We start from the raw sequence: 72,089 nt of genomic DNA, 5'->3' as shown, positions 1-72,089 counted from the left end.
ATTTATTTATTTCAACTCATTTGACTATTGATATAATTAATATGGCTTCTTTGTAAAAGACCAATTTTGTTTAACCATTAAATGATATATGGAATTTAAATATCAATGTCTAAGTGCATATTCTATCAACTAATATAAAATGTTGATATTAAGCATTTTATAAACTAAAATGTTTTTATCAATGTAAATTCAAATGAAACATGTCAATATTCACTTTTTTATCTCAAACTTTTTACAAGAAAAATATATATTATTGATAATAAAGGTAAGTCTAATTAAAGGTTTACTACTTTTCAAATTTCAATGAATTGAGGACCTCAAAAAAGTTTAACTTATTAAGCTTTTTGTGATTTTATTTTTTACATGCAAAGGCAAGTGGGTGTATTTGTCCTACGTATTTCAATGACTATGAGAGAGTACTTAGGACTTCTTAATTTTACAAGTAATAGATTACATGAAAGAAAAAAATGTAGGATTTTTACTTTAGGTGAAGGACATTATAGAAAAAAGTTTATAAAAAGTCAAGACGTGAATTTAATTTTCCTGATGTGCTAACAGTTGGAGGACCAAGTGTGTGATCGAGACCAATAAAAGAAAATTTAGGCTTAGAAGATGGAACCGAATAGAGTCAAGAAGTGGAAGGTAGAATTGGTTCGAACGCACGTTGAATGCAATCCGAGGCATGTAAGGCGTGGTGGTAAGACTAACTTGAACAACTATTGGAGAATTTGGACTTACTCCCATAAGGAAAACGATTTCCATTCAAGGAGAGGCAACTGAAATTCACAAGTGAGGGGGACATTGTTCAGAATTCCACTTGTCACACATTAAAAAATAAAATAAAATAAAAAATTGAGTAGATGATGGGTGCTTACATATATGGTTGGGCTCAAGATCCAAGAGGCTTAAACTTTTGGATCACGTTGGTGTTCACCCATGTGTATCAAACCTACTTATAGACTCCTTCGGTGCTAGCAAGAGAAAGCACAGAAAGACATAATAAAAGAAAAGAAAAGGTGAAAACATGATAATGGTGGAATTGTTAATTGGAGTAAATGGATGATAACTTTCAAATAAAGAATTTAAAGATATTTTTTTCGGTTACACATTAAACTAACTTTGTCATCTGTAATTTTCAAGTAAATAAAAAGAATAAATTGTAGTAAAAGAAATAAATAAATAAATAACTTATAAGAAAGGAAGACAATGCTTGAAAAAATATTTTGATCACATATGCATAATAATGCTAAAACTATTGATACTACCATAAATGTAAAGACTCGAACCCATAAAATAAGGAAATAAATCAGAAAAAGGTAAAATTGCAATAAGGTAATTTTGGCAGGCTTCGTCGACGAAGCCAAGGTTCTTGTCAACGAATGCCCTTATAAGGTTCATCGCCAAAATACAGAGCCTCGATGATGAAGAGATCCCGACCGACAAGGAAAATATATCATACTAGGGTTCGTCGATGAAGGAAGAGGTTCGTCGACGAAGAGCCTTCTATGGTTTGTCGACAAAAGCACCACTCATCGACGAATTTGACCGGGTTAAGGGGTCTATAAATATCATTTTTCATTGCTTAAGGGTTAAGAAATCACAAAAGCTCCCTCTCTCTCTCTAGAACTAGCGAACTCTCTCTCTCTCTCTTTGATCCTTCGTTGTTCGTCACCCATTTCGACGATCGAAGGTTACCACGTGGATCAAGGGGAAAACCTCTACGATTGTAGCTGATTAGATCTTCATTTTGAGGATTTCCAGGTTTTATCCAAAAATCGCGGTAAGGGTCTAAGTTCGTTTATGGTTCGATAGATCTGTAGTAAATAGGATTGTATTGAAGTATGGTTCTTTGGTTTTTAAATTTTGAGAACTCGATTCGTTGTTTTGGAGCCATGTAGTTTGTGTTTCAGTGTTCGGAAAAAGGTAAGGGGATTTGTTTACATCAGTCTTTTTAGAAAACTAAACCGCTAGAAAGTTAGCTTATGTTTATATGAACTTATTGACTGTTTATTTGCAAAGTTTTACTAGGTAAAAATGTCAGTTTTACGATTTTGGTAAAAAATGAGGGTTTTGGCGTATGACCTCCAAACTTTTCAAAACTTCTTTTATTTGCATTAAACTTAACGTAAGAGATGCTTGAACCCCTTGTTCTTCGTTTAAATGTTATTTTTCGAGTTATATACTATATATAGCAAATTTTGACCAAACAAGTGTGGCATATGATATAAAAAGGAATATACTGAACTGTTATATACGTATATGTACTATGGGAACTGAAGTTCCATTTTGCTATCTGAAAATGTGGAAAACAGGTGTCGGTTATATACCGAGTTTTGTATGTAAAAAGGGTTAAACCAAGAGTGTGTGTGTCGGTTTATACCATAGTATGAATGAGTGAGTTTGTAAAAATACTGAAACTATAAAGGTGATTTATGAATTGGAAACAAGTTAATTTGTCTTATTGTAAATTGTATATATGATATTGGGACCGCAGCTTATTACTATGAGAGCTTTAAAAAACTCATTGTTATATGAAGCCTTAAAAAGCATAAGCGCGGTTTCGTTGCTATAATTTGGATACAGTGCAACCACACATCTTTTTTTTTCAGTGTGGGTATCAAGATAGTCGGTTGGGTAGGTGTGGCCAATGGTGGATTAATGGACCAGCTGGATTCAGTCGGACTATAGTAACCATAATGACTAACAGTGCCTGCGCGAGGTAAGGCTTTTTCAGGGATTTAGGATCGCACAACCGTCACCAAGGGGTAGTGTTGGAATTAGTTATAAAGTTCCAAAGCTCGACGGTGTTCTGAATATGCATATACATGATTTAAAAACTAAAATGGGCAAAGTCACAGGTTTGACTACAGGACTGAGGGATTGTACAGTGTATGAGCTTGTATCTTACCCTAACCTCGGGAACTCTCGCTCGTTATGATGCTAAACTATCTATTGCAGGAATTTATACTTATATATCTCCTATATTACAGTATTGGGAATGCTTTAAGTATGTAACTGCTTTCTACTGGTTTAAACACATGTTGTCACACACTGAAGTAATATCTTCCACCTTATTGAGAAGTGTCTCACCCCTACATACAACCTTTTTTTCAGGTCTTGCAGAACGTCGGACCTAGTTACTAGAGGGACTTGGAGTGTCATATTGTGTGTAGATTATGTAAATGTTTTGTATATGTAATAGACTTAGTTCAAAATGTCTTTTTGAGGATTGTAAGAACGGGTTATGTTTAAGTACGATCATATGTATGTAAGGATACAGTTAGAAACTCTGGTTTGTCTATTAGATTCCATATGAATGTTTATGTTTTTCGTTGTGCATGAGATTTCAGATCAGTATGAAACACTCGTATGTCCCTTTCAAGGCAGGTTGTATATGTATGATTATCAGAGATAGGTATATTATACAGGTGTAGTAGCACTCTGAGGCTGTATAAAGGATCGGGGTGTTACAATAAGTTATCGTAAATTATCAATATTTATACTTTTAAAATTTAAGAAAACAATATATATAATTAAATTTATAAATTCTATAAATGAGAATTGATTCAACTATTTAATGAAATATAAGTAAAATAATTAATATTTTTAAAGTCATTCTATAAATAAACCAATCAATATTTTAAAACCACCTTACATTTTTTAATTTATTTCTTAAATTAGTAATATATTATTTAAATTAATTTTTTTATAATCTTTATTTTTGATCAATGAGTATCAAATAACCTAATTATAATGTTACAAGGCATTCTATTTTTAGCGATATCTGAATATAGGAAAAAAATTTAAAAAAATATATTATAAAAGGATTCAATAGATCAAATAGGTCTTATGAGCAGTGCTCATAATAATAGATGAGCTTTGCTTATATAGATGAATGAGTTATACTCATGAATAGATAAATTATGTCATATAGACATATAACTAGATGAGGTTTACTTATATCAATTGTTAATATAAGTGAGGTTTGCTCATAAACTCTTCTTATATTAATATATGTGTTCTTTACATATTTTAACAAATGAACTTTGTTTATGAGGGTAATAATTAAGCTTTGCTTATAAAGTTTAATGAAGGAATCATAGTTGTTTTATATGTATATATATGCAAAGATGACTTTTACTCATATAAGTTGACGAAAGAGTGAAGCTAAGTCACAAGGAAAAAAGAAAAAACAAAACCAGGGGGAAAAGAGAGAGAGAGAGAGAGAGAGAGAGAGAGAGAGAGAGGAGAGAGAGAGAGAGAGAGAGAGAGAAGAGCTCTCTCGACTCGGCGATAAAGAGAAAATGAAAAAAAAAAAAAGTGAAAAACCTGCTTGGCTCAATTAGAGAGAGAGAGAGAGAGAGAGAGAGAGATAGAGAGAGAGAGAGAGAGAGAGAGAGAGAGAGAAGAATGCACATAGCTTGGTGTCACGAGCATACTATTTTCACACCTTTGTGAAGGTCCGTGCGGCGCTAGTTAAAGCACTCTTACTTAACTAGTTAGTCTATCGTTTACCAATATTCATCCACGAAACACTTTCATTAACATTCATTCAAATAGTAGCAGAAATAGTAAGCAATCATGAAAGCAGTGGCACGCAAGCAATAAACATTGAAACTATGCAATTCATTAACAACACCTCTATTGACATTGTGTGTTTAGCGAGGGAGGCAAGTAAGCTAAACACGTTGACAATAGATAGTGAGTTTTACAATGACAGATGAACACTCACCCTCCCCTAAAGAGGTTTTTATGTAATTATCATCCTAGCACTAAGAAACATCAAAGTGACCGAGGAGTCATACTGCCTTATTTGGCATACAAAGACACTACTAACAGAAAATAACCCTACACTAGTATTTACATGATGGAAACTCATCCCAAACACACGAGACAAGCGGTCACAAGCAAGCATAATGCCCTGAACAAGCTTAGCTCATGACACTCTCCCCCACTTATGCGGTTGACGTCCTCATAGACTTTGGCGGTAGGTACACTTCAAGTTTGTCCACGAACGGTTGAATATCTTTCGTAGAAATTCAGCTGATTTCTTTGTCATCAAGGCATTTCCACTTCACTAGGAACTCCTGCCACTTCTTCCTTGAGGATATGAACTTTCTTTCAGCAAGAATCTCTTCAACTTCACGTCTGTTAGGTTGCACTTTCTTCAACTCTACTCTGTTGGACTGACTTTTGCTCAGGTCATTGGTGTCGGCGTTGAATGGCTTAAGCCAGCTGACATGAAACTGTGGTCTTCTCCCCTGATCTACCCACTTCTTCATCAGCTTATAAGCCTTCTCCAGATAGGCTCAGGCAAACTCTACATTCAGTCTCCATTCTCTAGTGAAGATATACACCCTGGGACTATTTCGTCTGTACGGCTCACCCACTGTGTAAGGTAACAATGGTTGCTGGCCTGTAACAAGCTCAAAAGGGTTCTTGTCAGTTGTTGAGCTCCTTTGGGCATTGCCACAAAACGAAGCCACATCAAGTAGTTACACCCAATTCTGGTTGTCGTTGACAAAATGGCACAAGCACTGTTCTAGCAGCTCTCTAAATCTCTTCATCTAATCGTATGTCTGTCGGTAAGAACTTGAAGAGATGTCAAGATGTGACTTGAATATGCTGAAAAATTCTATCAAGAAGCTGTCAGTGAACATTAAGTCTTGGTCACAAATAATAACTTGGGGAACACCCCCAATGTTTCATAACAGTCACAAAGAATAATTGTGCCATCTCCTTTGCCGAATAGTACTTTGGTGCGACTATAAACATACCAAACTTCCACCGCTCCCCCTTGTCTTGTTGGCAAATGAGACAAGTCTGGGTATAATCAACCACATCATTCCGCATGTGTGGCCAATAATACCTCTCCTTCAGTAGTCCTGTCATTAGAGTCATTCTCCGCGAATACCCCTCAACAAACTTCCTACAATATCTAGTAAGGCCAAGAAAGGAACGCAACTCCTTCACTGTCGTGGGGATCTTCTGTTCTTGAATCATCCTTATCTTCTCCATACCACTCCGGATACGACCTTATTCAACCGCATGACCAAGGAATTTGTTGCTCCATTGAGTGAAAGAGGACTTCCTTGTCTTCACATACAGATTGTTTCCCCTCAGCCTGTCGAACACCTTCCTTAGATGCTCTTCATGTTTCCTCTAAAATAACACTGATGCTCCCAATGGTGCTTTGGAAGGGCAAACACATCCTGCTTCCAATTCATCAAGCTGTTTTCCCAACTCTGTTATCTCTAGAGGCGCCATCCGACATGGCCCTTTTTCAGGTGGTTTCACTCATGATAACAACTCGATCTCATGCTTCACAGTCCGTCATGAAATCAAATTGTGAGGCAACAGATCTGGCAACACCTCCTTGTACTCATCCAACACCGCTTGGATGGTCATAGGCTCCAGCTCTTGGCCTACTTCTTTATCTACCACCACCATGGCTAGACGTGTCTGCTCACCCTTTCTCAATCCCTCATTGAGTTTTATGGCTGAAAGGGGCTTCCCATCATCTCATTTCGTTGCAATGACTTGCACCATGCATGAGTGATCTCCAATCAAACACAGGGAACCAGTCGAAGGCATCAGCATTTCCCTCGTCCCCCTTAGGAATTCCATTCGTAGAATGACTGGAAAGTCATCCAATGGCACCGCTATGAAATTCGTATGACCTTCCCACTATCCAAGCTTCACAATAACTTGTTTGGCTACTCCCAGAGTAGGCTGGGCTACAGAATTAACTGCTTTCATGCGTCCTATATCCTTCTCTAAGGATAAGTTGAGTTTCCATGCTTCCAACTGTGAAACAAAATTGTAAGTAGCCCCGTATCCACCATAGCGCGGGTACTCTTCCCATTGATCCTCAAGTCCACAAACATTAACCCTTTTGCTCGTGTAACTTTCGGTGTTTGCGCCTGCTTTTTCAATGCGTTCACCTGCCGCATTGCACCTACCCTTGGGGCATCATCCTCTTCCTCCTCGTTTTCCACCACTTGTCTCGAAATGGAAGCTTGTAAGGTTTTGAGTAATCCCATGTGATGACACTCACTCACTCTCTCTATGAGGTCCTCCACACAAGTAGCACAAAATTTTACTTTTTCCCTTTTCCATTGGGTGTGTTGATCCATTGAGACAACGAAGCTTCCTTTGAAGTTGATGATTTAGAGTCGGCTCCCCCACTCTTGGGTTTGCATTCCTTGTGTAGAAACCCGAACTCGAAAAAAGAAAAGGAAATAAATAAGAAAATAAGAAGGAAAATTTAAAAGGGCATAGCAGCAGGACTCGTCGACGAATCCCTTGTTTTCATCGACGATTTCCCTTCTGTGACTCATTGATGAAATTCAGGCGTCATCGATGAAGAAATCCCGAGAGACAAAAAATATCAGGCTTAAGGTTCATCCACAAACCCCTCTTTTGTCAACAAAGGTGCTTCTGCATTTCGTCGACGAATTCTTCATTTCGTTGATAAAGGTGGTCGGGTCAATGGCTTATAAAAGAAGCTAAGAAGATTTTTTTTTTTATAAAATGAAATCTCTCTCTCTCTCTCTCTCTCTCTCTCTCTCTCTCTCTCTCTCTCTCTCTCTCTCTCTCTCTCTCTGTCTCTCTCTCTCTAACCCACGAACTCTCATTCTCTCTTTATTCGATTTCTCACCGTTCGTTGCCCAAATTGACGATCGAAAGTTACCACAAGGATCTAGGAGCATTTCTCTACAAGTCTAGCAGAGTAGATTTTTGAACTGGGCTTTCCAGGAACCACTCCAAGGCTAGGGTAAGAATTAGGAAATTTAGCAAATTTGATGTTTTTGGAAGTTTAATCATTTATTTGGATTTTGTGGGCCTGAGAAATATTAAAATAGTATTTTACCTGAGGTTGAGTTACTGAAATTAGGATTTGTGAATTCAGGATTTGTGTGAGCGCCGCAGGCACAACCTTGAGATCCCTACGGGCGTAGTTTCGTGAAAACATGTAAGGGGATTATATTATGTCAGTTGTTTTGAATTATGGACCGATTAAATTGCATTGTATGTTTATAGAAATGGTATATGTGATTTTATGAACGAATTGGGTATATGAAAAGGGGTGTTTTGATTGTTATACATTTTTGGGGAAATTAACATGAATGGGTTGAACGTCTCCTCTTTTCTATAAAATATGTAGTTTGAGTTAAATAAAACCCTGAAAATGCTCATACCCCTATTTTCAGTAACTTATGCCTTTCCCAGTAAGTTTATTTTATTTATGGTTTATCAGATGAAAATTGTATGGTATGAGAACATTTTAAATGACTTATATGAACAGAATGTTTTCACTGATATTATAGTATGATGTGATGGCTATAGGCCGAGATTTGATATACCAGCCGGGGGCCAGGTTTTACATAATGGTCGGGGGACGAGTTTAATATAATGGCTAAGGGTCGAGTTTTGTTATAACGGCTAGGGGTCGGGTTATACTGATTGACAGGTTTATATGAAATGAGATATAATATAGTTTTTATTGTGTAAATTGTCATATATGATTCTAGATGTAACGCCCCGAACCCTTGAATCCGGGTCCAGCGCGTTATACCTGATAATCTATAATCAACATATACGCAGCGAAAAACATAAACATAATCTCCATATAACATAATACCAGAGTTTACTAATTCTAACTACCAACCATAATAAATTAATCATCCACCTGTATTCAAATATGTACGTGTCTCCAAAACATTATCTACAAATACCAGTATGTTTCACAACCATCCATATCTTATAAAACTTAAAACATAAATCATAAAACATAAAATATACATATCAAAATTAACATAAAAATATACCATTTTCTCTTTCTATTTACCAAAAATGCTATAAAATCTCGAGCTCTCTAAGCTCGATCTAGAGGAAATCCTGAAAAAGATAATTTCATATTCAGGTGAGACACATCTCAGTAAGGGAAGAAACCATATATTAAACACAGCGTGTGGTTAACATGAGGTATATAACAACATAATATTTAACATTTAAAAATTGTAAACACAATTTTTGAAACTATTCTCTGATCCTAATCAAACACGTGCAAAAGATTTAACCCACGAGATTTCCTGAGGATAAAGGTGATTACCCGCCCATACAAGTAGCACCCCTCTACTCTAATACATTTAGCAACCCAAAGGTCACAATTTAAGCATACTAGAGCACTCATCTTACTCAGCCCTCAAGTGTTAAATTGATCTCGTACTCAAGCATTCAACAATAGTTTACCGGCAAAGGCCCTAAGGATAGGGAATTCTACCCACCCATACAAGTAGGTTCCCTCCGCCCTAGTGCATTATGCAACTACTGTCACATCTGAAGCTACTAGTGCACTCGCCTTACTCAGCAAGCCCTCAGGCGAAGGGTATGCCTCGCCCAATCGTAACATGTTTTACGTACATAGATACTTCTAATATCATAATACATCATTATTTCCATCGTTATTCAATTATTCACATTCTTTCATGTTCATAACTTAACATTTCCTTACGTTTCACTTTAAGTGACTCTTTCCCATTTGTATCATTCACATTTCACATTTCATTTCATTGCATTGTCATTCCTTGTCATTTCATTTTTTAACATTTTCATTTCATTCCTTTGTACTATAGTCGCTCTTTAGCCATCATCAGTTAGTCCACATAGAAATGCGCTAGAATCTAACACAGCTCCTTTTAGCTGTCATCAGTTAGTCCACATAGAATGAGCTAGATCTGCTAACATGACTGTCTTTCAGCTGTCTTACATTTACATGGTTGCATTTAATATACACAGGCAACATTGTCCATATCATATTTTATTCTCATTATTTTACTTACTTAATCTGCATCTCGTACATTTAACATATATTTGTACAAAATCTCATGTCACACAGTTTAGCAGTAAAATTCATACATTGCCTCTAAAAAGTCAACCAACATTTAACGTTTATATACTGAAAATACCTTTCATTTCTTACATAATTACACTAAAAATATTTTTCCACTTTCATCCGTTCATTTTCGCATATACATATCTAATAAACAGCCTTAAACTTGAAAAAAATACAATTTAAACAGTTGACATTTTACCCATATCGACACATATACACGTACATATAACACAATTTATTTTTCCGTTAAATTCATAAAAATTCTGATTTAATATATATTTTTCCCCTTACCTTATTTCTTGAACTACGCCAACAGGGACTCTGAAAAATACCTGCGGCGCTCACCCGGACCCTAAATAAAAAATTCCTAACTCCAATAAATTATTCCTGAATAAAATATTATTTAAATATTTCCTAGGGCCATAATTCCTAAATAAATAGTAATACTCGCAAATATACTCAAATTGTCAAATTTCCCAAATCCTACTCTCGCTTTGGAGTAGGGCCTAGAAAACTTTAATTGAAAAATCACCTACGCCAAAATGACGACATCGACGACTAGGACCCTGTAGTGGTGTCTGATCGTCGATTTAACAGCAAATTTAACCAGAAATTGAGAAATTAGGGAAAATATACCTTTCCCTATGAATAGTGCCTATGCCGCTCCCACGACAAATCCGCTCCAATAGAAATGTCGGTGGCGGAGTTAGAAACCCAACGACACATTCTGTTTCTCGATTGGTCGAGTATCCGCCGAGAAATGAGGGGAGAGGGAGAGAAGACGGAGGAGTGGCGACGGAGAGCACAAAGACTCTCTCTGTTTTTTCGTAGGAAGACTCTCTCCGTTTCTTCTTCTTCTTAACTTAACTTAACTTATATAAATATATATATATATATATATATATAAATGTATGTATCTTTATTCCATTTTTTTTCTTTACTACTTTATTTATTTTAATAATATTTAATTAATTCATTAATTAATTAATAATTACTTTTTTCATACTATTTATTTTTATTTGTTTATTTAATACATTAATTTAATAGTGTTTAACCACTTAATTAATTATTTATTTTTTTTAATTTTTTTTTCCGCGTTATTACATTCTTCCCTCCTTTAAGAAATTTCATCCTCGAAATTCATTACCTAATCTTTCATCTCCATAATTCTACGATTTACTATACCTCATATCATTCAATAAATATGTCTCCCAAATAAATTTTTGCATCATCAATGATTAAATAAAATCATCATCATCTTCAACATAAATTCATACCTGCCCTCTTGGCTTATCTGCCTCGTCCAGGACCATCAAATAATCACGTGCTCGTCCACCTCTACCTAGTGGTATCTGTTGATTTCTCTCGATACCATAACCTCTAAAATCAACTAACCTCACCATCGAGTTCAAATCTCAAGTTCGAATATCTCTGCTCGGAAACATCACCATCGATGGATTTACCATGATTTTTTGAAGTTAGCAACTTCTTCAGAAAAACACAAAAGACTATCAAGGGATTTATGCCCCCAAACTTAGGAAACATGACTCAAAATTCCTAATGGTATCTTAATCTACCCATTCCTATCCTTATTGCTACTCAATCCTATACTCTGGTATAAATCATTCCTAACCTAATAATCTAATATTTTCATATCCAGGCGATGTGAATCTAATCACACTTCCGGCTGGACATTGCTCTGATACCATCTGTAACGCCCTGAACCCTTAAATTCGGGTCCAGCGCGTTATACCTGATAATCCATAATCAACATATACGCAGCGGAAAACATAAACATAATTTCCATATAACATAATACCAAAGTTTACTAATTCTAACTACCAACCATAATAAATTAATCATCCACCTACATTCAAATATATACGTGTCTCCAAAACATTATCCACAAATACCAGTATGTTTCACAACCATCCATATCTTATAAAACTTAAAACATAAATCATAAAACATAAAAATATACATATCAAAATTAACATAAAAATATACTGTAACGACCCGAATTTAAAATGAAATTTAAATAATAAGGAAAGGGAAATGGAAATCGGGAACAGAAAAACAAAAAGGGGGAGTTTCAGGGCTTCGTCGACGAGAAAATACCGAGAGAGGTTCTGAGGTAGCCTGAATTTCGTCAACGAATATAGGGTCTCGTCGACGAAATTTGTGAAGGACTCGTCGACGAAGGTCGGGCTCGTCAACGAAATCCTGTTTTATAAGAATGAAAAATCCGGGAGAAATATCATTTTTTTACGAAGCTTCTCTCTCTCCTCTCTCTCTCTCTCTCTCTCTTCGGTTCTCTCTCCCTTCTCTCTACGTTTTTGGCCCCACTAGTCGTCAAATCGACGATCCGAAGTCACCACGACTATCCTGGCGGAGTTCTCTCCAAATCTGCTGGAGCGGATCGTGGGAGAAAGCTAGTTGGAAATCATCCCAGAGTTGAGGTAAGGCTTTTTAAGTCATATTTGGTCTTGCGCTAGTTATAAGAAATGTTGTGCACATGAAAATACTGAAGTTTAATACTGAGGGTTTTCAATTTCGGAGTATTGGTTAGGGAACCCCTCAGGTGTTAAACTTGAATGCTTTTGGGTGAAAACTTTCTACCCAATATTTGAGTTTTTGGCAGTTGAGGAAAATATTGTATGTTTTGAAATACTGAACTTTAATTCTAGAATTTTTCATTTTCAGGGTGTTGAATTAGGAACCCTGCGGGTGCAGGGCAGTTTTATAAGGGGCTTTCCAGGAATCAGGTAAGGGGATAAACTAAACTAGTATTGTTTTGGAAAATGTTTATATATATAGTTATCATTTGATTTATGGAAAATGTATATGATTTTATATATATATATATATATATATATGTCTTATATTTGCAAAATACAGTGAAAATGATATGTTGAATATGTGGAAAATTTAATGTGTGGCATGAGTAAAAATGTTGTGAAATGCTGTTTTCTGGGAATGTGGATGAGATGGATTTTTTCATGATGGAAAACTGGCGTACGGGCCGAGATGTTTATATATATGTGGATATGTTTGTCGGAGTACGGGCCGTGCTATGTGATTTGCCGGCGTACGGGCCGAGCTATGTGATTTTCTAGTGTACGGGTTGGGTTATGTGATTTGCTGGCGTACGAGCCGAGCTATGTGACTTGCCGGCGTACGGGTCGTGCTATGTTAAAATGTGTAATACAGACGTACAGGCCGATGATTTTCATGATACACGTATATATGTGAAATGATATGATTTATGTGAAAATAAATGATATAAGATATTTATGTATCACGGTTTTAGTATAGGTATATGATATTAGAACCTGGTTGGCTTGGTCTAGGCTAGCACTTGCACGGTACCGTTGCTATGTGTCCATGGTCCTCGTGATCATGATATCTGTGTTAACACCGCTGTACGGAGTGGTGTGAGATTGGATGGTCGATGTGGTTATGTTCGAGAAGTGTACTGTTATTGCCCCTGGTGTACGGACTAGTCTAGGTAGACCCATCGGACCTACAGACTAGACTATCGACTTGGCAGTGGTCGGCCAACCATTGTCAAGTCCCGCCTTTGGGCCACACAACCCAGTCATGTGGGGATAATACATGACAACAGCCAGCTAACCCACCAGGATTGTTTTTATGTTATTATTATTATGACATGAGTTGAGATATGTTATGAAAATGCAGTATGTTCTGCCATGTTGATTTATATATATATATATATATATATATATATATATATATATATATGTTTTCCCAGTTTTGATGAAACAGTACTAAATGTGTTATATATGATATATGTTAAACACGAATTACTCATGTTGTCACACACTAGTATTAGTTTATTTCCCTTACTAAGAGATGTCTCACCCCGGAATCTTATACATTTTTCAGGAGCTCCTGATAGGAGAGCGGGAAAAGCCCCGCTGATCTAGAGCAGTATTTGCCCTCTTGGAAGGGTAAGTTTTTGGTAGGGACAGTTAGGATTTTGAGGGAATTGTCCCTAGATTTATTTTTGGGTTGTATATACTAAGAGTTAGTGGTTGTAGTACTCTGGTATATGTTATGTACATTATGATGAGATGTATATGATTTTATACTTTCTGCTGCGTAGGCTTCTGCTGTATGTTTTGTTATATCTCAGGTACCCACGGGTTCAAGTGGATGGTGACCTGCTGAGCTGGATTGTGGGATATGTAGTATTAATCTTATGATGTTGATAATATAAAAAAAAATTGTGAAAAATGAGCAGGTCGTGACATATACCATTTTCTCTTTCTATTTACCAAAAATGCTATAAAAGATCTTGAGGAAATCCTGAAAAAGATAATTTCATATTCGGGTGAGACACATCTCAGTAAAGGAAGAAATCATATATTAAACACAGCGTGTGGCTAACATGAGGTATATAACAACATAATATTTAACATTTAAAAATTGTTAACATAATTTTTGAAACTATTCTCTGATCCTAATCAAACACATGCAAAAGATTTAACCCACCTGATTTCCAGAGGATAAGGGTGATTACCCGCCCATACAATTAGCACCCCTCTGCTCTGATATATTTAGCAACCCGAAGGTCACAATTTAAGCATACCAGGGCACTCACCTTACTCTGTAAGCCCTCAAGTGTTAAATTGATCTTGTACTCACGCATTCAACAATAGTTTATCGGAAAAGGCCCTAACTCCTAAGGATAGGGAATTCTACACGCCCATACAAGTAGGTTCCCTCTGCCCTAGTGCGTTATGCAACTACTGTCACATCTGAAGCTACTAGTGCACTCGCCTTACTTAACAAGCCCTCAGGCAAAGGGTATGTCTCGCCCAATCGTAACATGTTCTACGTGCATAGGTACTTCTAATATCATAATACATCATTATTTCCATCGTTATTCAATCATTCACATTCTTTCATGTTCATAACTTAACATTTCCTTGCGTTTCACTTTAAGTGACTCTTTCCCATTTGTATTATTCATATTTCACATTTCATTTCATTGCATTGTCATTCCTTATCATTTCATTTCATAACATTTTCATTTCATTCCTTTGTATTACAGCCGCTCTTTAGCCATCATCAGTTAGTACACATAGAAATGCGCTAGAATCTAACACAGCTCCTTTTAGCTGTCATCAGTTAGTCCACATAGAAATGAGCTAGATCTACTAACATGACTGTCTTTCAGCTGTCTTACATTTACACGATTGCATTTAACATATATAGACAACATTGTCAATATCACATTTTATTCTCATTGCTTTACTTACTTAATCTGCATCTCGTACATTTAACATATATTTGCACAAAATCTCATCCTACACAGTTTAGCAGTAAAATTCATACATTGCCTCTAAAATAAGTCAACCAACATTTAACAATACCTTTCATTCCTTACATAATTACATTGAAAATATTTTTCCACTTTCATTCGTTCATTTTCGCATATACATATCTAATAAACAGCCTTAAACTCGAAAAAAAAATACAATTTAAACAGTTGACATTTTACCCATATCGACACATATATACGTACATATAACACAATTTATTTTTCCGTTAAATTCATAAAAATTCTGATTTAATATATATTTTCCCCCTTACCTGATTTCTTGAACTACGCCAACAGGGACTTTGAAAAATACCTGCGACGCTCACCCGGACCCTGAATAAAAAATTCCTAACTCCAATAAATTATTCATGAATAAAATATTATTTAAATATTTTCTAAGGCCATAATTCCTAAATAAATAGTAATACCCGCAAATATACTCAAATAGTCAAATTTCCCAAATCTCACTTTCTCTTTGGAGCAGGGCCTGAAAAATCCCAATTGAAAAATTACTTACGCCAAAATGACGACATTGATGACGAGGACCCCGTGGTGGTGTCTGATCATCGATTTAATAGCAAATTTAATCAGAAATTAAGAAATTAGGGAAAATATATCTTTTCCTAGGAATGGTGCCTATGCTGCTCCCACGACAAATCTGCTCCAGTAGAAATATCGGTGGCGGAGTTAGAAACCCAACGACACCTTTCGTTTCTCAATCGATCAAGTATCCACCGAGAAATGAGGGGAGAGAGAGAGAAGACGGAGGAGTAACGATGGAGAGCACAAAGGCTCTCTCTGTTTTTTCACATGAAGCCTCTCTCAGGCTTCTTATCCTTTTCTTCTTCTTCTTCTTCTTTTTCTTTTTCTTTTTCTTTTTACTTAACTTAACTTAACTTATATATATATTTATACATTAAACTTATACTTTAACTTTTATATATATATCTTTATTCCATTTTTTTCTTTACTACTTTATTTATTTATTTATTTATTTAATAATATTTAATTAATTCATTAATTAATTAATAATTACTTTTTTTCATACTATTTATTTTTATTTGTTTATTTAATACATTAATTTAATAGTGTTTAACTACTTAATTAATTACTAATTTTAATTAATTATTTTTTTTAATTTTTTTTTCCGAGTTATTACACTAAAGCCCTGTGGATATGAAATGTTATATTTTAAGAACGGTACCGTAGCTACATGTGGGTAGTGAGTTCAATCACACGACCATGAAAGTGTGACATGGGATAGTCGATTAGAGACCTGGGCTGCAGTACTACCCTGAGGTTTCTGCCAGGGAGCCCCATCCGAGGTAGTTCTAGGTGACCATAGGTAGGTACAATCATACTTACAACCTTAGTTTTGACTCAATTACAGATGAACCGTCTGTGAGTTGAGTCCAACCTTCGGACTGCACAGCCCATCATAGGGGGAAGCATGTCGCATGAGTATGTGATAGCGTAACGACGCTAATTTATCAATTCAGGTTGTATCTTTTATGCATATATGGGCAAATTTACTATAAATAGGCTATATTGAGCCGACTATTTATAATTCTGAAGTTAAGTATTTTCATATATACAGCGTAGTACAGTTTTTAAATGTCATTTCATATACTATTAAATAATGAAAGTTATATTCACACAGGAGCTCATGCTAGCCACACACTGATAATAATATAATCCACCTTACTAAGAAGTGTCTCACCCCATTATACAAATCATTTGCAGGTCCTTCAGGGAATCATGTCTAACTTACTACGGGGCGGAGATTAGACATTTTGGGGGTGCTAAACAGAGCTGGTAAGTCACCGGTGGTTTTATTTTGTCATTCACTTGGGATGTATTAAATAGAAAAGTAGTTAGATGTATGTATTTGGGAACAGTTAGAACTCTGGTAAAGTGTTTTGATATTTTAGAATCTTCCGTTGTATGGTTTTTACTTCCAGTAATAACAGGTGCACCCAGGATTCCCTGGTTAGGGCGGGTTGCAAGCAATATACATATGCATGTGGTATCAGAGAATTTCTATATTTATAGCAGTTTTTAGGTCGCTACATCTTGAAATAATTTCCACTGTTTCCCTCTCCGCCAAACCATTTGGACGAAGTGGTATCATCACCAGTGTAGTCAGTCAAACGTTCTATAGCAGCTTGTGCAGTTGACAAGTCTTGAACCCTTTGCCTATGAAGCTCAATTCTTGCCCACGGTTTCATCCCCTCTAGAAAATAGAACAACTTGTCCTTCTCCGACATATCCCTGATATCCAACATTAAAGCAGAAAATTGTTTCACATATTCCCTAATTGACCTCGTATGCTTGAGATCTCTCAACTTTCTCCTTGCATTATACTCAACATTCTCAGGAAGAATTTAGGCTTGAGCTTTCTCTTTAATTCTACTCAACTATCGATTACACATCTTCCATTTTCAATTTCTTTGTATTTGGTACACTACCACAATTTAGTATCACCAAACAAGTACATGGTCGCAGTATCCACCTTCACCTGTTCTGAGGCCATCCTCACAACGCGAAAGTACTGCTCCACATCAAACAAGAAGTTCTCTAACTCCTTGGCATCATGGGCACCCCCATATGTCCTAGATCTGGTACCATAGTCTTGCTAACTTCAGAGTGTTGGAGTTCCCCATAGCAAGAACTATCATATTCATCTTTGCATCTAGATAAGCCATCCACTACTACAAAGTTTCAAATGTATGGCGAAAGTCCTCTGACATGTTGCCTATCAAACCTACTCGATGTTTTTGTGATCCCATCACTTCATCAACAAGTTCTCTCATCTGGGCCACCTCCGCGGCCACAGTGTTGGTTGTTGCCTCAACATGTGCTTCCGGCATGCTGATCCTATCAGCATTGTTTGGTGTCATGGTCACTTACCAAAGCTATCCAAATCCCACAATGAAGGTAACTGAATTCTCGTAGCAACTGAACCTTGGCTCTAATACCAAGTGTCACAAGCCGACTATTTTCACACCTTTATGAAGGTTCGTGCCGCGTTAGTTAAAGCACTCTTGCTGAACTAGTCAGCTTATCGTTTACCAATATTTATCCACGAAACATTTTCATTAACATTCATTCAAATAGTAGCAAAAACAGGAAGCAATAATGAAAGTAGTGACACGCAAGCAATAAACATTGAAAAAAAACAAAAAAAAAAAAAACCCAAAAAATTATAAAAAGAAAAACTGCACATTTTTATTTTTGATTATTAAGAAAAGCAAGAAAAAAAATAAAAAATACACCAAAATAATAGATAAAATTTTAATTTACACATCCTAATATTTGGTTTTTAAAATTTTTTAATTATGTTAGAATAATTTTACATTTTTAATGGTATTTGATATAGTGAGAAAATATAGTGAAAATTGAATTTCTTTTTTATTTTTTTTCCTTCTCTTAAGAAAATTACTTGATCCAAACCGACCCTTAATGTTTGCTCTCAATGTAAACATTAATTCAAAATTATTTTGATTCCCATTATATATGGGTTAAAAGCACATATGGAGAGGAAAGATTTTATTTTGGAAAGTTTTGCCTAATATGGAAACAAAGTAAAGGATTTCTTTTGGGTGGTTATGGGAGATTTCAATATAATAGAGTAGGTTTCGGAAAGTACTAATGGGATTGATCACTAAGGGTCTGTTTGTATCAAGGATTTTATCTAGGAAAAGGAAAAAAAAAAAAAAGGAACTCATTTTTCCCTCATATTTTTCCTCCTCTATTAAATACTATTGAAAATGAAAGTTTGTTTTAATATGATTAATAATTAGAAAAAATTAAATATTAATAATGTGTAAAATCAAATTTTTATTTACATATTTGATATATATTTTATTTTCTTTTTCATTTTTTTTGACAACCAAACATGAAAATGAGGATTTCTTTATATTTTCCTTTCTTTTCCTTAATATTTTTTAAGTTCCAAATGGAGCTAGAGGAAATTTGGACCGTATTGAAGTTTTTAATAAGTTTTTGAATTCTTCAAGATTAGAAGATGTTCATTTTATTGGTCTTCTCTCTCTATACATGGTATAACAAAAGGGATTAGGGTTTCACAGCTAAAAATTAAGCCTGATAGAGAGCATTTTATTGAAATTTTATCAATTAAATTCTAACTTTATATTTGGAGAGGTGTTAAATTTGAATTTATTTTAAATTTGAATAAAACATAACATAAAATTATATTCAAATTTATTCAAATTCACTTAAATTTAAATTTAAATTCAAATTCAAAGTCCAAAATTCATGCTCCCAAATACACCTTAAGTTTATCATCCCCAAATTATCTGATATTACGTTGATTTTGTGAATATATAGTTTCAAAAAATGAGTTTTCATGAATAATAAACTATTGAAATGGGCTAGGAGAAGGTATAAGAGAGAGAAATTGAGAAACATAGGAAATGGGAGAGAAGAAGAGAAGCTTGTCATTGTTGTTAGTACAATTATTAAAAATAAAAGATCTTTCTTCAGATTTGATAAAAAGATGGCAAACTCTTTTGAAATTTCAAAAATTTCAAGGACTTCTTTTGAAATTTTTAGAATTTTAAGGATCTCTCTTAATATTTATTAAAAAAGATATAAATTTTCTCTTATATTTTATGATAAATAAATAAATAAATTTTTTAAGTTGAGTTTCATGTCATTTTAGCAAAACTTTAAATGGAATTTTTAAAATTTAATGAAGATCATTATCTTTTTATTAAATTTCAAGAAATGTGAATATCTTTTATCTTATTATTAATTATGATTTATTTTAATTAATAAATTATATTGAATATAATTGACATGTAAAAAGTTCCATGTGAATGATTTTTTAAATTATTTATAATAAAATAGTATTAATTTACTAAAAAGGCTCCGAAATTTCTGTGCATTCGGCAATTTCCTGTAAGCCAATCACTGCACAAATTTGTGACACGTAGCATTCTTGGACCAGGGAGACAGCTCTATTCTGGTAGTAGATCGAGATTTGACAAGCATTCCCCAAACAGAGCCCAACACCCAATGCACAAATGCTTTGGAAAGATTGAGGGATTCTATCACCTACCCCCGCAATCAATTTCTTAATCATGACTTATGGTGCTGTTGGTATCTCGTCCGTCCGATCAGATATCGTGCGATCCATCATGGGATCATTTAAAGATTGTATCTACCAATCTACCATCCAGGGGCCCAAAATAATTCTGGCCGGTGAGGTCGGCGATTAATGAGGTCGGCGATTAATGATTATAAATTTTCCACCTAATAATCATTATGGGTTGACCTTTTTCTACTTTTATGATTTTTTTGACAAAAATACCCCCTCCTTAATTAATTTTTACTTTCACAATAAAATAAACTTACATCATTAATAAAATAATTTTTTGGTTTTGGTTTGTTATGTATTCTATTAGGGTGTGTAAACGGTCGGTTCGGTCAAATTCGATTAATTAACCAAATTAGGTGTTGTAACCAAACTATACCCGACCAAACCAACTTTTGGATAATTCGTCTAACCGAATTTTACCGAAATAATTTAAAATTAATTATAAAAACAAAATATGATTGCATATTTTAAAATTAATTATAAAATTAATGTTTACCCTTTCTTTTAATTGTAAGAGCTGAAATAAGAGAATGACATTGATTTAATAAATAAATTAAGAAAATCAAACAATTATATAATATATAATATATCAGTTATATTAATATTACTTATATTTAATTTTTAATTATTTAGTAATTCGGGTAATTCGGTTAATCGATTTAAAATTTTCCATATCCGAACCAAAATTAAATACTCGAAATTATCCAAATTTGTAGCTGAACGAGTAAAAAATGAAAAGACATAAAAAAAAAAAAATGCATACACAATCACAATGTGATTGTATTGGATATAGGCATCAACTTAAAAAAAGATTGGGTCACTAGGCAAGGGATGTGGCAATGATTAGACCAATAATTCAAATTCTCAATAATAATTTAGCTAAAAAATAATAATACTTTTAAGCTTTTTCTTTTGATTTTCACTAGTGTGTTTACATTTTAAAATTTTGACTTTCACAATTTATTAATTTAACTCTTAAAAAAGATTGCAATAACTGAATACGAAAAAAAGATTGGACCGATATTAAACAGCTTTTATACATTTTCAATTTAATATAAAATTTAACTTAACTCTTGAACTTAGTTCTATGCAATTTTAGGTTATGATGTGTGCCATATAATTCTATGAATTGACGTCTACTATGATTAATTAAAAAAAATATTTAGATTAAAAAAATCACTGTAATATAAAATATTCATATTCCATTACGATAAAAAATTAGGGCATCAGTAAAATAATAAATACTTATTAAAACATTGCTAAAAGTATATTACGCTCTTCAATAAATTACATTATGTTGAAATTATTTTAAAAATATTTTTTTAATTCAATTTAACTACAAATTATTCAAGATGTATTAGTGAATTTTATCCCCATTATTACCATTGAAAAATATATCTTATTCTTACTAGCAATTTTATTTAATGTCGTTTTTTGTTGAATTTAAATTTTTGACGATTACTAAAAGAACCCTCTGACATTATAATTTACCGACAAAAGTAACTTTTTGATAATCAACAACTAATCAATATTAAAAAGTAATATACGTAAATAAATTTTTGATGATTAGGAAAAGAACACTCTGACATTATAATTTACTGACAAAAGTAACGTTTTGTTAGTCAACACCTACTCAATATTAAAAAAATAATATGTGTTAACTAATAAAATCACCTTCGTATTCTTTCATTATTAACATAATATATGTTATATTCCAATAACAAATTAAAGTCCAAGTACAATAATGACTATTAATTAAAATATTTAAAAAATAGTACTCATAATTTTTTAGTAATTTTAACTTTTTTTTTTTATATATATGTTTTGGGAAGCTTCCACCTATTAAAAAAATATATATTATGCAATAATAGAGTTTTCTGGAAAAAAAAAAAAAAAAAGTATGCTATTTTACAAGTTATATTTTTTAAAATATTTTAATGAATAGTCGTTATTGCATTTCCTTAATTTATTATGGAAATGAAATACATATTTTGTTAATTAAATAAAAGAGTTATTAGATCATCTCATCAATGATGCAAACTATTTTTCTCCCTCGACCCATAGTTAATTGGAATGTTGCTTAACCTATTTTTGTCAATAAATTATAATGACCGAAGGTTCTTTTACACCCAATTACAAGTCGGTGCTACAAGAGGTACAATAAGAAAAAAAAAAATTACATCCATAATCATTCTTAATAGGGTAATTAAATTAAAATAATTTAGAATACGTAATAATTACACAAAAATTTATTTTAAAATTTTAAAAAATTTCGATAATAGCGCATTAATTTAAAATTTTAAAATTTGTCTCCAGACATAAGCTCAGGTGGTAAGGACTTGTATCAGATGGCCTTGGACAAAGGTGAAGTCTGGGGTTCGAACGCTGCCACTTGTAGTGCACATCTGCGATTTACCTCCTACGTGTTGGCTGACGGCACGACTGGCGTAGACGTGGGATTAGTCTGGTGCGTAAGTCCAGGACACGCAACGTTATAAAAAAAAAAAATTAATTCCAACTTTATTTTAAATGATCAAGTTTGTGTGAGAGGGAATGAAAATTAGACATTGTCAATGTGGTAAGATTTTCCAAATAAAAATACATAAATGTTTAGCATGAAGTTTGACTCATTATTACTAATAAACATACTATAAAAGTATTTTAAATTTTTTACCTTAATTATTTTTTAAGACTCGATTCATCAAATTATTGTAAGCCGTATGATGAGTAACTTATTACGAAAACGAAAAAAAAAAAAATGAATAACTGACAATTTTAAGAGGAATTGCAATGCTAAGCTAATACTCTTTAAGATTTGATGTAATCATAGTCTTTTAAAATTATTTTAAATGAAAGATTTATAGAAGGACAAAGATAATTTTAGCTTCACAAAGCTTTTGTGTTTTTTTTTTTCTCTTGACCTAATAATGAAGGGACAGTAAAAAAAAATAAAAAAAAAAATACACAAATCCACTTTTAGGGTAGCAAATAATTAATATATCAATTCTTTTTTCTTCTTTTTGTGCAAAAATGGTAATCTACAAGCACCCCTAGAAGGACTGTTGATCTCCTTTTTCTTTTGCTTTGTTATTTTTTTTAAGAGATCCACCTTTGTGAGGAATTGAACTGATCTCCTATGTTGGGAGAATGGAGGTGAAAGCAAATTCAATAGCTCAACCTTTTTAACATAAAGCCTTTTCAATTTAATACTGAGGGTAATGACCAAGAGTTGCTTAAGGGTCTATGTAGGAAGAGTAACTCCTATGACTCCCTAAGAATTAAGGTTGTCAAGCATTATTGTCTAGGAGCACCTTTGCAACTATTAAAAAGGATTCCAATAGGAGGTAAGGTATCTTATAGTTACATTTTCTATACTATTGTCCATCTTTTCGTACTTTCTCAATCCTGCCTTAATTCTTAGGGAATTACTTTTTCTAGTGGCTATGGGGGATTTCTCAAACTTCTTTTTCTTCTTGACTGCAAGTGATCATCACATACTGTGAGCATAAAGATTGGAATCAATTTTTAACATCAACAAATACAATTAGTAACAAAAAATATGTTTGGATAGCTAAACACCATATGTAGGAGTCACAATTACACTATACACACCATAACCCATTTTTTCATACTTTCTCGATCCTGCCTTGAGTGTTGGAGAAGGTCTGTAGAGACTACAGGGGATTTCTCAAACCTCTTTTTCTTCTTGACTGCAAGTGATCATCACATACTATGAGCACAAAGACTGGATTCGATTTTTAACATCAAAAAATACAATTAGTTACAAAAAGATGTTTAGATAACTAAAACACCATATATACGTTAGGAGTCACAATTACACTATACATACTATTACCCATTTTTTCATACTTTCTCGATCCTGCCTTGAGTGTTGGAGAAGGTCTTTGGAGATTACAAGGGATTTCTCAAAATTCTTTTTCTTCTTGGCTACAAGTGATCATCATGTACTGTGAGCACAAAGACTGGATTCAATTTTTAACATCGACAAATTGTTGTGAAAAATAACGTCTCTTACAACAATGCACAGCGGAATAACAATATTATTGTAAAGAATCAAACATGCACTTGCAACAATCTAAATGGTGATAAACAAAATATATCCATAACCACAGTAGTATAAAGAAAACAATAATAAAGGTAACGACACCAGGAATTACATGGTTCGGCAAAGCTTACATCCATGGGAGCAATAGGCAAGAGATTTCACTATGAAGATCAAAGTTTACACACTACAATGATTTTCTCTCCTTCTCTCACCCTCTTTCTTACTTCTTACACAATATACAACATAATATATGTATATATAAGCCCCCTTGGAAGTTCCCCCCTAAGACCTAACCAAAATAACGTCCAAACAATTTAAAATTCAAAATTTGTGCAATCTGTACTGAGCCAAACCGACGATGTTTTTCTGCGCAGTCTGTACTAAGCCAAATTGTAAACAGTTTTCCTAAAACTGTCAACAGTTTTAGATATTAAGAGCAAACTTTCTGAAAACTCAGCCAAACTGTTGACGGTTTTCCTGAAATCGTTGACAGTTTTCCTCTACTTTACTGCACCTTGATTTCTTTCATATTTTCCCTTAGTATGTGAGACATAATTCACAACAAACTCCACCTTGGTGGGCATACGCCCCTTAAGAGAAACCAAAAACATGAACCCACTGCTCCACCTTGAACTTGGAACGTTCCGTTGAGACCGCCTCCCGTCTAGCAACTAGAGACAAACATCAAGTCCAAACAACACCGCTTGAACTTACTGATGGCAGCTTTTGCTTCTACCATCAACTCCGATATAGTTGTAGATGTAACACCCTAAGACTTCACCTTAGACTTCCAACAAGACCTTCCCACAACAGTAAACACAAACACTGCTGCAAGTCTTCTATCACCAAAGCCCCCTACATAGTCTTCAACAAAACTAACAACTGATGGTTCACTCTGTTGCCTACTGAAAGTTTGAAACACCCCTTTGTACAATCATGGGGGACCTTTGATATATCCTAGACATCACAGCCCGTCCTTAGGTACCGAGCGGTAAACATTCCATAACGATTCTCCACAGAACTCCCCTAAGACAGCAAACAAAGTCTCCCTGCAGTTCCGTCCATAAAGCCACCCTGAGATAACACCAGTCTCCCTGTAGCCCTGTCCACAAAACCACCTTAAGATTATACCAATCTCCCTGCAGTTTTGTCTATGCGAATCAGAAAACCAAGACCCATCTTGGTCGTACCCAACACATTCATGTCAAAACCTTTCAACAGAGTTTCCAACTGATTAGCCTTAGTCAAAGCCTTTCCAGCCAATAACATGTTATTCATACACAATAAATACATCAATCCACGGCATCCTATCACCCTCTTCAACACTGAAAGTCTCACCAACTCACACACCTGAGTAGTGGTATGATAGTACACATGTGCCCACCGTGATTCTATTGGTCTCCCGAGCTGAAACTCCCTAAAATATGAACTATGTCATTTCTGTATTGAGTCTATTGCTCCACCTGCATCACATGCCCATTCATACCGTGATACCGTTGACCTGAGATAGAACTCCCCGCATTTCTGCCCTGGGTCCCTAACTCCATTTGAATAACATGATTTCTGCTGCTGCAGTTTTCTGGTATTTGTTTCTCTTTCTTTACCTGAGTACGCTGACCCATGACTTCATCAACAAAAGGCATGTCCTCGATCACCCCTTTGTTTGTCACAAGATCACCTAGCTTGCACCCACCTTCCTTATAACCTAAAAAGATGTACTGTCCGAACATAACACTAAGCTTAGATCTTCCATCACTAGAATATTGCATCAGTGGACATCCACTCACAACCGAGTAGTCTATAGCAAAACCTGCCCATAATTCACCTGCAACTTTCCCATTTAGAGATACCTTTGGCGATCAGTCATACGAGAAACTCGTCATACTCACTAACTTTACCAAGAAGTACCATGCAAGCTCTGTATATGATCTGTCATGCTTACAAAACTCCTTGAACAAAACCAGCATACTCAACCCCAATGTTTGACTTAAGAATCTCTCTCCCGGTCTGGTTCTCCACCTCAGCCACTGCATGAAGTACATCAAGACCCTTCGTGATAATCCCTTGAAATTCATATGTCTATCCCCTAATGCTATCATCATTTGTTCCCAAATATCTGAATACATGTAGTCGCCCACATGCTTTAACCGCATAAGCTACAGGATACTTGACTCAGATTCAACAGTTGCAACTCCACCTACAACCATCACACCCTACAGTGTATAGATATTTCCCGCTACTTTTTCCCCTTTTATCACTATCAAGTTACCTTCACACACTTTCATTTCTCTACATTTAGACTTGTAACAATATCCATTGCGGTCTAAAGTTTCCAATGAAATACCATTCTTCCTTAAACTTGATTCATGCTCTACATCACATATGTTTTTTGCAACACCATCATACATTTAGATTTTTACATTTCCAATAACAAACATTTTGCATGAAATATCATTTTCCATAAAAAAAAATACAACCAACATAAACTGACCTATAGGTGTCAAACCATTTTCTAGGATAATAGCATTCGGTATCTAAGATCCAAGAATCACCCGTGTGGCACTCCGAACCCAATGAAACTCATAGCATATCTCCATCACTACATTCTGAGTCTTCCTCCACTATACTTGCAGATTTTGACGAACCCTTAGACATATATCGGCATTCTTGTTTTCGCCAAACTAATGCTGGAGTATTCTCATCCATGACATGATACAACACATCATTAGTCAAATAAAGACAAATGATTGCTCCCAATTCATTCCAAGTTGCTGCAACCTTGCTATCCGATTGAATTATGTATAAACCTTTCACCATACTATGTTGCATCATTCAATTCGGAGGTCATACAACACGCTCTAATACCAATTCTTGTAAAAAATAACACTTCTTACAACAATGCACAGCGGAATAACAATATTGTTGTAAAGAATCAAACATGCACTTGCAATAATCTAAATGGTGATAAATAGAATATATCCACAACCATAGCAGTATAAAGAAAACAATAATAAAGGCAACGACACTAGGAATTACGTGGTTCGGCAAAGCTTACATTCATAGGAGCAATCGGCAAAAGATTTCACTATGAAGATCAAAGTTTACACACTACAATGATCTTCTCTCATTCTCTCACCCTCTCTCTTACTTCTTACACAATATACAACGCAATATATGTACATATAAGCTCCCTCAGAAGTTTCCCCCCAAAACCCAACCAAAATAACGTCCAAACAATTTAAAATTCAAAATTTGCGCAGTCTGTATCGAGCCAAACCGTCGATAGTTTTCTTGAAACCGTCGACGATTTTAGATACCAAGAGTAAACTTTCTGAAAACTCAGTCAAACCGTCGATGGTTTCCCTCTGCTCTGCTACACCTTGATTTCTTTCATGTTTTCCCTTAATATATAGACATAATTCACAACAACAAATACAATTAGTACAAAAAAGATGTTTGGATAGCTAAACACCATATATATGTTATGTATAATAAAATAATTATTAAAAATTAAAAATTTATTTAAAGACTATTAAAAATAATTTATATAAACAATAACAGTGTTCGAAATTAAATGTAGTTTTTTTTTAGATTTTATGGGGTTGAATAAATCACAGTATTATAAAATTATTTTAAACCGAAGATTAATGGAAGGACAAAGGTAGCTTTTAGCCCTATAAATTTTTGTATTTTTTGTTTTGATTTATAAAAAACATAAATATACTTTTAGGATAGGGGAATAATTTATAGCTGGATTTTTTTTTTTCAAAAATAACTGTCTACAAATGTCATAGGCAGTACCACAAACCTATGTGAATATAACTGCAACCCTATCCTCTTTTTTATTTTCTTTTTTTTTCTATTTTTTATGAGGAAATCTCTTTTATGAAAAACCAAACCCTACTCCTACTTTGAAGTAAAATTCAGTCAATAGCTCACCCTTTTTAACACAAAGATTTTTCAATTTTAATACTATAATATAAAAGTAATCGATATTTTTCTTCAATGCATATTTTTTTAATTACATTTTAAATTTTAAAATCATTCTGTTCTCCTCAAACTTTTTTCTTTCCACTCTCCTTACATTTATTTAATAATATTTTTATGCATACAACAGATGATCATTTAGTACTTTGCCCTTAATTATTGGTCTGTTAAAATTTATATTTTGCAGAGCTTCCCTAATAAGTTCCTATTATAATAATTGGTCTGTGCAAAAGGACCATGAGATTTGTTAAAGAAAATCTATGCCAAAATTTTTAAACATACATCGTAACATTGAGGCTTGGAAGTAGGAAAATCTTAGGAAAAGGAAAGGAAATATCGAAAAATCCACATTTTTATGCTTGATTTTCAATGAAAATGAGAAAAAAAATAAGATATGTATACTAAATTTATAAAAAAATAAAATAAAAATAAAAATAAAAATTGATTTTACATGTAAATGATATTTAATTTTTCTTAATTTTTATTCATATTAAAACAAACTTTTATTTTTTATAGTATATAACATAGAAGGAAAATACAAGGAAAAATAAGTTTTCTCCTTATTTTTCTTTCCTTTCCTTTCTCCAAACAAAATCCTTGATCCAAACACACCCTTAGACTCCATTTGAAACTCAAAAAAATACTAAGAAAAGAAAAATATTAAAGAATTCACATTTTTATGTTTGGTTACCAACGAAAATGAAAAAAATAAATAAAAAAATACATCAAATCTATGAACAATATTTGATTTTATACATCATTAATATTTGAATTTTTCATACTTTTAATCATACTTAAATAAATTTTTATTTTTAATAATATTTAATATACAAGAAGAATACAGTGAAAATTAAATTTTTTTTTCTCCTTTTCGTTTCTTTTCCTTTCCTCAAGTAAAATCCTTAATCCAAACATACCCTTAAAAGCCAAAAAAATCCATGTTAGATCAATATATATATATAAAAAGAGGGAGAAATACTCATTTTAATTTTACAAATCAAATGATTCATTTGTATTTAAATTTCTCATCAACTATTGTATAATAGTACTCAAACGAAATTTTGTCCCTTCTAAACTAAAGTGTTAGAACTCACATCATATAATTACTAAAAGAATCATGAACTTATAAAAATCATTCAGACTTTAACTATACGAATTGAATAAAATCTTGAGACTAATGAGTCGAAATAGACAGTAGCTCAGAAAGTTGAGCTAAACAAATGCTTGGGAAAATAAGTAGGAATGACTTTGTACCAGTGAATTATGATAAATCCAACATAGTCCAGTGGGCTTTTCCTCTAAACCCAAAACAAATTATCTGATGGGACCATGGAGCCATTGAAATTGTTTCCCATGAGTGATAGGACATTATCATACTCTCTATTAAATGGCATCATATCCCATTAACTAGTTAAATTCTTTTTTAATCTGTAACTTTACATAGTAATAATTCTGAGTTCTACAAGGTGATAAAAACTTTAAAAGATAATACTAATTAACAATTTAACTATTTAAAAATTTAAAAATTCGCCATTAAATTTAAATTCATTACAAATGTCTAGTCCTCTGTTAAGAATAAAAACTAACATTAACATCAAACTAACTTCAATGAGTGTGCATGTGATTGAAGGATGATAACAACGTAAAAAATTAAAACTGCAACTAAAGTAAACCATGAATCATATTTCTACTAAACCATTTTCAATAAAGAAGTATTTTCTAATTTAAAAAAAAAAAAAAACTCATGCCACGATGTGAAGTGCAAGCCAGACAGCTCAGTCTCGTGCTGATTTTTGGTTTTTTCAACTAGGGTTACTAGTTACAACTGAACTATTGAACTAATGAGAGTTCCTCTAAAGAGAATAACAGTACATAAAGCAAACCCAACAGTGATTTTGAATGGAGAGGGATTTAAAAGAAAAATAACATAAAATTGTTTCCAGCATTAGCTATCACTCCTGAGCGGCTGGATGACCAGATAACAAAATGTCAAGGGTAGGTGGCAAAGGCGGCGGCGGCAGCAGCAGCAGAACCAGCTTTTGTTTCCTTCCAAAGCAGATACGAGGCAGCCAACGGTCGCTCAGAATATGTGAACAATGTCATAAGCAAAGCTTTTCACGTCAAAGAGAACTTGCAAAGCATAAAAGTGATAACGAGCATTAAGGGAAAGTAAATATTTCAGTTCTTCCAAGCAGTTATTGCTTGGAAAGCTTTGGAGCAATTCAGTCATACCCACATGTGCCCAAATTGTACAGCATTATGTCCCAACTTTAATATAAAGGTCGTGAAGAAATAAGGGACAGTCAACTTAATGTAGGCCATCTGTTAAGATCTTGATTTTTATTAAAACTGGATGAAAATTCCAATGAAAGTAAGTCTAATCAGATGGTCTGCACTGTTAAAACTTAAATATTAGACCCCATGCTTAGCGAAATTGGACTCCAGGGCTCTGGCCAAAGTTGCACACGCACCTAACCTCCCATGTCAGACAAATCTATGGCTTCCTAACGTCAACACACAAGTTTTACACAATAAAAATTTAATTATATGGTTCCTATACCAAGATTAAAGTTATTTTCGTTGGAAAGGATACGTCCAGAACAGCACGAATGACTGCAAAAGCACAATGACGACATCAGTAAAAATATTAGGCGAAGCAAAATCAAGCACTCAATAAATGCTGTTCGAGTAAGGATTTCAATGTAATTATGATTTGGAACAAAATATTTTGTAGCAATTGCTGATACAAGAAAATGACTCATGTTGGGCAGTCTATTATCAGAACAGGGAAAGCAACAAAAAAATATTAAACCACTTTATATTGATGAATTATCCTTCATTTTTTGGGATTGGATACAAAAGCAATCCAGTTGCAGAAACCAGAAGAAATTTTCTAAAACTAGTTTTTTCAAACCACATCATAGCATAAGAGAATCTCTGCATCAGATATCCTTAAATGAGGTTGTGAAAAAAATAATAATAATAATAATAATCTTCAATAGATGGGATTTTATTTAAGTGCTTAAGATAATATGAACCCAAGCCTACTAAGAATTTATTTGTACCCAAGCTAATAAGAATATACGTGATACAATGTAACAGACAAGGCCCACAACTCAAAATCAACAAAATTGGAATTTTTGAAAATTTTGGGCAAACATCTAATTCTTCTATTTTCTAAGATTTTATATTTTCGTAGCATATTTATAATAGTAGATTCTATGGCTTTATTTATTAGGAAAGAAGTATTCTAGATTATTTAAGTCTACTGATTTTCATTTACTTGTCCAAACTCCTAAGCATATTGTCTTTAAATTCCTGTACTATGTAATGGATGGGTGCTTTGGTTGACTTAAATTGAATTGTTAAGGATTTTCTCATTTATATCTTTATTTCTTTTATTGAATTATAACGGATTTTCTCAGTTATCCCTCTAATTATAACCGATTTTCTCAGTTATCCATCTATCTCTTCTCATAATGTCTTTCTCCCCTATCTTTCTCCTTCTCTGTCAGGCATCAATTGGTATCTTCATTGCAGCAACCATCAAACCACAGCCACTGCCTACCACATCCCAATCACCGCTCATCTCCCAATATTCTCCCGCAGCCAAAACCCTAACTTCATCATTTACGCTGGATCTGCAGCCCCGATCCACAACACTCAAACTCTAATCCTTCTTCTCCAACTCACTGCCCTGCCAACCGGAAGCCAAACCCTAACCCTCATTCCTGAATATACTTAAAACTCAGCTATTGAGACTGAAACCCTTGACGCTGAAAAAATCATCCAGGTATCCATAAGCTCTCCATTTTTGGAGAACATAAAATTCCATCACTGATTCACCGCACCCCCTGCAGTTGGAGAACAAGACCTTAGCAAGCAATCTGCCATCCAAATGAACTACAGCCTACCACGAATGTCCACTATTGGAGCCCTTTTTATCTCCCTACCTACAGAAACCTTGATGTAAAACCCTAAACCCTCTTTCCCTTAAGCCGGCTTAACACTGTTTAAACCATTTTTTACCAAAGTAATATAACATCATTCCATGACTAAACCCACCACAAACATCTATGATCCCGCTAGGTAAGTCCTAACTGTGTTTCATCAATAGCCTAATATGCCGAAGCAAGTTCACAACACTCCATTTATTTCCCCAGCCCTCAATCAGAACCCACAAGTCAACCTAAGACCCACTTCAACTCCTTCATATCCTTATTCAAGTCAAATTCTTAAAGGGCAAAAAAAAAAGTATTGCTGAAGCCCCACAAGCTATGAGAAATGAAACCCTAAAGAGCAGCTTCTTAAGGTTGGGAATTGCCTCCACACTCCCCTCCATCTTCAGTTGATGATCCGATGCTCCTGTTAAGTCAATTTGAAGACTATAGCAATTCTCACATAAACCACCTAAGAAATGTACTTTCGCCCTCTCTTCAAGCATTAGTCAATGACAACCTTCTGGGGACTTGGACCCAGATGCTGAGGCTGCTGCTGCTGGTTGCACTAGTGAAATGAGAATTCCATCTCCAAATACTCCTTATCCCAACTCCAAAATGAAAAGGTATGTGAATGGATTGTATCAATTTCTTGAGGAAATCCATGACAGATATAGTCATCCATACAGCAAGATGATCTCCATTCTTGAAATAAGGCCAAGATTGAGGTCTCTTGTTATAAGGAATGTGATGCATTAATCCTTGATGTGGAGTATTTCCTAGCATCCATCACAGAATATCATTCAGAGCAGGTCTTTTCTGCCATGAACAAAATCATCAATTTTTAGGAAATTGATGGCATATTAAAAAAAAAAATTTATGCACTGTTCTCTCCTGAGTGAAGCCATAAAATTGCCCAAAATTTTGGTGAATACTCAATGCATGTCCTCCAAAAGGTAGTGTCATATCTAGCCAGGTATCCTATGAAGACTTCAAGGAGCAAAAAGATAGTTATATTAACGAAGATTCAGTAGAGATTTTGAAGATCAAATGTTACTTTAAGTTTTTCAAGGAGGTCCCATATGTCCTGGAAAGTGTTTCAGCTCAACTCAGTCTTCAAAATTTCAACCTCTTTTGCAGACTTTGAAAAGGAAAGCGGCTACTTTCCTGCCTTCTCTTGACAGGCCCCTTGAGATCAGGTTTTCACAAAAAAGAGGATGATACAGTGGGGCAGACAAGGCCCACAATTCAAATTCAACACATTTGGAACTTCTGAAAATTTTGAGCAATCTGGCAAAAATTCTTATTTTCCAGTTTTTTTTTTTTTTTTTTTTGGCACTCGTAGCAATTGTATAACTGTATTTTATTAGGTCATAAGCTAGTAAATTCTAGGATTTATTTAGGTTATATTTGGTTCGTGGAATGTCTCTATCCCTAGGAATTGAATAGTGATAATAGTTTGATTCACGGAATAGCTATTACTTAGAATCAGATTGGATATAGTGAAAATTTTGGGAATAGAGGTAATAGTTATTCCTTGTATATTCCTTAATATTTCATCCAACATGCAATAAGAAGGAATAAACACTCCTGTAGTTCAATTTAGGAATAGCTATTCCTTGTCATTCCTTATTATGGATTCATAAAAAGCTTCACATTGTTATTTGCCAAATGGTAACAATATTTTTTTATATAACTAAAGCTAATTGTAACTAATCTGTCATAATTAATCTATTCCTAGCAATAGGCATTCCGCAAACCAAACATAAACCTAAGGGTATGATAGCTTATAAAAGAAAGTCTTATCATAAAACATATTATAACATAACAACTTTTATGAAAGGAATGGACAAGGAATAACTACAACAAAAACAACAAAACCAAGCCTTAAGTTCCACTAGGTGGGGTCAGCTATATGAATCATTTTCCTCCAATTTATGCAATCATGGACAAGGAATAACTATTTCCAAATTTTATCATGAGAATGTCCATTTTCTATCCAATTCCATGAGCTATTGCTCGGCTTAAAACCACTTTTATTCAGTCATTTTGTGTGTGTGTCTGTTTTAGGGACGCAGGGGGGAGGGTGGTTGCATGAGTATTTTTTTTCTCAATTATTATATCCTTATCTTTTCTTTACAACACCTTTCTTCATTCTGCTATTAAGAATAGATGTTCCAGGAACCAAAATTAATCTTATAGGAAATAAGTATGCTAGCAGTATTGTATTGCACTGTTTTGTAGCTTTTGATCTAATATATTCAATCTTACTTTTTTTCCAAAAACAAAAAAATGCTGGTAACATTAAGTTTCCTAATTTTTATTTGCTTGTTTCTCAAGCATATTAGCCTTTAAATTCCCGTGCTATGTAATGGGTTACGAGCTTTTGGTTGAATTGAATTGTACTGGGGAGGGTTTTCTCCTTTAGCTCTTTATTTTTTTTAATTTTTTCTCCCCAATTTTGTTCCCTTTCCTGCTGGCATCAAAATGCTTCAAGTCACTGCTGGGAGTCGGCCTAATTTTCGTAGATAAGTTCAAGAACTGCTGTCATTGACTTGGTGGCTGTTGCGAGAAACTTCGTTTAAAACCAAATATCGTTCATAAATTCAATTGTTAATAGAAGGATTTTGTGGAGCCTTACCAGATGAATGAAGCTCTGCATGCCACAGCCAATGATAATAATAACATTCAGCAAGATAAGAGGAACCAAAGAAAGAAAGACCTACTGAAAAGAACTTGACTTCTAGAAGTAAAGGTACAAATTTAATATGCTATGAATCAGGCAAAACTTCCAGACTAGGTAAATAATACATGTGTATGCTTGAGATGGTAAAGCAGCATAAATAAAAAATAAAATAAAATAAACACAAATAATACCGAAGCATAGAGAAGCATACCATGAGTCCGCTCAAAAAGCCATCAAGTATAATCCGATTCCAGCAATCAAAATATGAATCAATGGAAAACCTTGCCTTGGCTGTTAATCCCACTGAAGTGATTGCCATGATTAAGAAATAAAAAACAAACCCAGTCAAGCCTGTAAATCCTAAAATTCCAGCCATGACTCCACCGATAATGGACAAAAAAGTTCGACTGCGCAAACAAATAAAGGTAAGGTTTTAGCATCATCAAACAATTTAAGAAAAAAAAAATTGGAATTCTGAATATATGAGGATAAAACACAACAAAAAAAGTTGTGGAATAGAGTTTTATCCAAATAACACCCCCCTCCCCCCCCAAAAACAAAAAAAAGAAGAATCCTATGAAAACCTTAAAGTTCCTAAAATGGAGCCATCTCCTAAATCTCCTTACTGTTGCCTTACATGTTACACAGTCAAATAGCAAGAGAAATTTCACAAATTAATCGTCAGAATTCGTAGTTTGTAATGGTGCTAGCCACTGTCTTTTAAGGAGACAATAGCTTTCCATTTTCCAGAAAGTTTGACAATGACAAGGATGCTACAATATCAACAAACTCAAGTAGCAACCACGTGCACGTGGACCATTTCAAAGAAAATTTTATTTCAAGCAATAGGCAAGCAACAGCAAATCGTCCCTGAGTAGCACATGCCTCATACATCTTCTAAGCTTGCTTCTAATCAAATAGGAGGATATTCACAAAGTATAATGCTCTTTAAGATAGATGATGATAGGTCTCAAGAGTAGTAGGAACTTTCCTTGGAAGGTGATTCGGAAAAGCAAAGCCTCAACCAAGGTGCCTTTTCACATGGGAAGCAATTTGGTAGAGCATCTTGACTCTGGAAAACCAAACAAAGGAGGGAAGATACTGGTGAATAAATTTTTTTTCTTCTGTTCAAGAATGATGGGAAGTCATTTTCCTCTTCATTGTCCATTTGTTAGAGGTCGATGCAAATTGCCTTATGCAAGGATGGAATTTGCTGTGTTCCAACTCCCAATACTGAAGCATGAATGCTGTATTTTTCAATAGCAAAAGGAATTTAAAAGAAAAGAGAAGCAAGAATTACTATCAGAGGATGACAAAGCAGTCCCCAAATATAAAAATAGAAGAAGAAAAAGGAACAATAAATAAATAAACCTATCACATCTAAATCAAAAACCCCCTAAGAAAAAGGAACAATAAATAAATAAACCTATCACATCTAAATCAAAAACCCCCTTTTTGAACACCCTTCCACCATAATTAATCAAACATTTTAACCCGGCTAGATCATAGATAACCTTTTTTCATCTTACTCCTACCACCATCTGCCCTTAGTTCCTGCCTGAAGCAAACAATGACAATCCCATCTTATCCATCTATTGTTGACACTAATATCCTTCTCCAAAAAAATCCTTCTCAGGAATGGGTTAAAAACCATTTCCTTTTGTCTAAGAAACTTGTTATTCTATACCCACCCAATTATCCACAAAAACAGGAAAGCCTTCCAACCCATCCAAAGGAGTCATTAGTCATTAAAGAAACATCACCCACAACATCTATGGAATCTGAATCATGCCCATACTGCTCACAGATTTAATAAATAAACAACCATGGCATTCAAACTCACAGTCCAAATCGCTTTTCTCCTCAGACAAAGCACCCAATTCTTGTTTTTTCATTGATAGACCACCCTCACTAACAGCTTCCTTGATCCAGCCCTCAAATATGTTGGGTTCTCCATACAGAATTTAAATTACCAATAGAGAGAAGATTAAACTTGATAATCAAGAGATTAATAGCACTGATAGATTTAGATATCTTGGATCTATTATGCAAGCTAAAGGGGAAATTGAAGAAGATGTAGTACATAGAATTAAAACTGGCTGGGTAAAATAGAGTGTGTCAAGTGTGTTATGTGATCGTAAAATACCCTTAATATTAAAAGTAAAGTTTTACAAGACGGCTATAAGGTCAGCTATGCCTTATGGTTCAGAATGTTGGGCAACGAAGAAACATGTACAAAAAATAAAAGTTGCTGAAATACAATTGTTAACGTGGATGAGTGGTTTAACATTAAAAGATGAAGTAAGAAATGAACATATACGTAATAATTTAGGCATAGCACCGGTTGAAAACAAGATAAGGAAGGAGCAGCTTAGATGGTTTGGGCATTTGAAACGCGAGCCTAGTAGAGCACTTGTAAGGAGGAGTGAGTTAGCTATTGTGTCTAGCATGAAAAAGGGTAGGAGTAGGCCTAAAATAACTTGGAATGAGGTAATGAGGAAGGATTTAATAGCCCTTAATCTAATAGAGGAAAACGTTCTTGATCGGGTGAATTGCGGAAAAGAATTCATGTAGCCGACCCCACCTAGTGGAACTTGTGGATTGTTGTTGTTGTTGTTGCTAGGTTAAGTTATTTTCCCTTCAAAACTTTGTGAATGCAAAATCCACCGGCTGATTATAAGGTTTACTAGACCCAGCCAACAAGTCTTGCTCTCCAATACTCTGAGGCTTGTTTCCTTCAGTGCCACTAACATCCGTAGTCTGCTCAATGTTAAAAGAGTATCACCAACAATTGTTGTCACTAAAAAAAAAAAGATTAAAAATAAATAAATTCTATTAAAGAGAAGAGAAAATACAATAACGAATCATTCCTTAAAATTTTTCTGTTTAGCACTTCATTCATATGAAACTCAGATTGAACACCTTTTGCTATAAACCTAAGTTACAACTCCTTGACCTTTCAAAAGGCCAGAGTCAGAGATCTCCTTACTAGCAAGATTACCACACAACAGAGAGAAATCAAAATCCTTCTTATTGACAAGATTACTTTTCATGGGAAAGAAAACCTTTGCCTAGGTTAAGGATGAATCGAAGACACATGCCTTCTCCTGTTCCAAATGCACTAAAAATCTGGTAGCAGAATCATTTCAAGTATTTGCATCCTTCAGTTATACCAACAATTGACGGACTGGGTCAATTAAGCACCTGACTTAATTGCAAATTAGAACTAGCCAAAATCTGGTCCATATCCCGGGGGGGGGGGGGGGGGAAAGAATACTGGACCCGCACCAAAATACATTTGCTGCCAGCTCAGAACCACACAACTCACCTTCTTCCATCACTGCAACACCAAGAAACCCAAGCCACTAACCCCCTTCTCCACTGCCTGCTTTTCACACTAAGCCAACAATAGGCCACAATAATTGAAGCACCAGCTGCCACTTTTTGAGGATGATGTCCAATTGGCTCCCTTCACCACATTCCAACCAATTCCATTCTTCACAATCCAACCTCCCATCTTGTTGTTTGTTGCATAGGAACCCTAGTCTCCTCATAGTCCACAAGTGACTGCAACGCCTTAATGAAACCTATCCATTGAAAGCCCTTTGAATCCCCAACAACAAAAATAGAATGGCCTTTCCCTTTTAGGCTCCACCCCAACCCAAAAAATCTACCATTCCTCATCAACAGATGAATCACTCAACAACAAACTTACCAAAATTCTTTCAATAAGTTAATTGTTCCAAATAGACGATCACCAAGAATCAGCAAGCTGCCAGTGTTGAAACACTAATCTACCAATTCACTTGAAGATCTCACTCTGACCAAAAACATAATCCCCTCCTCCGACCTTCTTCAATGTCAGAAGAGAAAAGACTTGCCTCTGGTCTAGACTGATTTTTGATGGAGATCATCCAGCATAATGAACAGAAAACAGCACCAAGAGAGAGAGAGAGAGAGAGAGAGAGAGAGAGAGAGAGAGAGAGAGAGAGAGAGAATTTCAAGAGAGGATTGCACACATATAGAGTTCCTGGAAAATTCTATTGTGTAGTTGAAGCATGAACTCTTTGCATAGCAGGTCTTCGGGAAAAAATCAAAGGAGAATACTTAGTCCCCAATCCCTCTCAGTATTCTGGATCTTGTACTGAGAAAGCAGAGCTTTTGAAGGGATAGGTTTCTTTGCAAGTTTTTAAGGAGGGATGGTTTTAAATTTTTAATTTACTATTATTTTTAAGATAAGAAGAGAGCGCATGTTAAAAAATAAAGTAATGACAGTACATCAGAGGACAAGAAATCCTCCACCAGGGAAAAAAAAGGGAAAAAAAAACTATGCAACAAAAAACAAATAAAAACACACTAAAGCAGCTAGGCTTTCCAATTACATTGCAAATCAATAAGCCATACTCTGAAAAATTTTGTTATGTAATTAAAGCATGAATTCTTTGCATAGCAAGTTTTTTTGGGAGAAAGTCAAAGGATAAAATTTAGTCCACAATCCCTCAGTCTTTTTGGACCTTGTACTGAGAAAGCAAAGCTTTTGAAGAGGTAGGTTCCTATGCAAGTTTTAAGAGGGATGGTTTTAAATTTTTAATTTATTATTATTTTTAAGATCAGAAGAGGGGTGTAAGTTAGAAAGTGAAGTAATGACAGTACATCAGAGGATAAGGAATCCTCCATCTGGGATAACAAAAATCTACATAACAGAAAACGAATAAAAACACATTAAAGCAGCTAGGTTCTCCAATTACATTGCAAATCAATGAGCCGTACCACCAGGAACACTTCAATCATAAAAATCAAAAACAGCCACCCCCCACTCACACCCCCCACCCCAAAAAAAAAAACAAAACACTACTCCACACCATCTGTGGATCCATCTTCCTCCTAGAAAATTCTAGAATTATGCTATAACCAAACTCCACATAATGGAAAAACAGCAACCACCAAACTGATTCTGTTTCCTTCGAAGAACCAAAGCTTTTGGAGGGCATTTGGTTTGCAGGATCAAAAATATTCCCATGGAAAGACATTCCCAGGAATCTCATTCCCTTTAAAGAAATGGGATGCCTGCCTTATAGGAATTTTTTTTTTTTTGGTTCACGCTATGAAATTCCCAGGAGTGTACACAACATTCCTATGTCAATGTTTGGTTCAATACTGGAATTTTGAGAAGATGGCCATTATACCTCTGATATGTATATAAACAATATATGAAGAATAATTATACTTTTCAGCATAAAAACCTACTAAGAATATGTATCAATTAATCCATGTCTTAAAATTGTCAACGATAATAAATTAACGCTGCATTTGGAAGCATGGATTTCAAGCCTTAGATTTGGATTTGGGTGTATTTGGACAAAACTCAATACAATTTTGTATTACATTTTATCCAAATCCAAGGCCTCTCCCAAACATAGGGTAAAAATTCAACACTTCAATCATCCAATTAAAATAATTGAGGGCAATATGGTCTATAAATATCAATCATTGTATTATATTATTATAACACAATAATAGTATTATGATCGAAGTCTAACCGGCCAAAAATGTAAGGACAATATGGTCCCAAAAGAGGATTCCTGAGTGAACATGATTCCCATGACACTTACTCATGGGAGAGAATGGGAATGGGATGCCCATGTTTTGTGGCAATCTAATGCTACGATGCTCACCAGGTACGATTCCAGTACCCAAACAAACTCAGGAATGAGATGTTGGGCTTTGTGGAGCCTAGTTGTGTTTGATCCGGATGATGACCCAACCCGAAATAATGTGGCATGGTTTTTTAATGGGAGATTTTTTCTGAGGCTTAGTCCCAAGGAAAAAATTTTTGGCCCGTTTTGTGGCCCATTGTGAATCCTGTGCGCAGGATATAGAAACCGTTGTTTTGGTGATTAGGGTTTTTTTTATGCAGTTTTTGAGAGAGAGAAAAAACTGTACTGCCGCACGTTATATTTTTTCTCTGATAATAGTGAAATTCCTGCAACTCTGTGGACATGGGCAAATTGCGAACCACATAAATACTCTCTTGTGCGTGCGATTATTTTCTTTTTTCTTTGGCGTGTGTTTTTCTCTATTTTGTTTCTCACAAGTTTTTTTTTTTTTTTTTTTTTTGGAATTTTGTGATAATTTCCCTACATAAGATGCCATGGGCATCACATTCCCAAAATGTTGAAACACCGTGAACCAAAGGCCCTTATAAAATTTGGAAGCAAAGAACTTTCCAACGTCACCAAGCAAAACCCAAGACTCCCCAACCATAGCAGATAGCCTACATCAGAAGCCCCACTAGAAAGAACAATGTAGAAATAAGCAAGCACTCATTTCACCACCACAATAACAAATGTAACAAGGGCTTTAAGAGGTTTTCTAACCTGGATCCAGTCATTAGTATTAATCTTCAGCCCACATAAAAGCATTGATTTAGATGGAGTTTCGGCCATTTACATCACGGTTAGTTGATTGAAAAAATGATTTGCAAGAAATTCACCCAACCATCCAAACCCAAAACTCTAAGATCAGTACGAGAAGGCAGAGTAAAGGCATCTAACAAACCCAAAAGGCTAAAGCAATTCCCTAGCTTCCTCTCACCCTTATTCCTCCTAAAACACAAATACCACAAGGCAATAGTAACCAAAAAAATAAAAAAAGTTAGTAGCTGGAGCATCACGCTGATTTGAGAGACAATAAAGGCAAGGAAACATAGAGCAAGAAGGAGCTGCCCCAATCCAAAAATCCTCCGAAACAGCAGTTTCTCCCTATAATCTTCACCAAACTTAACCCAAGAAGAGGTAAAAAATGCAAAATCTAGGAAATGAAATTCCAGGGGTTCCATGACAGCATTAATCCTAATTCAGGCATCCCAACCATTTGATCGGATTCATAATTAACTGCAAATTACATTATGCCATAAAGATCCAGGTTCCACAGGAGAACACTGTAGCCAGTTACCCAATTGAGGCAATGTTCTTATACTGACCACAAAAGGACTTCCATCAATTTTTTTCCATTTTCTAGCAACATTAACTGGGACTCTAAACAGAGGAAAAAAGAAAAGAGGGATAGGAAATAAAAAAAAACTCCAGTCAAAGGAATATGCCCACCTAAAGGTTTTTTTAAAAGGGGAAAAAAAAAAGCCCTTCCAAGCATCCAATCTTCTAGCTACCTTTTCCACTACTGGAATCCAAAATGACATATTCCTAGGGTAACCATGAATAACACATCCTACCAAGCTAAAAACCTACAAACCAAGCTTTCTCTAAATTAATTCCTGCTAAACCACTTAGAAAAATTTTCTTTCCCTTTTTTTGAATGAGAACCACATTTAGAAAGATTAACATTTGAAACCAAAACCTTTTCAAAATATAAAATAAAATAAGCTTGCGAATGAATCAACACATGACAAGAAGGACCTAACATGTCAAACAGGAAACAAATAGCATCACTGGAGAACTATAAGTGAGAAACTATCACGTTGTTCAAACCCCAACCAAGACCCTCCACCAATCCCCATTCCACCCCATGACTAATGAACCAACTAAGAACATCTACCATGAAGATGTCCAAAAGCATATATAACAGACCACCTTCACAAATCACCCTCAGAACACCAAACCATGACATGACTTGAGGAAAAAAAATAAAAAGGAAAAAATAAAAAGGCTAAAGATTAACAACCCCATTTTAATCTCCTCCACCCGAGGACCAAAAACTTTCCTCCCACCCAATGCAAAAAAGTCCAACTCATTTATCTTATGCTTTCTCAAAACCAATTTAAAGACAACTTCATTGGCTACCAACAACATATCCAAAATTTGACAACCCCCTATATAATCAGTCTAACTTAAGATGGAAACATCAAAAACCTCAATCTATTTGCCACCTTAGCAAGAATCTTACACACACTTGTCACCAGACTAAAAGGCCAAAAATCCCTCACTTTATAGATTTATCCTTTTTAAGCACCAAGGTGATGAAGGTAGAATTATACCCCTCCCCACAATCCCATTATCAAAAGACTATCGGGGAAAAAAAAAAAAAAGCAGAAGATTCTCCTTGAATTATAACCCAACTAGTCTGGAAAAAAAAACCCTTTTTTATAGAAAAAGAAATTCATTAAGAGAAAGAAGAGAAAATTACAAAAGGGTGGAGGATAAGTAATGCTCATAAAAACAAAAAGCAAAAACAGAAAACTAGAAGAAATTACATAAGAGCCCCTTCCAATCCTGCTGGATGTCTACTAACAATATTCCTTGAAAAAAACCAAAAGAATGAGGCCAAAAGAAAGCCATAAAAATAACTCTATCCCAAATAACAGGTAAGGGATTTGTTTTGTATTGAAAAATCCTTGTGTTCCTTTCAATCCACACTGTCCAAAACCGCACAAAAACCACACATCTCCAAAGGACTATTTATTCCTTTCTTACTCCTCCCAAAACCCGTGCATTGTGGCATCAAAAAAGCATCAGCACTCCACAGCATCACCAAATTTTCCTCAAAAACTAAGATTAACCCAAAGCTGCTTAGCCACACAACAATGAAGAAGCAAGTGATCACTAGTTTCATTTGCCACCAGACACATCACACAAATATTGAGACACATCTGACATCACACTAATATTGGGACTGATAGCCTTGAAAGGCCTTCTCACCTACAAGGCTACAACAAATAATTGGTATTAAGCCCGTTAAGAGTCACACTCCATATAAAAGTCCTAATCTTCAGAGGAAACCCTGTTTTAGGTACAAAAGACTCCAACACTCTCAACAAAATGGTTAAATAATCAATCTCTCTCATTGAGATTCCTTTAAAAAAAAACCCCAAGAGATACGCTCATAGACCCCCTCAAAAGATTAGAAAGCATTAATCGGTGCATTATGCATGGCAGACAGTCTAAAAAGGTGTGGGACCAAAGACTCCAACAAAACCTCACCAACCCAAACATCCTCCCAAAACCGAACAAGATTCACCTTCCCAACACGAAAATGGGTAAGAAGGTAAAAGCAGTGAGCAACCAGGAAATAAACTTCCAAGGGCTTGCATGAGAATCATTGCAACTCCCTTTAGTATCCAAACCATTCTGAGGCAATCCATACTTGCTTTTAATAACCACTAGTAATGTGCCCATGCTATGCGTCAAGTCCATTTAAAATTCAACCTATTACATATCGAGTCCCACAAATAAAATTCGTCCACAGCTTTTTTCCCTGCTTTCTAAGTGCATCAAATGTTCATCAACCAAGCTACTCCAGTATGCATCGTGCACCTGCCATGTGTCAATAGTGCGTCTAACCACCAAAAGATGCCAAGTGTCACAGACAAATAAATATAAAAACTGTGTTGTCCCAAATATAGACAAGCCACATGAGTTGCCCTCAAACCCAATTAATATTACATGCCAGTCCCAATATACATGCACCTCAAATCAACTTTAAGACAGTGATAGATTATATAATTTTGATTAAAAGGAAACATCTTTATTTTATAAATATCTGTTAACTAAAAATTAATAATTAATAAATTTATGTGCACGCATTGTACCATGGTGGCGGTGATACATGGACAATGGCTAGCATGGCATGACATATCATTGGTTAAAATATATATATATAGAGCAATAGTAGAAGTAGATGGGTGCATATTGAGTAGTAACTGAGTGTATGAAGGACAAGTGACTGGGCAGTTGTGAAAGATGTTACCTGTTAAGAATGCTACTGCTTGCGAGCCACATTAGATGCCATTAGGATGGCAATATCATTTTTTTTTTTTTTCCAAACTAGTTAAAAAAAAAAAAAGAATAAAAGAACCTCCAATGCAAGAGAGAATGGGCAGAATGAGAATATTAGGAGAAAGAAAGAGAAAACTGGTTTAAGTCATAGGTGTGAACAGCAGCTTATGTCAAATCCACTCAGACCCACCTCTATCATCTCCACAGGACCCATCAGGATCCAAAATGCCACGTGTCAATGCCAAATGTCAGCCTCAAATGCATCCAACTTTAATATATTTATAGACGTACCATAAGGAACTAACCTCCAAAAGGAACCTCCACAACAAGAAGGTAGATGTTTTTAGACACCAAATTCCCTAGGCCCCCCTTCAAACTTAGGTTTTCTAACCTTCTCCCAACCGACAAGACTATCTCTCCCATCTTCTCTTATAGCTCATCACAAGAAACATCTCATAATCCTCTCCAAGGCAGGAGCCACCCCCACCAGAGTTCTAAAAAGTGAAATAAAATAAATGGGGATCTTAGAAAAAAAACAGCACTAATGAGAGTAATTGCAACCATTCAAAGATAAATATGCTCGCTTCCAAATTCCAACTTTCCAGCCTGCTCCCCATTTTCTCCACCACCGGATTCCAAGAAGTAGATGAGTTGGGATCACCACCTAAAGGAAGACCCAAAAAAGTAAATAGCCACTCTAGAGTAATACAACTAGCTAAATTACAGAAAACTTCAAGGTCACTTCTTCCGATCACACAACCCCACTTTTAGATATGTTGATCTTCAACATCAAATTTTCTCAAAAAACACAGGTAAAAACATTTCGGAATTTCATAACATTGTCCTCAAGAAAGAGAAGGGAATCGCCAGCAAATTGAAGATGGGAAACCACAACTTCTTTCATACCCACCTTAAGGCCCTAAATCACATCAAGGCTTTGAGCATGTCTCAACATACCATCAACACATCAACAACTAGAGTGAAAAGAAAAGGGAATAAGGGATCCCCTTGTATCAATGCCTATAAAACATTAAACCACTCCATGTATTGACCATTCACAATGGCAGACATTGTCATCGATTAAGCACTCTCTAATCCATCTCCTCCAAACCTCTCCAAACCCCTTACTAGCCATCACATGATCCAAAGAATCCCCATTCACCATGTCATAGGCTTTTCCAAAATCCAGCTTAAATAGAAACTCCTCCTTCCCCTCCTCTTCGGGTCCTCTTACCACTTCATTAGCAACTAGAACTGGAACCAAAATCTGTCCATCCTTGATAAAAGTGTTCCAAGGTAATTGTACTCCCTAACACCCCTCTAAGAGTCTAAGCCTCTTAGACAAAACCTTGACCAGGATTTCATAAAGGCTAGTAATCAAGTTGATCAACCTAAAATCTCTCACTTTCTTGGATCACTTTTTCTTAGGAACAGAGCAATGAAGGTAGAATTAACGCTCTTCCCCACCATCCCATTTCGATGAAACATTGAAACTTGTGAAAGAAATTACATAAATCCTCCCAAATCACCTCCCGGATATATTGAAAGAAACTCATAGTAAAACCATTGGAGCCTTATCACTTTCCATCTCAAACATGGTCCCCCTCACTTTTCCAAGTCAAAAAGTCTTTCCAACCAAAGAGTGAGGTCCGCCCAACAGGGCCCCAATCAAAGCACTATAATTTTTTTTTTTTTAATAAAAAAAAGATCTATATTAGATAGAAAGAAGGGAAGATACAATGAGCTGGGGCAAGGAGTCCATCAAATAAAACAAAAACAAAAAAACACCATAGAAAAAAGGAAAAAACACAAAATAAAAGCATAAAACTAGACAATATTAACGAAGGAAGCCCCTTTTCAACCCCTTCCCACTAAGCTCTTTATTAACTAATTCCCTTTGACCCTTCAACTTTTGGCTTATGCCACCATCCATGCGCATTTCATTTCCTCCAACATCAGTTAATTTTAAAGTCCATTTTATCCAAAAGATTTTGAGTTCCTAACTCCTTCTTGGGAACCTCCCCCACGGGTGTAGGCAAAATTCGATCCCTTCCCTATGAATTGTTAACCAGCCCATCATTATAAAAAATAGAAACTTCATCCAAACCTTCCAACGAGGATGAATGAACATATCGTAAATCCCCTATTTCTTCACAATTATCTAAAAGATATCCATATTCTTCTCGGATATCATCCAATAACAACCCCCCACAACAATCAAATTCACAAGTATCATCATATTATAAATCTGAGAAGTCCCCTCATTTCTTTCTTAACTTTTCTTTACTTGCCCTATTACCAAACCCAACCTCCTTAGCATGAGAATCTTCCACCATGCTAAGCTCTCCTTTAGAATCCCTCCTTAATAGATTTGCCACTAACTCACCATATTTTTCTCTCTTATCTTCAAAGGCCTTCCTCATCTTAGCACCCATACAAAGCCGCCTTCCAACAAGCATAATGTTGACCTTATAGGTCACGCCCGATTTTGCTTATGACAAATACTCATTGTATCTAAAGAGTGTTTGATGTTTTGTGCAGGAACTAAGATTGTTAAGATCAAGATGGGCACAAAGCGAGTAAAACCTGAAGACCAATTTATATTCAGTGTTGTAATATATTTCATTTGTGAAAATTGGTCTGTAATAGTAAATAAGTCTTTGGTTTGTAATAAGCTCACATACATCACATGCATGATAATACGTAAGCTCAAACAAACTGTAAATGAAAAATGACCTTAGAAAGACCTTAGGGTTTTCCCTTCAGTCCACCGACACCGGACTTTTTCAATGTATTCAAAATTGGACCCCAAGTGACCTTAGGACACTCACCTTTGCACTTGCATGTATTAGGCACTTGAATACGGTTTGTATGTTTCGAAACGAGACTGAAATGCATACTTGGTGTACTTTCGATCGACCGGCCAAGGCAGTTCATTTTGCTCTGGTCAACCGAAACAGGCCTGGGTCAACAGTTGACCAAGATCCTGGTCAACCGAACCAATGTAGTTCAAAACTCCTGGTCGATCGAAACCCCCTGAGCTCAAAGTTTGACCATCTGGTCGACCGAGCCACTTTTATACTCCAACAACCTGGTCGACCAAGGGACCTCGAGAAAAATCCCAACGGTCTAGTCGACCAAACGTGCAAGTTCAAATTGGCCCGGCCTGCTGAAGCTCAGAGAATTAGGAAATCGCCCACTTTCGATCGACTGAACACTCAGTTCAAAAATACCCTGGTCGACCGAACCATATAAGTCCTGGTCGACCGAAACCTTTCTAGTCGATCGGACCTCTTGGGTTATCCTGATTTTTTTTACCGCAATTAATACTTTTAAATAGGGTTAAAATATTTTAAATGTCATTAAACTTCCCTAATAATACCCAATAGGTCCCTAACGGTCATATCTCTTCCCATGTCTATATATATGAGATCATTTGTGAAAAATTAGAGGGGATTTAGCTACTTTGATTAGGAGAAATTCTCTAAAATTTCCAAATCTTATAACACTCATACCTAAGCCCCAACCACTCATACTTACCTTCTCTTATTGCTCAAACTCTCTGTAAGTTGATTGAGTGCTTAATTAGAAAGGTTTGCTCTCCCATTCTGAGTAAGATTGATTTGATTTTTAAGAGAGCTAAACCTAAGTATTCTTAGGGGACTTTGTTAATAAGTCTCTCCTAAGAAGACTTCTATTTGATCTTCTGAGGTTGTATATTCATTGCAAATATCTTGAGAAGATCGTATAGTATTTTGGTTGCAAAATCTTTTCATAATCACTTTCAAATATCTATTGTGCTTTATATTGAAAAATATATTTGAAGAGATATTTGTTCATGAGATAATGATCTTTGTTGCAATATTCATTCACTCATATATTATTTGCTGAATACAAAGATTACACATCTTTTGCAAACCAAGCATATACATCATTTGATATTTACATGCTTGAGACATCCTGCTGATTGAAATACTTGAAACTTGACATCTTTGTGTGAACGTACTAGCTGAATATCTTGTGATACAAAGATTGCTTGATTGATACTCTCACGCACTCATTACACTGATAGTAAATACACATATCTGAGAGTTGAGATATTGGACCACATTGAGCTTACATATTATATCATTTGTGGTGTATGTAATTTCGCGTATTTGGGTACATATCTGCTTTACACGAAAGCACAATCACTGTACCATTTGATTATAATACACATCTGTTGTATTTCCAGGCACGGGCCTGAAGAGGAAGACTAGCCCTGGAATAGTCCCGGATTGGCTTAGAACCGGTTAGGAAAGTTAGGTGCGTCATCCTGTTAAGGCGTGTAGGTTGGGGTCAGTCCCACTAATTAACCTGGTTAAGGTTGAGGTCAGCCCTGTGCTAATTGACCTGATTGTAATCGGTGCCGCTCTACCCTTAAGTGCGTTATTAGTAGAATCCTCGGGCTTGCGAGCTAAAGGCAGGGACGTAGGCACAGTTGGCCGAACCCCGATAACATATCGTGTGTTTGTTTATATTTTCCGCACTTTATATTTACCGCACATGTATGTTATTATGTGAATGATGCGCTTGACTTAAATCTCCGTATATTATATTTATCAGCGTATTTAGAACTGCATAGAAAGACCCTAGGTTATAATATTTTGCTAACATCTAGTTCAACTTAGGAGAAAAGTTTAAAATTCCAATTCACCCCCCCTATTAGGAATACACCAATTCTAACACATAAGCCTTGTTTCCCTCAAATTAGTTATTAATAAGACCGAAACCATCAGTCTTCCCCCACAAGGCATATTTTGTTTTTCTTGTTTTTCTTTTCCATGCCACCTTTTAATCCCTGTTCAAAACTTGTCACATTTAATCTTGCGATATTGATTAAATCTAATCCGTTAAAATTTTGAGCTTGTTCCAAAAACTTGTTCAATTCTAATCATAACTTGGGGAGAAATAGACTGGGAATAGATTCTACTATCAAAGGGACTAGGGTCCTCTTGTGTTTTAGAATTAGTATTTTGGGCTTGTGCTTTTTTGGTTTCCAACAAAGAAGTACCCAGATCACTCTTACACTTGCACAAACCATAAGCTTGACTACCACCATGGCCCATCTGCATAAAGCCCAAGGGCTGAGCTCCCTTTCACTCCACATTAAAATCATCAGACTTTCGTAAACATTGGGTTTGTTCAAATAAGTGGCTTAATTGGTTCAAAAAAGACAAACCTCCTTTTTCAATTATTTGGGCTAGGTCTAAAATATGCCCCCCCTCCCCCCCCCGGCCCACTCCTCTTCACAATCTCCTCCCAAATGCAACCCTAGTTGCATTTGAGAGAAGTGTAACTCCCACTAGAACTCTAGCTTCTCTCACGTTCTGGTTAGTTGATTCTAGTCGATTTGTAAGAAAAATGACTTCGAACTCCCATGATCCTTCAAATGCATCACACCTCCACACCAACAACATCATTTTTCTCTAACCATCATGCCCAAATTCCTAGAAACTATAACTTCATCTTTTTCGCCTTCTAGCACCACCTAACTCCACAACCTAGGATTTGAAGAATCGTTTGCAACCACACCACCAAAGTCCTTCTAAAATTCCTTAGCAATTTCGCAAAATCGTTCGCAAAGTTTCTCCATACATTGCCCTTTGCACTGCCAGGAATGAACATTGCAAATGTCCTTCCTTTCCACCCCAACCCTAACTCTGAAACCTTTCCCACTTTATTCCATCTAATTGACATTCAATATTGCGTGAACCCTTATGAATGCTCCAATAACCCCTTTCCATTCGGCTGAGAGCCAACAACCCATCAACAAACTAGAATGTTGCCTCCTTGGACAACCTAACCCATCTATTCCAAGAAACATTATTTTCAACCGCAAGCAAAGAAGAAATCTCCCCGTTCTTGTCTAATGCAGATCAAAGGATTCTCCTTTGATCTAGATTGAACAATTCCCCATAACCTATAGCGTAAGGCTCCAAAACTCCGTATGCATAAGCGAGAGAGAGAGAGAGAGAGATTTTTGTTGGAAGGGAGTACAGCATAAGGGTTCATAACTACGTCCAAATGCAATTTGAGAATATGTGATTGGATCATAAGTCTTTTCTCTATTTGTTGAGGGATACTAGGAATGAGAAGGTTTCAGAGGCCTCTATAATCAATCTGTGTTCACGGCCCTCAGTATAATAACTCCTATAAAAGTCAGTTTTCTCCTCCCCAATACTTATGGAGTCATGCACAACATCTCCTAAATTTATCTCCAATTATTTAATAAAGTTTTTCCTCCTCCCCTTAGACACCATATGGAACAACTTGACATTGCAATCCCCCTCCTTCACCCACTTAAACCTAAACTTTTGTCCCCAACAAAGACCTTCCCAAGAAAGGACTAAATCCAAGTCATTACTAAGATGACCCCTTCTAATCCTATCCTCGTTATTGACCAAACCACACTCCTCCCATCCATCCAAGCACTCAAATTCATCAAGAATCACATTATTTTTCTCTTTTAAATCACCCAAAACATCTCTATTCCACACTTTCAATTTTCTTTTTCACTAACTTCATTTTGTTAATAAATTTAAACCCCACACACCACTGAACACTATCCTCTCTCCACCAAGTCTTAATGGACTCCCAAAAGGAAGGATGCATCAACCACATGTTTTCAAATCTATACAAGCTGAGTTCCCATTTGATGGGATTAGCATCCAACATCATCAGACAACTCCAAAGTCAGTTTGACAAGGAACTTTAACGACATAGGGAAGTAATATTCCCAATCATTAGTAAACAGGAAACAATCAATCTGGGAAGAAGAGTTCTTACCTCCTGAATCCACCCAAGTACGATGGCCATTCTTAGATTATCCCTACATTTGCAATCCTAGATGAAAGAGTCAAATAATCCCATATTACTGGTCACCCTAGAGCCCCCTAGCTTATCACTAGCAACGAGAATGACAATAAAATCCCCACCAACCACCCACTGTGGGCTACAAAGGCAAAAGAGACTAGCCAAATCCTCCAAAAAAAGAAGAAGAAGAAGCTCACAAGACAAATACAACAGAAACCACCATTCCTCGAAGCCCCATCCCACCCCTCCCCCCCCCCCCTCCACCCACAGTGCTCCAATGGAAGGACTAAACACCCAATATCTAAGTCTCAGCTCCCAAAAACTTCTTTTCAAGAAACTATCCACCATTTCTACCTTAGACTCTTTAAGGAATAAAATATCCAGAAAAACTCTACAAATTAAATCTCCTCCTACAGCTCCTGAAGAAGGACATTGGTATAGAGATCAAGTTTTTCTGTCTTTTTTTTTTTTTTTTAAGGAATGGAGATATAGAAACTTATGTCACCACTCCAAAGGGCAGCCTAAGAGATATGTGCTAAAAACACAATAAGATTTAAATTTCCACTTGTGTCCTCCCTTCGTCTCTGAAAATCCTAGAAAGTAATTGTTTTGTCCACAAAAAATGCAATGGTGGAGCGTGGTTCCTTTTGTGTGTGTTTTGGGGGGGGGGGGGGGAGATGGGTGAGGGACTGCCAAGAGAGCGATTGGTAAAGAAACAATTGTATTTCCAATTCACATTTCTCTGATAATAGTGCAAAATGTAAATCTTCAGAAGTTAAGGACATTGATATCTATGCATTTGCATCCATCAGACAAAGCATGGGGTCAATTGAAATAACACCATCATGAAAAAGAGGTCGAAACAAACCTGTAATAAATAATTTTCATGTTATTTTGAAAATTCTCAGCATTGAAAGTTGGAAAACCATTTGCGGAATCACTTGATTTTTTCTCTGGTGCTCTTGAATCATCACGCCCCGCCATATCTCCTGCTTTATACTGTTTGAGAATAAATTTTTGACAGAGAGAGAATAAACCAATGAACCTTGCACATATTTAGCATAAAACAGTATTGGATTCTGAATTTTTCATATATGACACGACACTGGAGTAAGCAGCAGAAGCCAATGCCGCATCTAACCTAGCAAATTAACAACTAGATTGAATCGAAGGAAAAAGATGGTAAACCCGTAAACAGAAAGACAAAGCGGGAGAGGTCAATCAATTTCAATAATTCAGAGAGAGAGAGAGTAACCTTGCGGAGAAGACGACCGGCGAGCTGCTGCAGACGTGAGGACCTAGTGCGAATGGCGAAGGAACTGGAGATGGAGTTTAGCAGAGTTTTTTCCGGATTTATCCTTTTTTTTTTTTTTAATATATTAAATAATCCCTGAAAATAATTCCCAAAATAAAACATAATCTCGCTACTTCAAGTAGCGAGATTTGTCACGTGTCATTTTGATAATTATTTTTTAAAAAAAATATTATTCAATATATATATATATATTTTTTTTTTTTAAATTATAAATTATGGATATAAATTATTCTGCGTAATAAATTTTTCTAGGTAATAAATCGGAAAATAAATTATTTCAGTATTTTTTTTTAAAATGATAAATCGGGCAATAAATCTTCTGCATAATAAATTCTTCTACGTAATAAAATAAATTTTAATTCTTTCTCTTATTATTTTTGGAACAATAAATTTTTGAAGAAAAAAAAATTCATATTTAATTATATCTATTTTTTTCTATTTAATATATTTTTAAAAAATTTTTTACTTAAAAGTATTATTTTGTTCACTAAATTTAAAGATTCTTTTTAAAACGATTTAAAAATAGAATAAGTGTGAAATATTTTTATTTAGTCTACCTTATATCAATATAGAAAATGTATAGACGATACCCATTTCTCTATTTGGTTTATAACAAAAATAAAATTTCTACATAAGATTCTCATGAGTTGCATGACATTAAAATTTTCATATTTTGTGAGCATTGTCATATGTGAGCAAAAAGATAAGAGTGTCATATTTTTTAAAATTTTATATTTCTCAAAATATAAAAATTGTCATCATATATGGCTTTTTAATCACCAGTTAAATGTAAAAATAAATATCATGAAGACTTTAAAAAAAATTAATTGTCTATTTAGTTATGGAAAATATTTTTAATTTTTATGGAAAAAATTTGAAACTATTTTCTTGTACAAATAGTTCTATTTATATTTTTTTTAAATAATTAAAAATGATGTTCTTTAATTTTTTAAATTCACATAGAAAAGGTAACAAATATTTTTACTATTTTTTAGATTTCTAACTCTTATTTTGTTAAAAACTTGAGAGCATGTACTCACAATTTATATATAATATATATTACATAAATTTTAAAAATAATATTAATATTATGATAACATTATTAATATTTTTATTATATATAATAATATTAATAATAATATTATAGCATAAAAAAATTTATAGAAAGCATAATTCAATTTGAATGTGACCCTTGTCAATCAGTGTTATTTTTATTTCATTTCTTTTATGTACTAGTAATACCATTCTCCTTCATCGGGACAATCAGATCCAGCAGGCAAACTAACGCAAATTTACCCATGATTGATTGTGGCAAACTAATGCGTAATAAATTCTTCTAATGGTACTCCCAGAATGACATGTGGCAAAATCTCGCTACCATAAAAGAATTTATTTTCCAATTTATTATGCAGAAGATTTATTTCTCGATTTATCATTTTTAAAAATATATATATTAAAAGAATTTATTTCCCAATTTATTACGTAGAAAAATTTATTACGCAGAAGAATTTATTTCCTGATTAATCATTTTTTTAAAAATATATATATTAATTAAATTTTTTTTTTTGGAAAATAATTTCCAAAATGACATGTGGCAAATCTCCGAGATTAGGTCAGAGTTATTCTGAGAATTATTTTCTCAAAAAATATATTAATTAATATATTTTTAAAAAAATGATAGATCCGAAAAAAACTCAAATTTAGCACGGGGTGCTGAGGAAACTATCGATTCGTCGAAGGGCATCCTTGTCTTTTTCGTTTTTTTTTTTTGTATGATCTTTAATCTTAGGAACGGTTGAAAAAGGTGGACCCACTTAAAAATTTTATTTTTAATAAATATTTATTTTAAAAAATTATTGACAATATACTATTGAAAAGATATTTGTTAATTATAAATGTTCTAATAATTACAATTATCATTTTAAATATTTTTAATTATTAAATTAATTATTAGTGCTTACATTAATTAATATCTGCACTCAAATTTTTTAATATTTTCTAAATAATAAATTAATTATTAGTACTTATGTAAATCAATATTTTAAATCGACTTTTAAATATTATATGGTTGAAATATTAAAATTAAAATTATAGTTAACACTTTAAATAAACATTTTAAATATTGTCTAACTAAAATTAGATAAATTTTTAATTTACTTTTTGAATTAAAAATTAAAATATTTTTTAATCTATAAATTAATTAAAATTTTAGAATCAATATATTTATTTAGCATTTCAAATATTTTTTAACTAAAAAATTAATTTTTGTGTTAGTTTAGCTTTTTTTTAATTGACATTTTTTATATTTTTATTGAATAAAATAATATATGATTGTCATTTCTAATTAAAAATAATAATATTATTAATTTATATTTATAATATTATTAGTGTAATAACATTCTTTCAATTTGTCATAAATTCTTAATTAACAAAATAATCATCATACCAAAACTTCAAAAAAAGGTAATTTTAAAAAGTACTTTTTGCCATGAGTACTTATTGGAGACAAACTTAGATGAATTTTTTTTAAACTACTTTTTAAGTAATTTCAAAAATGAACTAAATTTCTAATCTCTAATTAAATGATAGTTACGGATAGTTGTAATGGTATTATATAATTTTTAAAATTAATTATACAATTTATTAACAAATACATCAATGTCTAATTTTTTTTAGTAATCCAAAATTCATAATGGAACAAGTCCCTCGAGTCTTATCAGACTAGCACCTTTAACACTCCAAATTCGTCTAAAGCATTAGGAATAGGGAAGAAATTGCTTTGCAAAACCTTCATTTGAATGCAAGTAAGAAGTCAATTAAGGGTCCATATTTATTAAAACACAAGGTATGTGTATATTGCATGAAGCAACCAAAAGGAAAAAGCTTTACTTTCATTGACTAACTTTTTACATTAGACTAAACGTATACAACATTTTTCACACTTCTTAATCTAAATATATATTCATCAACAAAATACATGTTTAATATTTATAGCATGTTCCTACCAACCTATGGTGCACGTAAAGTGGTAAGGACGGATGGCCGAGGGCCGCTTGACGGTAGAACGGGGGTTCGAATCCTGCCATTCCAAGTGCATATCTGCGATTTACACCTTCACGTGTGGAGGGCACCGTGCGTGCAAGCGTGGGACTAGTCTGAAGGAGGGGGGTGGCACCCAATGATCTCAGGACACCCAGCGTAACAAAAAAAAAATAATAATTTGATAGCCTTTTGAAAAACAAATGTTAATTTTTCATCTCATACAAGTGTCAATTTCTAGTTCGGTAAACCTTCACTTAATGCATAAGTATCCTTCGTATGTTGAGGGCTTATCACCCTAGGGGAGACAAAATCCCTACTTACTCAAATTTCACAATATTACAAGCACAAACAACACATGATGTCAATAATTTCACATAATAGCAATTCATTATATAAAGACACGAGCTATACCATAGCTAGTAAAATCATTTTCCTTACTAGATGAATAACTATTACTTGAAAATTTTCCAAAAACAAACTATGCAGCTATGATACTCGAAGATAACATATATGCAGTCATATCAAATAGTTAAAAATAACAAGCTTCAATATTCCTTCTTAAAATTCAATTCCACCAAGTTTCTACTTTTATTTCTTTCAAATACCCAAAACCCCTACATGAATCATGAAAATTAAGAACACTGCCTTAATTTTCAACTTCTCCAAATTTAATTTAAGTTTCCTCTAAATTTTATACATTTTCTCTTACTTTTCCTAATTCTCTAAAGAGTTTTCTTCACCCTCACTCCTTGCAATCTCTTTCTAGAACTAGGATTTACAACAAAAATTCATTACATATTGTGTTGATGTTGCTCATCATGGAGTGGAAAAATGGGTCTGAATAATTGTAGCTACTTGTTACTACCAAGTGGTTCCCCTCCTAAGCTAGAAACACGGCATAATAGTAGTAATTGGTGGCGACAAGGGTCTTACATGCTGCCACCTGCGTTTTAGGTGTTTGTAGTTAGTATATATCGTTGTCGACTATTGATCTGCATTGTTGCTAAGTGTTGTCAGGTGTCACACTTGGCTTAGAATACCCCTACTTGGTTTTCTTTTCTATTTCTATCTCAAGCCCTATGGTATTGATGTTTGACACGGACTTTCTAAATTCTCTTTTATCTAAATCCCTCTCACCACCAATAAATTAAAACAAATTTTTCAAAAGAAATTAAAATCATTTATGCAAAATAGGTCACTATCAACTGATTCCACACAAATCCATTACTTTCTTTGTTTAGGTCTAAAGTTTCAACTTTTGCACATTTTTCTAAAATGTTATGTTTTAAAATTTTTTTATAGAAGAAATATGTCGGGTTCGAAGGAAATTTAATACTGCCCTAAAATTTCCTTGGACACAATAGTTACTATGAATAAATCTCTTAGACTTATTACTCAAGTCAAAAGATGAAACACTTTTAGTTGTGTTTAAAAATATCATTACTATTTTATTTTATTATATTCTATCCTATTATTTATTTGTGTGTTTTGTATTATAGGCTGGTTATAAAAGTAACTTTTATGCTTCAGAGAGGGGTAAAATGAAACTTTTCATTCAACTCTACTAATTTTTTTTTATAGGTTAGGGTGATCGAAGGTGAAACTCTAAATAACGTAAATGGTCAAACACTAAATATTCTTTAGGTCAAGAGCATGTAAGGGATTTACAAAAAGAATCATTTCCTGTTTTTTAATCCTAACATAAAAACTTTCATTCAAATACTCTTGGAAGAATAAGAAGTTTAGGAATTCACTGTTTTGGGTTAAAATATTACTTATACAATTTTCATACAAAATTAAAATTAAGATTTCAAAAATAAATAGAATGAATCCCCAAATGTTTCAAGGATTTGAAAATTACCATTCATGTTCATAATTATTACTTGGCCCAGTATCATGTCTTTAAGTTCTTAACTTATTCCAATTCTAAGAACATTAAAGGAACAAATAGTAAATTTATTTTTTATGTTTTTGACAGCAAGAGAAGGCAGAGGTTGGGAATAAAGAAGAAAGGGTGGGCACTGTGCACTAAACACTGTAAAGAGGCTCTAGGATTTGGATGATTGCCCTGATGTGTTTGATTTCTATACAAATTTTATTTTGTGTTTAATTTTATTATTTATTAGAGTTTTAATTTTTTTTTATTTTATTTTTATTTAGAAATAAATAAATTTAAAAGAGTCGTGGGATAAAGGAGGAAATTGTACTTTTCAAATTCAAATTCCCTTCATTACGAGTCATTCTCAAACTCAAATTCTTCTCCCAAAATTTCTAAAATACCTTTCAGTATTTGGAGCATAACGTTTGATAGAAAACTCCAAAAAGGGCGATCTTGGTATTTACGGAAAGTTAAGAAAAAATCTCACAACTTTCGTGTTGAAATTTTTTTAAGATGGGAAGAGCTCAATAAAGAATATTGCACATCAAATCGGTGGCAGAAAATGAGGGGATTTGGATGATCTTGTTTTGAGGAGATAAGAAGGGATGACGACTAGAACTTTATAAACGGAGGGGATTCAAAGCTGGAAAAAAGGAAGGGGGATTTGTTTCGCCATTAGAGAAGAATTCAAAGCTTGAAAAAAGAATAAGAGAGAGGCCGAATTGGAGTTATTGACAATTGAGATTCTCGATCAACCTACAGTTTCATTTTTAATTCTTTCATGTACAATTTTCATTATGAATTCTAGAATCGTTATGGTTTATTTTGATTCTATTATGGGATAATTGTTATTGCTAAGGCTACAATGTAACATCTTCATGACAATTCCAAATCTTATTTATATGTAATCATAATTTTATCATTCCTTTTGAGTATACATTATTGAGTTTAATGCTTTCAATTATCTTGTCAATAGTTGCATGATTTGTTGTGCATGTTAATTCGAGAGATGATGCATGTAGTTTACCTTCGTATGATGTATGCCATGAATTAAACAAAAGACACAAATATGCCAACGTGATTTGTGCGGCTTTTATGTGAAATATTATTAATCTTAATGTACTCAAATGCTTTTAAAATTGCATAGACATATTACAAGTTATCGCATTTCGGGTAATTCTAATTCTACTCGAAAGAGGGTCTTAGATAAGTTAGAATATTTCGCTGTCAAATAGGATGATAATTGATTGATTGCATGATTAGGATTTGGGATTGGATTGGTTAGGTGAGTCAGATGCCTTAGTATTTTCTTCTTGAGTGAAATGATCTTCTTTTTAAGTATTTAGTTGATTAAATTTTTTTTATTTTATTTTATTTTATTTTTTTAGATTCAAAATCTACCACTTTTCTTGATTTTCAAATAATTTAGAATTAGAACAATTTCAATGGTTAATAGGTAAATAGTCCTCGTGGGTTCGACATCCTTATTTATCACTATATTACTTGTTACAATTTCGTGTACTTGCAAATTTTCACAACACGCGTATTGGCTCGAATCAGTATTTTCTCTCCGTGAAAGGATCGTCTCCTTGATTATCTCAATGTATGGATGAGGAGATGGAGAAACCTTAGGCTTCTTTCTTTGCCTTTGGAGCTTTCGACTTTATTGCTTCAGCGAGAGCAGTGTCGGCAATGCTAAAATTCACAGGAGAATCAAACTTTTGATTTTCTCAGGTATAGAAATTTTTCAGAAAAAGAAAGAAAACGTGAAGTGAGCTAAAAGCATCAAAGTACATTTTTCGTTGATCTAGAATTTTGTCATGGATTATGGTACTATTTCTTCTTCCTATTCTCTGAACATCTCATTTGATGATTCTTCAAGCCCCTATTTCTTACATCATGGTGAAAATCTCGGCATAGTGCTTGTTACCAATCGATTAAGCGGTGACAATTATCATTCTTGATTGAGATCAATGCCCAAAGCCATCAATGCTAAAAATAAGAGTGGATTCGTCAATGGAATCCCTAAGAAACCAATTACTAAAGTTGATCCTCTTTATTTGTCGTGGATTCGATGTAATGATGTGGTTTTCTCATGGATTCTCAATTCAGTTGCGAAGAATATTGGATCAAACATTTTCTACATTGATAATGTTGCCAACATGTGGAAGGATTTGCAAAAACGTTTCTCACAAAGTAATCATCCACGGATTTTTTAATTGAGGAAAGCAGCTAGTTCCTTGAAACAAAATCAGAACTTTATGAGTGATTATTACATATATTTTGTAGTAGTTCACAAAAAAATTAACTAAATAATAATTATTAATTTAATAACATAATATAATTAATAATATATTAATATAATATCATATTATATATAAGTATAAAGATCCTAAAGCTTAACCGTGTCGGCACTTAGCAATATTCACACCGACTGTGATGCTAAGTTAACCTAACCTGCTAGATGGACACCAAAGTTGACAAGAGAGAGGTAGAGAGTTTGAGAGAATGAACTTGTATTGCTTGGAGAATGCTTTAAAATACTTTGATGTTTTAAGGCTTGGTTTGACCAAATGAGGTCTCCCCCTATTTATACACTTCCACCTCCTTAGAAGCTTTAGGATCAAAATTAAATTTCCTATCTGAGAAGTTAAGAGCTCCCCAGACTTGCAAACATCCTCTCTCTCTCCCTCACTCGCCAACATTCTCTCTCTCCTCCGTTCAACTCTCTCTCTCTCTCACTTCAATTTCTTGGCGATACGTGCACCGATTGAAGAACAGAAGATACCCCTAGGTTCCATTCTCCGCCACCGACATTTTAACCTGAGTGGATTTATTGTAGGAGCAATGTAGGCACCACTCCTGGGGTAAGGTAATCTCTCTCTCTCTCTCTCTCTCTCTCTCTCTCTCTCTCTCTCTCTCTCTCTCTCCTCAATTTCTCATTAAATCTTTAGCCAAATCGATGATCGGACACCACCACGTGGTCCTAGTTCCGATCCTTGTCATTTTAATTGGAGTAGATTTTTAATTTAGGTTTTCAAGGCACCACTCCAAGGTTAGTGTAGGATAGTGGGATTATATCCGTTAATTATTTTTTAAAAGTTTAATTAGTATAAAGAGTGTGTGGGTGTAAGAACCCGAAACGTGATAATGAGGTTTATATAGGTAAAGAGAGGGATATTTTGGTAAAAGAGCAGGTTCATCGACGAAGCCGGATTTCATCTACGAAGCCTTTGTTTTTCTCATCAACGAAATTCAGAGCCTCGTCGACGAGCAAAAGCCGAGGGGTTCAGGGAAATCTAAATATCAGGGTTCGTCGACAAAATCGCTGCCTCGTCAACGAAATCCCTGAAGACCTCGTCGACGAGGACACCTCTTCGTCGACGAAATCCTCCAGGTCAAAGGCTTATAAAAGATCTTTTGGGGGTTGCTTCTTGGCTAAGTTTGGAAAATTCTCTCTCTCTCTCTCTCTCTCTCTCTCTCTCTCTCTCTCTCTCTCTCTCTCTCTCTCTCTCTCTCTCTCTCTCTTTGATTCCTTCGCTGTTTGTCATCGAATTCACAAATCCAAAGTTACTGCAAGGATCAGTGAAGGATTCTCTACGTTTCTAGCGAATTGGAATCTCGTTTGGAGCGATTTCGGGTTTTGGGCCAAAATCGAGGTAAGGCTTGGTTTTCATTTCTGATTCAGTATATGTATAGTGGTATGGATTGTAAGTATGTTTTGTACTGTGGGTTGTAGATTTTGGAGTCTCGGTTCGTAGTTTTGAGGACCATAGAGTTCGTAGTTGGATTTCGGGTTAAGGTAAGGGGATTCTGTTTATTTCAGTCCATTTTTAAAATCAGGATCAGTAAGATTGTAGGCTACAATCATATGTATGTTATGACTACTTATTTGGGGAAATCTATCAGGTGAAAATACGGGATTTTCGGGTTGCAGTTTTTCGAGAAAATTAGGGATTTCGAGTATCATCTCTATTTTGTTTGGAAAACTGTTGTTTGCATTAAAACTGTATTATTGAGGTGATTGTAATCCGTATTTGCATAAACTGTATACTTGAAATTGTAATTGATATTATTTGCCGTAAACCAAATAAGTGTGGTATGTATGAATGTATGTATTTGTTCCAGATATTTGTAAAACAACTATGTGGCGGCTAATTACCGTACGCTGAAATGTATAGGGACGTGAGTTCCAAAATGATTCCAGGTTTTGTGAAATCGGCTAGGGGCGGCTAATTACCGTACGACGAGAGTGGCCAGCTCTATATCCAGGGTGTGAAATATCACCAGTATGTTCTAGCTAGTCACCGGTGAGTGTGATCTACACCGTATGTAGTAATGGATTCACAGTGGGCCTAGGTCGTCGTAGCGTAGTTAGCACGTGGCAATGTAATCAGGGTTAGACTAGGTGACCTTGTGTAGTTGTGTATGTAGCAATGGATTCACTATTGGGTCTGAGTCATAGATCCTTGTAGTTGCATGTGTATAAACGTAACCGCTGTGAGACTAGGTGACCTTGTGTAGTTGCGTATGATGCAATGGATTCACCATTGGGCCTTGATCGTCACAGCGTAGTTGCGTATGTAGCAATGTAATCGCTATGAGACGAGGTGACCTGGTGTAGTTGCGAACTAGTGTGACGACATTGACCATATGTATGTATGTATGTATGTATGTTGGGTATCATATGAACCGAAATGGTTTTCTGAAAATACTGGAACTGTATGCATTTGTATGAAATTATACGAATTGTTTCAAACTGTATCGTATGTATAGTGTTATGAAGTATGTAAAATGACACTGATATGTCACACACTAATATAAACTGTTTTCTTCCTTACTAAGAGGTGTCTCACCCCGAATGTACGTACAATATTTTTTAGGGCCTTCAGGTAGCTGTAAGTAGCATCCTAGCGTCTGGAAGCAAGGGTGTTGTAGCTACTGCTAGTACCGTCTAGGTACGAGTTTTGGTATTCAGATCGTCAGGATAGTTTTGTAGACACCTGGGGTATGTTTTGTATATGGAAATGTATATCCTAGCTTGTATAGTATAAACACTGGTATGATACTGGCTATGTATAAAAGACCATATTCCGCTACGTATGTTGATGAGTATGGATGTTTGTATGTATGTATATAGGGCATCCGTGTACCCCACGAGGTCGGACCCTCTTTGTATGATGTAGCATGTATGTTCTAATTGATACTGAGACAGGTTAGGTTACTTAAATTCACCCCCGGGTCCCATTTCCGGGTTTGGGGCGTGACAGTGGGCCTAAGAAATGTTAAAATAATTGTAATTTTAGGGTTAAGTTAATTGAACTGGGGAAATTGTGATTTCAAGGTTTTGAGTTTTGAACACCACAAGCGTGGATCTAGGGTTTTTAGCAGGCCTCTCAGTAAGTCAAGTAAGGGGAATAAATTATAACAGTTATTTTTTAAAATTTTTGGTTGAGTAAATATGTGAAAATGAGGTTATGATATTTTCCCTGTAGATATTGTATTATGAATATCAGACGAAATTGTGTAGCATGAGGAACGTGAATAATGTTTTACACTGGAATTGTGATAAAATGGAATAAATATGTATATGTTTTGGAATGGAAAGAAATGAGAATATAAGATGTAATGATATGTTGATACTAAAATGAAAATATGAGAAATAAAGATATGTTTTATAGAAATGATGAAACATGATATGTAGAAATGATTTTTACTGGAAATGATGAAAAATGATATACCAATATGTTTTACAGTGATATGATAAATGTGTGTTGACTCTATGAGTTTAATCCGGTTTTGATAATGACAAATCACTTGATATTTGATTTGTGCATTGAGTTTGTGAACAGAACCTATATTAAGCATGCATGGAAAGATAACAAGTCATAAAAGCCATAAAGTAAAGCTGACATATCTTGGTGAGATCCATGGAACTCAAAGAGTATGAGAATCAAGATGCAAGCGGTAAAGTTCAAGAACATCTTGGGAATGGGTATTTAGAACTCATGTACTTACATTTTCATATGATTTAATTTGAGGCTCAACATAACTTAGAATGACTTTAGGATTCATGCATTTCATGTATATCATTAGGGGACTTTCATGGACTTAGAAATACTTTTAAAATCATGGAAAATATGTTTTATAAAAGACTCAAGAAAAAGAATAAAGCATATTTTTAAATTACAAAAGAAAAATTGAGAAAAAGGCACTTAGGTAGCCTGAATTCAACTTTAGTCGCCTGAAAAAATTTTTCGGTAGCCTGAAAAATTAATGGAAAAAACAGAATCTAGCCGAGGTACTTCGTTTGCTTGAATTAGAACTTCGGTCGCTTGAAGTCAGTTTAGGAGTCTGAACTTCACTTCGGTTGCCTGAAGTCGCGGGAAAGTTTAAAATTCAGATTTTTATTAATAGAACTCGCGAGCTTTTTCTTTGATCCAATGGTTGAGATCAATCCTAAGGGTAAGACACTATAAATACTAAATATCTAAACCCTAAAACAAAGCTAAGATGCATAAGAAGAGAAGAACACATTTTGTTGAGAAACTTGAGCTGATTGCTATACGATTGCCTGCACTTCACTCTACATTCATCTACTTTGGGCAAATCTACTCAGAAAACCAAAAGGGACCTCACTTATACATCTTGATCTCATCTTGGTATTGAGGTTTGGTAATTTAAGTTATTATTTTCAAGTGCTTCTCATCTCATCACTTGTTATTGAGTATCATTAGAAAGTTTGATCTTGAGTGTGCATATACATATAAAGATTGCCTTTGACAAGATCTTTACTTGAGAAAGTTTTTAGCTATTGGTTGAATATCTTTTGATTCAAGAGTATATATATATTTTTCATAAAGCTTATTATTACAAAATCTATTTTTGATTAAGTATTAAGAGGTTGATCTTGAGTGTGCATATATATATATATATATATATATATATATATATATATATATATATTAAATCACTTTGATAAGATTACCACTTGAAAAGAGTTTTAGCTATTGATTAAATATTTTAGGTTCAAGTGAGTTTTTCCATTCAAAGACTCGATACTTTTAATATTACAAATCCACTTGATTAGATATCCTTTGAGTTCTTAAATACATATATTGTTGAAGGATATTTTCTTAAATAGATTACATTGGTTTTTAATCTTTGGAATACATATCAACATATATATATATATTTGCATATTGCAAAGGTCGTGTTGTGATTGAATATTTGAAAGAAAGCTTTGTAATTTTGATTGATTTAATATTCAAGACAAATTTTTTATTAATAAGTTCACATCAAATATGTTTGTGCATTTTTGTAAAGTGAACTAAGAACCCTAAAATTCTCCGAAGTGTTTTAAATATATCATTACTTTATAGTTTTGGTTAAAGAGGGAAATTGTGTATTGAAGCATATCATTCATAAACGATTGTATCATTTCATTCACATTGAGCTTCAAGTTTCATCATATGATTATGTGATATGAATTTCAATTGTACTCACTAGCTTTGTTAAAAGCAACATTGAGTGTTTGCAAATTTGAGCCTAAATTGTAATCACAGTTCGAGTTGTGAACCGAGTTTGAGAAGGAAGTTGTACCTCTTATAAGCAACGGATTTGGAGGAAGTTGTACCTCTTGTAAGCAGCAGATTAGGAGGGAGTTGTATCTCTTGTAAGTAGCAGAGTAGGAGGGAGTCGTACCTCTTGTAAACAGCGAATTTTAAGGGAAGCTCCGTCCTAATTTAAGGAGCAGGGATTTTAGTGAAATCCTTGAGTGGTTGCTCAGGGCGAGGACGTAGGCCGAGTTGGTTGAACCTCGTAAAAATTGCGTTTGTCTTCTCTCTTCCCTTTACTCTTTACTTTCAGCACTACATTTAAATTGTTTGCATTACATGTGTAGGTTAAATAACATTGCACACAATTAATTGGGTAATAAGAATTCATTGGTAAATTGAATTTGTTTTTGTTATAAATCCCTGAGATTGGTTTGCTAAATACAAAAGTAAGGATTAAGTGGTAAATAGAATCAAAGAATTTTAAAATACCTAATTCACCCCCCTCTTGGGATTACACCTAATTCAACAATGTGAGATACAAATGTGTTTTATTTGAAACGATGATATACATGATATAAGATATGTTGGTACATAAATATTGAATTGAGTTATATACTGATGTGAGATGAAATGTGAATATTACAATGTGAATACTGAAATATGAACACTGAAATGCAAATATTGAAAAGTGGAAATGAGAACCCTGATGGACTGGAGTATTTTTGAAAGCATGGTACTATTGCTAGTGGGATGATAAGTGCAAGCACACGGTCTCATGGAAAGTGTGGCGTGATAGTCGATTGAGCCAGTGAAAAGGGTAGTTTTGCCCCCTGGAGTCCGGACCACGGTTAAGCAAGCCAATCATACTACAGAAGAATGGATTTCTTATTTTGATCTAATCAGTTAGGCCAACCACGGTTTAGATCCAGCCTTCAGGCCGCACAACCCTGATCATGGGGGGAAGCATGACATGGTAAATGTCCTTCGGACAGCCATGAGTTATAGATAGAATGTCAACTGGTTACTGAGGATACTCATGAGCTAGATTGTGGAATGAATATGAGAAATGAAAGAGTGTGAGTTTAATTGCATAAATAATTAGGGCGAAGTAAAACTCTCCGCCTGAGGACTTATTGAGTAAGGTGAGCGCCTTGATAAGTATCAGTTGTAGCCGCACCTGAGTTAATTAGGGAAGGTAACAAACAATATCAGAGTAAAGGGACGCTACATTTATGGGTATGTAATCTCCCCTATTCTCGAGAACTTCGCTAATAAATATTGGTTGTATATGTATGAATATGAGAAATTGTATCAAAGCCTATAAAATTATGTTTTATAATTATATGATTATGAGTACATATCTGTATATTTTCTCAAAAAATATAATCGTTAAAATGAGTGTATTACAATATAACTAAACTTATGTGTCACATACTATAAATAATTTATTCCGTCTTACTGAGAGGTGTCTCACCCAAATATCTAAATATTTCAAGGAATAGTAACAAACCAGTAGATAGAGTTCTGAGATAAAGGGGAGTTGGTACCCTGGTAGACAGGGTAAGTGTTTTGTATTAGGGATGTATGTTTTCCCTAAAGTTTTTAGTTAATTTTGGGAATGTGTTAGACATGTATATATATGGATGGTTAGAACTCTGGTTGTTTGTATTCTGGATGGTTTGTATATATTGACTTCCGCTATTAGGTTTGTGTATATGAGATTTACTGTTTACCTGATACCCATTTCAGGCGAGGTTATGTTTGAAATGGTATAAGAGGTTTTGACGTGGCCTTAATATTTTATTATTTAATTGAGGAAAAAAGTTTTATGAAAAATCAAGTCATCATAGTTTGGTATCAAAGCCTAGGTTGTTAGGTTTTGCAAACTATAGTAAATATCAGAATACAATACCAGAGTATAGGAATGGGTTTTGATGAGAATAGGAGATGGGTGGGTTGAGATATGAGTTAGTTGTTGTTAGAGGATGCGATTGAAATTTAGGATTTTATCTTGTGGCCTGGAGGCAGGAGTTTTGTGGTTGTTTTGTGATTTTCCTAGGGTGACAATTGTCACGTCCCGAACCCTCGGATGGGCCCCAGGTGCGAATTTAGTAACCTAACCTGTTTCTGTATCAATTAAAACATACATGATACTATACTGAATGAGGGTTCGACCTAGTGGGGTACACGTATACCCTATACACATTCACATACATATACATACACATCACATACGCAACAAAATGTTCTCTCTAATACATATAACATACCATACCAGAGTTTATACATAACTAGAGTCTACGCTCCAAAATATAGTACGTACCTCGGGTGCCTACAAAACCCAACAATGATAATTCGTTTACAAAATTTGTACTTGCACAAGTACTATATGCATCTAAACGACAACCACGCTTCCGTTACGCTGGGATGCTAATGACGGCTACTCGAAGGATCTGAAAAACATTTGGATAATCGAGGTGAGACACCTCTCAGTAAGGAAAAAACCAGTTATATCAGTGTGTGGCATACAAGTGTTATTTCGACATAAAACATAATACGACACAGTTCCAGTATTTTCACAATCCAGTTATAGTACATATAATACAAAACATACGGTAGTGTCGTCACACTCTTCGGCCGAAACCAGCTGCATTACACGAAACACCCGATAACCTGGCATTAGCCGAAGCCCCACAATGATATCGTTGCTAATACGGTGTCAACTCACACCTGTCAGTGACAAGTGATATTTCACGCCCTCGGATATAAAGTCGGACACTCTCGCCCACGGTATTTAGTTGAGACATGATGTTTGCCCACGGTAATTAGCCGAGATGTGACAATTTCACAAAACTTGGAACAATTTGGAACTCACGTTCCCATACCTCTTAGCTTATGATAATTAGCCATCACGGCTGTTTTCACACACTTGGAGCATTTTACATACAACAGTTTATTCGACACTTATTTGGGTATACAACAAGACATACCATTTTCAATTTGAAAATACAGTTTAATACAAATATAGGTATGGTCATCTTAATACCACAGTTTATACAAATATACGATTTTCCAACAGAAACAGAGATGATACCCGAGACCCCCAATTTTCCCCAAAAACTGTAACTGAAAATCCCGTATTTTCACCCAATAGATTTTCTTAAATAAGTAGCCAAAACATACATATAATCGTAAACTACAGGTTTATCGATTCCGATTTCAAAAATAACTGATATAAACATAATCCCCTTACCTTTAACCCGAAAACTAAAACACGAACTCTACGACTCCAAAACTATGAATCGAGTTCCCAAAACCTAAACAACAAAGAACAATACTTTTTTACAATCCTATTCTCTACATATCTACTGAAATGAAAACAAATTCAGAGCCTTACCTCAGTTTTGTGTTAAAACCCAAAAATCTTTGAAACGAAGATCCGATCTGCTATCCTCGAAGAGATTCTCCTCCTGCTCCATGTAACAACGTCAGATCGTTGATTCCGGCAACAGACGACCCGAAATCCTAAAGAGAGAGATAAAGGATTTTGGTTTATTCTTCATTAAGCAAGTGATTTAGATATTTATAACTTGGTTGACTTAGCCAGACTCATCGACGAGACAGCGTCCTCATCGACAAGCTGCAGAAGGAAGTTCATTGACGCCAAGGTGGACTCGTCAATGAGCCTAAGATTTTAGGATTTCCCAAAATCCCTCGGCGTCAACAGGCTATTGAATCTTGTCGCCAAGCTGCACAGGAGACTTCGTCGACAAGAAAAAAAGCCTCATTGATGAGCCTTGCTGATATTTACCTTTTTACTTTTCCTTCTCTTTACTTATTCATTTAATACTTTAGGAAAATCATAGTAAACTATCGCCGATTCTTGTTTCTCAGTGGTAGGACTGAATCTTAAATTTGGACTGAGGGTGTTAAGATGAATGGTTATAAAAGAATATTTTATTGATTTTAGTTTATTGAGTGTATTACTGGTGTTATGAGGATAGAATTCTAAGACTTTTTTGTATCATTTTCAGGATGGAGCCTAAGAGTAGCAGTGCACATACTGGAGGTGATGAGGTAGGGTCTTTCAGTATGGATGGTGGCTATGTAGCGTGATCTAGAAGGTGATGACAAAGATGGCCAAGAGCTCAAGGGAGCGAAGCTACACGATTGAGCAGTTCACGTGCTTGAAGCACTCATCATTCTCTAGGGGGCTGACCCATTAGTGACTGAGAATTAGGTCTAGGATTTTGAGGACATGTTGGCAGTGCTCCCTGTACTGAGGAGCAGAAAGTTTCCTTTGCTGCATTCAAGCTGACTGGAGAGGAAAAACACTGGTAGAGATCAGCGAGATTGTTGGAGGAGCAGAGACCTGATCTTGTAGCAATGACGTGGAGTCACTTCAGGGGGATCTTTTTCAAGCGGTACTTCCCTGCTACTATTAGAAGCTCAAAGGCAGCAGAGTTTTTGCACTTGACGTAGGGGCATATGACGGTACAACAGTATTCCACCAAATTTATTGAGTTGTCCCGCTTTGTTTCTTACTTAGTGTCAGATGAAGAAAAGAAGGCGAGAAAGTTTGAGAAGGGCTCGAGTTAGAGATTATATGAGCAAGTTGTAGGTTTCTGGGCCCAGAATTTTTAGAGATAGTTGATAGAGCCACCATGATTGAGAGTGGCCTATAGAGAGGCGCTGCAGCAAAGAGTCAAAGGAAGAGGCCCATGCCTCCAGATTTTCAGACAGGGTCCAACCGAAGGCCTTGGAGGAGGTAGGATAGCAGAGGAAGTCAGGGAAAATGGATGGGAGATCAAGCGGTGCAAGGCAGACCAATGCCCCTTCTCTGTTCTATATGCTACAAGAGACACCTAGAAGAACGCTGGGTTAGAGAGATGGTATGTTACCGATGCCATCAGCCGAGCCATATGGTGAGAGATTGCCGAGCATCGTTATTGAATACGCTTGCTCCTAGACCATATCGAGGAGGTCACCAGGCACCTCGAGGTGGACAATAGAGGAATACTGCCCCAGCACGAGTCTATGTGCTGACACCGAAAGATGCTAGGGAGGAAGGAAATGTCATGACAGGTACTGTTTCAATACCATCATATAAAACTACTGCCTTATTTGATTCAGGGGCGACTCATTCTTTTATCGCTCGGGAATTTGTTAAATTTTGTGGCATAGAAACTCAGTAGTTAGACATTAGTTTGTCAGTTTCTACATCGACTGAGGTTGTAATGTTGTGTAGAAAAGTACTCTGAAACTGTCTAGTCTATATTCAAGTGAGGTCTTTACCAACTAATTTGGTGATTTTAGAGATGCATAGGTTCGAGGTGATTTTGGGGATGGACTGACTAGCTACTAACTACGCCAATATTGACTGTTATCAGAGAGAGGTAGTATTCAGATCTCTAGGAGGACAAAAGTACGGACTTATGGGGTCATATGTGCGCACCCCACCACAATTGTTATCCGTCATTCAGGTGAGGAGGTTGTTGCTATAGGGTTGCCAAGGATATTTAGCTTGTGTGAAAGAGGTATCAGAAGGGGAGTTGAGATTAGAGGATATCCCGATAGTGAGGGATTTTCCTAATGTATTCCCCAAGGATTTTTTGGAACTACCTCCTGAACGTGAGGTAGAATTTGCTATTGATCTAATTCTAGGGACAGCGCTGATTTCTAAAGCGCCGTATAGAATGGCACCGACAGAACTAAAAGAGTTGAAGGAACAGTTGCAGGAATTGTTGGATAAGGGGTTTATTCGGCCCAGCTTGTCACCTTGGGAAGCGCTAGTATTATTTGTGAGGAAGAAGGATGGGTCGATGGGAATGTGCATCGACTACAGGGAAATAAATAAAGTGACTATCAAGAATAAGTACCCGCTTCTCCGTATCAATGATTTGTTTGACCAGTTACAGGGGACACAAATTTTCTCGAAGATTGATTTGCGGTTTGGGTACCATCAGGTGAAGGTTAGGGCGGAGGATGTTTCAAAGATAGCATTCCGGACTCGGTATGACCACTATGAGTTCCTAGATATGCCGTTTGGATTGACAAATGCTCCTGCAATGTTTATGGATTTGATGAACAGGATTTTCCACCAATATTTGGATCAGTTCACGGTGGTGTTCGTTGACAACATACGAGTGTATTCAAAGAGCTCAGTGGAGCACGAGGAACATCTGAGGATAGTGCTGAGGGTGTTAAGGGAAAAGAAGTTGTATGCAAAGCTCAGGAAATGCGAATTCTGGCTGGAGTAAGTTACTTTTCTCGAATATGTGGTATCCAAGGGTGGTATTTTGGTGGATCCGAGAAAGATTGAGGCGGTAGTAGATTGGGTATGACCGAAAAAATGTGCAGGAGATCAGGAGTTTTCTGGGTTTGGTAGGATACTGCTGTAGATTTGTTGAGAGCTTCTCTAAATTTTCGGGTCCTTTAATGAGATTGACCAGGAAAGGTGTGAATTTTGATTGGTCGGATGAATGTGAACAAAGTTTTCAGGAGTTAAAGCAGCGACTCATCACTGCACTGATTTTGAGGATTCCTTCAAGAGAATAGGGTTCGTGATTTACAGTGATGCGTCACAAAAAGGGTTCTTATATGTTTTGATGTAGTAGGGGAGAGTTATAGCATATGACTCTTGACATTGAAAGAATATGAGAAG

General features: G+C 34.9%; 1 protein-coding gene across 10 annotated transcripts; it reads right to left on the bottom strand.

Annotated features, from left to right (window-relative positions):
• Window positions 1–30,118: 30,118 nt before the first annotated feature.
• Window positions 30,119–53,015, bottom strand: LOC131151849 (uncharacterized). 10 transcript variants are annotated; one of them, XM_058103409.1, is made up of 5 exons: window positions 52,886–53,015; window positions 52,499–52,629; window positions 35,256–35,451; window positions 31,014–31,033; window positions 30,119–30,531 (listed from the first exon to the last, which is right to left on the bottom strand). In XM_058103409.1, exons 2-5 carry the CDS (start codon window positions 52,612–52,614, stop codon window positions 30,501–30,503), a joined length of 363 nt encoding a protein of 120 aa, XP_057959392.1. In that variant the 5' UTR covers window positions 52,615–52,629; window positions 52,886–53,015; the 3' UTR covers window positions 30,119–30,500. The 10 variants fall into 10 exon arrangements, with proteins under 10 accessions (XP_057959392.1, XP_057959476.1, XP_057959316.1 ...); XM_058103493.1 differs by having other exon boundaries at window positions 52,499–52,619; window positions 52,886–52,981; XM_058103333.1 differs by having other exon boundaries at window positions 52,499–52,771; window positions 52,886–52,952.
• Between the last annotated feature and the right edge of the window lie 19,074 nt (window positions 53,016–72,089).

This window comes from Malania oleifera, chromosome 1 (genome assembly GCF_029873635.1).
Source record: "Malania oleifera isolate guangnan ecotype guangnan chromosome 1, ASM2987363v1, whole genome shotgun sequence".
NCBI classification, from domain to species: Eukaryota; Viridiplantae; Streptophyta; class Magnoliopsida; order Santalales; family Ximeniaceae; genus Malania; species Malania oleifera.
This window is presented reverse-complemented; position numbering and strand designations above follow the sequence as displayed.

Coding starts and splice junctions, on each gene's coding strand:
- LOC131151849 (XM_058103409.1), bottom strand. CDS start 52,614: ATGGCGGGGCGTGATGATTCAAGAGCACCAGAGAAAAAATCAAGTGAT. Junction 31,034..35,255: donor GCTTTTTGAGCGGACTCATG/GTATGCTTCTCT, acceptor GTGCTTTTGCAG/TCATTCGTGCTGTTCTGGAC. Junction 30,532..31,013: donor TCATTCGTGCTGTTCTGGAC/GTATCCTTTCCA, acceptor TGACGTGAAAAG/CTTTGCTTATGACATTGTTC.